General features: G+C 36.4%; 1 protein-coding gene and 1 non-coding gene across 3 annotated transcripts in view; one reads left to right on the top strand and one right to left on the bottom strand.

Annotated features, from left to right (window-relative positions):
• Window positions 1-27032: 27032 nt before the first annotated feature.
• LOC120883439 lies at window positions 27033-27155 on the bottom strand. Its single transcript, XR_005725793.1, has one exon. It is a non-coding gene; the product is annotated as a U6atac minor spliceosomal RNA (small nuclear RNA).
• A 41344-nt stretch (window positions 27156-68499) lies between these two features.
• KLHL1 (kelch like family member 1) overlaps window positions 68500-72089 on the top strand; it is a 500583-nt gene continuing 496993 nt past the window's right edge. For both annotated transcript variants that reach the window (XM_040266859.1, XM_040266858.1), the window contains exon 1: window positions 68500-69002. In XM_040266859.1, coding sequence (XP_040122793.1) covers window positions 68500-69002 — 503 coding nt within the window. The remainder of the gene's footprint in view (window positions 69003-72089) is intronic.

The following is a 72089-nucleotide window of genomic DNA, read 5'->3' as shown; positions in this document are numbered from 1 at the left end:
TGTTCAACTTATAAAACCCTTGAATATGACAAATTAGAAGAACAATGAGATAACACTATGCATCTATTAGAATGAAAACTATAAATCAAATATATATAAAATTACAAAATGATGACTTTCTATAAAAACATGTACCAATAATATATATGTATATGTTACATTAAAAATACAATACATCATTAATACCAAGTGCTAGCAAGGAGGCAAGATGGTTGTAACTTTCATTCATTCCTGGAGGGAATGCAAAATGGTACAGTCACTCTGTCACTTTCATATTAAATTAAATATACACTTATCATACAACCCAACAGTCATTGCTAGGTTTTTAACCTGAAGAAATGATGATTGTATTCACATAAAAAGCAGTATTTGTATATTTATAGTGACTCTATTCATAATTGACCAAAATTGGAAACAACCCATTGTTCACGAATAAATAAGCTCTGCATAGTCATATAATTTAATGTTTCTATATAAGAATAAAGAATAAACTACTGATACCCATAATATACATATATTTCATATGTATTTTAATGCAAGAAAGAAACCACTCTCAAAAAGTTATATGATGTATGATTTCATTTACATGACATTTTAGAAAAGCAAAATTATAGGAACCAAGAACAAATTAGTTGTTGCCAGGGTTTGAGGTGGGAGGAAGTTGTTGACTACAAACAAAACATAACGAAGATTTCTGGCGTTATATGACAATTCTGTATCCTGATTATGGTCGTAGTTACATAAATGTATAGAATAGCTAAAACCCACAGAACCATACACAAAAATATATAAAGTATATGGTATGTATAAAAAAAACTAATACCATTCATAAATAATAACTGCATACAGAAGGAATCTTCTTTAATCTGGTAGAAGAGAAAAAGGTAAAACAAACATGATATTAATAGGAGAATTCATGAAAATCCATCCTGCTAGTGAGACAAGAAGATCTGCCTGTAGTACTTCTGTAAAATAGTGGCCTAGTGAGTTCTAACAAGTATAAATATTGGAAAAAAAAAAGTTTTATTTTTGCAGGTGACATGACTATATATACAGGAAATTAAAAGGAGATACCGAGAAAGTCCTACCTCTTAAATAAGTTTATTTTGTATGTTTAATAAAAAGCTGAAAGAAAGAGATGGAGAGAGTTAAAAGAAACAAACTTAAAGCAATAACTTTCAGAAATCTGAAATAGGTTAAAATGCGATCAAACTACCACACAATTGCACTCATCTCACACGCTAGTAAAGTAATTCTCAAAATTCTCCAAGCAAGGCTTCACCAATACGTGAACTGTGAACTTTCAGATGTTCAAGTTGGTTTTAGAAAAGGCAGAGGAACCAGAGATCAAATTGCCAACATCTGTTGGATCTGGGAAAAAGCAAGAGAGTTTCAGAAAAACATCTATTTCTGCTTTATTGACTATGCCAAAACCTTTGACTGCGTGGATCACAATAAACGGTGGAAAATTCTGAAAGAGATGGGAATACCAGACCACCTGACCTGCCTCTTGAGAAACCTGTATGCAGGTCAGGAAGCAACAGTTAGAACTGGACATGGAACAACAGACTGGTTCCAAATAGGAAAGGATTACGTCAAGTCTGTATATTGTCACCCTGCTTATTTAACTTATATGCAGAGTACATCATGAGATAAACTGGGCTAGAAGAAGCACAAGCTGGACTCAAGATTGCCAGAAGAAATATCAATAACGTCAGATATGCAGATGACACCACTCTTATGGCAAAAAAAAAAGTGAAGAGGAACTAAAAAGCCTCTTGATGAAAGTGAAAGAGGAGAGTGAAAAAGTTGGTTTAAAGCTCAGCATTCAGAAAACGAAGATCATGGCATCTGATCCCATCACTTCATGGGAAATAGATGGGGAAACAGTGGAAACAGTGTCAGACTTTATTTGCAGGGGCTCCAAAATCACTGGAAATGGTGACTGCAGCCATGAAATTAAAAGACGCTTATCCTTGGAAGAAAAGTTATGACCAACCTAGACATCATATTCAAAAGCAGAGACATTACTTTGCCAACAAAGGTCTGTTTAGTCAAGGCTATGGTTTTTCCTGTGGTCATGTATGGATGCAAGAGTTGGACTGTGAAGAAAGCTGAGCACTGAAGAATTGATGCTTTTGAACTGTGGTGTTGGAGAAGACTCTTTAGGGTCCCTTGGACTGCAAGGAAATCCAACCAGTCCATTCTAAAGGAGATCATCCTTAGGTGTTCTTTGGAAGGACTGATACTAAAGCTGAAACTCCAGTACTTTGGCCACCTCATGTGAAGAGTTGACTCATTGAAAAAGACTCTGATGCTGGGAGGGATTGGGGGCAGGAGGAAAAGGGGATGACAGAGGATGAGATGGTTGGATGGCATCACCAACTCGATGGGCGTGAGGTTGAATGAACTCCAGGAGTTGCTGATGGACAGGGAGGCCTGGTGTGCTGTGATTCATGGGATCACAAAGAGTCGACACAATTGAGCGACTGAATTGATCTGAACTGAAAGTATAGTAGAATCTAACAAGTAGATTTCAAACTTGAGTAAATGAAATAAATTACTGGATATCCACACAGCATGAAGCTAGAAGGAATAGGAATTTTCTCCTTGGTGGAATATGCAATAGTGAAGGATTGCATTTTAGTTCATCATACTTACAGCTTATTTCCAAATCTATTTATTAAAACTAAAATCCTATGTGAAATGAAGACAGCTTTGAAGTGGCCTAGAGAAAAATTTCTCACTTAACAATTATCTCTAGAAATAGGCTACCATGTGACAATAAGAACTGAGAAAATTTTTGTTGATATTGGACAGAACTTAATGACTGTTCAAGTCAAGATTGCCTTTATAAAGACTTAAAGACTTCTCTTTAAAATTCAGAGCTTAAAAGAGAATGTAAGAAATAACACAAAATAGTTTAAGATAAGTAAAGAATAGCATGAATAATTTAACTATGATTATGTGCCATAGCTTAGTAAAATATATTTATATTTATGATTTTTTAATTCTTCAAATTTAACTTTCACATTTTTGCAGCTAAATCATGTTAATCTGAAAGATGGCATGGTAATCTGAAAGAATATCAACTTATTTTCAGTTATTATTGAGAAAAAAGATGTTACTTTTATTCACAATGGTTTTTGACCATTTACTATGAGCCTCACAATGTTGGATAGTGAGGAAACACAGAAACATACAATATTTTATAATAAAATTTTATTTAAATAAGTACATTTATTAATACATACTCAAAGTAAAATATTTTAAATTACACTTTAACCCATTTGTTTCATGCATTAATCAAAGACTTGAGATCTTTAGTCCTTTAATACTCAGCAATGCTTGCTTCCATAGTACATATACTAACGCTGCTGCTGCTGCTGCTGCTGCTAAATCGCTTCAGTCGTGTCCGACTCTGTGCGACCCTTTAGACGTCAGCCCACCAGGCTCCCCTGTCCCTGGGATTCTCCAGGCAAGAACACTGGAGTGGGTTGCCATTTCCTTCTCCAATGCATGAAAATGAAATGTGAAAGTGAAGTCGCTCAGTCGTGTCCGACTCTTAGCAACGCCAAGGACTGCAGCCCACCAGGCTCACCCGTCCATGAGATTCTCCAGGCAAGAGTACTGGAGTGGATTGCCATTGCCTTCTCTGATATACTAACACAAGGGGCCTCAAACTACTGCCCATGGTCCAAATTTGTCCCTCTACTGATTGCAGAGCCCACAAGATAAGTATGATATTTTCTTTACATTTTTAAATAATCGGGGAAAAAAATCAAAGGATGAATATTTTTCAAGACGTGTGAACAATGTATAGAATTGAAATTCCAATGGCCATAAAAATGTTTTATTAAAACAAAACTATGCTCATGTGCTTCTGTGTTGCTTATGGCTTCGTCCATTCTGCTAATAGTTAAGAGAGACTATTTGGCCTAGAGTTCTGAAAGTATTTACTATCTGGCCCTTTACAGAAAAAAAGATTTCCTGACCTAGCTTTGACAGTACATGGCAAAGGAGGTCTCATTGCTTGTCTAAGCGTATTTTTCTGACAAGGACTGAAGCAGTAGAGACTCAGATATTTGAGTGTCCCATGTGGCAATAGTGGTAAAGAAACTGCCTGCTAAGTCAGGAAATAAAGAAAACAGGGTTTAATCCCTGGGTTGGAAAGATCTCCTAGAGAAGGGCATGGCAACCTACTCCAGTATTCTTGCCTGGAGGATCCCATGAACAGAGAAGTCTTGCGGTTTACAGTCCATAGGTTTGCAAAGAGTTGGGCACAACTGAAGTGACTTAGTATGCATTACGTGTTTTCTGCTCTTCTACCTTAAATAAAAGTACAGTAAATGACAGGAGATGACAAAAGACGAGATGGTTGGATGGCATCACCGACTTGATGGACATGAGTTTGAGCAAGCTCCGGGAGTTGGTGATGGACAGGGAAGCCTGGCATGCTGCAGCCCATGGGGTTGCAAAGAGTCGGACATGACTGACTGAATTGACTGAAGCCTTTATGAGGTTACTACGAGTGGTTTTAACCACAGTCTCTTATTTAGAAAAACTGGCAATATCAAACAATATAACTCTTTTACTGCATTTTAAATGCAGTTGGGTTTAATGCACATTTTGCATACTGAATGGAATCTCATGGCTCTAATAATTTTTGCAAGCTCATTTCAGGGCCATTTTAATTGAAACATTTAAATCATAGTTTGCAGCCACAACAAATTTTATTTTATGCAAACATTTCTTGTCTTCCCAGTAGCTTTTGTTTAAGGATCCATGATTCCCTTATTCTATGCAGTTAATCGTTAATTGTTAGGCCAAATGGAGCCAATGTGTTGGAAATATACACCAGAATTTTTTTTTTTCCTTTTTCCCTAAGATGTTGGGTCTGAGACCAGTAGAAAATGGTCCACGTGCATTATTCCCCATGTATATTCTCAGTTATATAAGAAGGAGAGAATGATTCTGACACTCAGAGAGAAGTGCTTAGAGTAGGAAAATAAAGGGAGGAAATGAATAGAGTTGCTTAAATGCCTGGTATGAGATGTGCTTGGAATAGGCAAACATCTGGACATTTAAGTGGTATGAACCCATCAATTCTTTTGTTTTTCTTAATCTAGTTGCAATTTAGATTTTTAATTTATATATATGATATACTCTTGTTAAAAATTAGTCTAAATTTGAATTTACTTCTTTAGGATTTTCCCCTTTGGCTATTTTCTGGACTTTAAAAAATATATACTCTTTAAAATATTTTTAAATAAAAGGAAATCCTCCTATCTGTTTCTCAAAAATTTTTTCCTTAAAGAATGTCTAAAGACTCCTCAGGCTCTAATAAAATGGTCACCTAGAAAAACTAGATTTAGTTAACCATCAGCTAGTTTCTATGCTAAACAATTCTGTACAGGGTTATCACATGGCACTAATAGCAGTACATCAAAATGGGAAAGGATGTTTAAATTAGTACAAAGATATCAAAGTGTATGTAATGAACTTACAAGATGGATTTGTGGTTTCTTTAAGTATGTCCCTAACTCACACTTGGTTCCTTGAAATGACAGACATATTCACACTAATACTAGTGCTGTGTCTATCATATAGATGCTGTGCTAATTGTAGACACTCAGATAAGTATGATCACTTTGCTGTCAGAGAACCTTGGCTAAAGACCAGGAAGTGGCTTATATAGTAAAGAAATAACCTTAACCAAAGAGAGAACTAGTCTTTGCTGAAACTACTACGAAGTGATCTCTAGGCTCTTGGACTATCATTCCAGATATCCTTGTCTGGATTCTTTGGCCACTAGATTAACAATTTATTTCAGGATGGATTTAATTCATTTGAGCCATGCATTACCAGCTTTACCTCCAGTAGGAAATGGAAACAAAAGGTATCATTCCCAACCTCAGGGAAGGGCTGAAGATAAAAGATCAGTCAGGCAGGCAGGATGTGATTGATTTCCCCAATACTCAGAAAACCAAATGTTAAGATGCTTTCTTGGTCAGCAGTACGTACTCCATGTGTATTGTCAACATGAATTCTACAAAAGCAATCCTGTCTTCATTCTATAGGGAGAAGAAGACAGAAGCTCTTCAAGAAGACAGAAGCTCTTCATGTGATACTTTTCCTGATATCTTTCCTGTGTGCTTCTACTTCTATTTGACTTTAATCTGTATTTTCATGTAAGAAATTGTGAATAAATAGAACAGAAAAAATATCTGCTTCCTTAGATTAAAAATTGATTTTAATAAAGGATATAGTTCACACAACATGTTTCCTTTATTTCTGTTATCTCTATTTACAATATAGCAAAAATATATTTGAATTAGTTCCAAAATTTTTTAAATGTTTTTGTGAGGCTCTAATCAAAAATCAATGTGAACACATTTAGAAAAATCAACCAATCAAAGGAGTTGATTGACTCCTAGAAGGGTCAATTCTTTTACTCCTATTTTGCTATTTATTTCTATTCTGTATTGTTTTCTAATTTGAAAGAATGTTTAAAAATCATGCTGCATTGATTAGTCATTAGAGATGATGTGGCACATAAAGGGCATCATAATGCGTTCTCAACAACCTAAACCTCTACGACTTGTGATGGAAATTCATTTGGATTTTGGAAAGTAAAAAGAGATAGCTTATTAGTGAATCAAATTAAGAATGTTGAAGACCATGAAAATAAAAACTTGGAGCTAATATGACAGTGTGGTATATCCTTTTTCATTAATGATCTACTTATTAAGATAGTATATAAGAACTCATGATCTTATACAAAGAATAATAAGACTAGAATTTTTCACATTTTTGGTAGAGTAATGATATTTATTTCACTGACTCTTGTGTTTTAAACAAGAAATAACCAATGCTATGAATAATTGGGCTTCGCAGATAGCATTAGTGGTAAAGAACTGACCTGCGAATGCAGGAGATATAAAAGACATAAGAGAGAGATGTGGTTTCAATCCTTTGGTCAGAGAGATCCACTGGAGGAGGGCATGGCAAGCTGCTTTAGTATTCTTGCCTGGAAAACCCCATGGACAGAAGAACCTGGCAGTCTATGGTCCACAGGGTCGCAAATAATTGGGCAAAGCTGTATATTGTCACCTTGCTTATTTAACTTATATGCAGATTACACCATGAGAAACGCTGGACTGGAGGAAACACAAGCTTGAATCAAGATTGCCGGGAGAAGCATCAATAGCCTCAGATATGCAGATGACACCACCTTTATGGAAGAAAGGGAAGAAGAACTAAATAGCCTCTTGATGAAAGTGAAAGAGGAAAGTGAAAAAGTTGACTTAAAGCTCATCATTCAGAAAACTGAGATCATGGCATCCGGTCCCATCGCTTCATGGCAAATAGATGAGGAAACAGTGGAAACAGTTGCTGACTTTATTTTCTTGGGCTCCAAAATCACTGCAGATGGTGACTGCAGCTGCGGGGGCGGGGGGGGGGGGGGTGCTCCGCAGAAAAAGAGAGGCAGTGGAACTTCCCTCAGCAAAGCCGAGGTGTCCCGAGGAGAGGTGAGTCTGCTGTCTGCCAACCCAGCCCCTCGGCTAATGAGAGACAATCAGACACGACAGGGGTTCTGTCTAAGCAGTTCCGCTTTATTGTCGCAAGCTCTTGGTTTATAAAGGCAAGCGGGGCGGGTGGGGGGGGGGTTGCGAGGGACTTTCCATAGTTGCACCAATCACATTAAAGGTCAAATTGTCATGTGCCATCATTATAACAGGAGTCTATGGTGATCACACGCTGTCTACGTGCACGGAAATCAAGAGAGCCAATCAAAAGTTTTGACAAACAACTTAGGCCGTGCCCTCATCTCTTCCGCCAGGCGCCATCTTAGCTCTAAACCACAGAGCTACCCCTTCTTTTTTAAGGTTTCCCATTTAGGGCCCCACATGCAGCCATGAAATTAAAATATGCTTACTCCTTGGAAGGAAAATTAAGACCAATCTAGACCAATTTAAAACCAGAGACATTACTTTGCCAATAAAGGTCCATCTAGTCAAGGCTATAGTTTTTCCAGTAGTCATGTATGGATGTGAGAATTGTACTATAAAGAAAGTTGAGTGCCAAAGAATTGATGCTTTTGAACTGTGGTCTCAAGAAGACTCTTGAGAGTCCCTTGGATTGCAAGGAGATGCAACCAGTCCATCCTAAAGGAAATCAGTCCTGGGTGTTCATTGGAAGGACTGATGTTGAAGTTGAAATTCTAATATTTTGGCCACCTGATGCAAAGAGATGACTCATTGGAAAAGACCCTGATTCTGGGAAAGTTTGAGGGCGGAATGAGAAGGGGATGAGAGGATGAGATGGTTGGATGGTATCACCGACTTGATGGACATGAGTTTGGGTAGACTCCGTTAGTTGGTGATGGACAGGGAGGCCTGGCATGCTCAGGTTCATGGGCTTGCAAAGAGTCGCACATGACTGAGTGACTGAATTGGAACTGGATCTGGAAGAGACTTAGCACAAATGATTAATTAAGGTCAATTTATTACATATACTTGAGAAATTTGTCTCCTAGGAAGATAAATAATTATAAACAAAATTACTTAGCGTGTATCAATTTCATAAAATGATAAAAACACATTTCTTACAGTTTAAATATTCAGAAATCTTTAATTTTATACTATATGGAATAAAAATAAAATAATTTGAATATATGAAGTAGTTTAGTGACTAAATCCCCATAAAATTCTGTGATCAATTTTCACATTATTTCTTAGACCAACTGGTATATGAAATATAAAATAGAATAAATTACTTGGAAAGTTTATTAACTAAAATACATACACTTGTGCACACACAAAAATGAATAAAAGATGACAAACTAGGTGATACAAACAAACGTTAACACTTTGCAAAGCAAGAGCATGTTCCCAAGAGTCTAGAGAACTGCAAAATGGGGTAGAAGACAGGAAGTTTTCAAAGTATTGAAAAATAAGAACAAGGAAGAAAAAAATACAAAATATTGACTAGCTGAGGCTACATAGTCATCCTGTTTGGAGTGAGAAGGAACAAGGGAAAAAATATAGAGCCCAGAACTGACTCAATATTGAGATTGTTTTATCTGGGTAAATGATATCTCTGCTCAAGCAAAGTAATTACAGGTACAGAAAGTAACAGTGTCAACCTACTCCAATATCCTTGCTTGGGAAATTCCATGGACAGAGGAACCTGGTGGGCTACAGTCCAAGAGGTTGCAAAGCATCGGACATGGCTTAGTGACTAAATAAAAAAGTTTTCTAAGCTTTGGTTTGCCAGTGTGGTACCTGGGGCAGGAGCAGCACCATTTTGTGCATGGAAATTGTTTCAAAAGTCTCCACTTTGAATCATCCTCTTGACTATTTAAGACACTTGCTAAAAAATAAGATTTGGAGTGATTCTCAGTTATTGTTGCTTTTTCAGTCTCAGTGACATGTTCACAATAGAGGATGTCAGGCTCACATTATTGATAATAGGTTAGGTTCTTCTGTAGTCTTTTGTTGTTCCAGTCAGAGAAAAAAACATCTGTTGGCTGGCTGGTCAATGGCTACCACGTACATTTAAAACTTTTCAGAACAAAGTGTACTGTTGTTATTTTTGTTGTTGTTGTTAAGTCACCCAGTCGTGTCTGACACTTTGCAACCCCATGAACTGCAGCATGCCAGGACTCCCCATTCCTTGCCATCCCCAGAGTTTGCCCAAGTTCATGTCCATTGCATCAGTGATGCCATCCAGCCATCTCATCCTCTGGTGCACTCTTTTTCTTATGCTCTCAATCTTTGCCAGCATCAGGGACTCACTGTTCCACTGAGTCAGCAGTTCACATCAGATGACCAGAATACTGGAGTTTCAGCTTCAGCATCAGTTCTCCCAATGAGTATTCAGGATTGATTTCCCTTAAGTTTGACTGGTTTTATCTCCTTGCTGTCCAAGGGACTTACAGGAGTCTTCTCCAAAACCACAGTTCAAAGGCATCAGTTCTTTGACATTCTGCCTTCTTAATGGTCCAGCTCTCACAACCGTATGTGAACACTGGGAAGACAATAGCCTTGATTATACAGACTTTGTAGGCAGAGTAATGTCTCTGCTTTTCAACACACTGTCTAGGTTTGTCATAGTTTTCCTGCCGAGAAGCAGTCATCTTCCGATTTCATGAATGCACTTACCATCTGCAGTGATTTTGGAGGCCAAGAAGAGGAAATCTGTCACTACTTCCACCTTCTCCCCTTTTATTTACCATGAAGCAGTGGGGTCAGTTCCCATGAGCTTAATCTTTTTTTTTTTTTAAATTAATATTTAGTTTTAAGCTGGCTCTTTCACTCTCTTCCTTCAACTTCATCAAGAGGCTCTTTAGTTCCTCTTTGCTTTCTGACATCAGAATGGTATCACCTGCATATCTGAAGTTGTTGGTATTTCTCCCGCCTATGTTGATTCCAGCTTGTAATTCATCCAGACTGGCATTTCTCATGATGTGCTCAGTGTATATGTTAAACAAACAGGGTAACAGTAGACAGCCCTGTCATACTTTTTTCTCAATCTTGAATCAATCAGCTTTTCCATACAGGGTTCTAACTGTTGCTTCTTGACGCACATATAGGTTTCTTGGGAGACAGATAAGATGGTCTGGCATCACTATCTTAAAGATTAAGAGCTTTTCACAGCTTGTGATTATCCACAGAGTCTAAGGCTAAGAGAGGTAGATGCTTTTCTGGAATTCCCTAGCTTTTTCTATGATCCAGTGAATGTTGGCAATTTGCTTTCTGGCTCCTCTTTCTTGTCTAAACCCAGATTGGACATCTGGAAGTTCTTGGTTCACATAATGGTGAAGCCTAGCATTCAAGATTTTAAGCATGACCTTACTATCGTGGAAAATGAGTGTAACTGCCTGATGGTTAGCAAATTCTTTAGTACTACCCTTTTGTGGAATTGGGATGAGGATTGACCTTTTCCAGTCCTGTGGTCACTTCTGGGTCCTCCAGATTTGCTGACACATTGAATGCAACACCTTGATGGAATTAAGGAGATATTAATAATTATTAGCAACATAACAGAGCCCATGCTTTGGAGAGCACCCCTGAGCCAAAGTCCTCGTGACTCAAATCAGCTAAGATTTCCTATGACTGTATTTCTACTTCCCAGAAGTGTTTATGCAACCATTTTAAGGCACTGGAATTCAGGGAGTAGTGAGTGATGAGCAGAAAGAACTAAAGGACCACCAGCACCATAGCAAACATCAACAATCAATCAAGTTGGATTCCTTTGCAATGGCTTTAGGTATGTAAACCTTGGTATTATTTTTCTCAAGCCAAGGCAAGAAAAATATGGGGAAAAAAGAATCATAAAGAGGACTTCTCTGGTGGTGCCATGGCTAAAAATTCACTTGCAATGCAGGGGAACAGATTTGATCCCTCCTTTGGGAAGATTCTACATGTCTCAGAGAAACTGTCTCAGAGAAACTAAGCCCAAGGGCCCCAGCTACTGAGACTATGTGCTACAAATACTAAAGCCCACAGGCCTAGAGCCTGAACTCCACAACAAGAGAAGCCATTGCAGTGAGAAGTCCACACACCACAATAAAGTGTAGCCCTCATTTGCCACAACAAGAAAAAGTCTGTGCAAAGCAGTGAAGACTCAGTAGAGCCAAAAAATACAAAATTATTTTTTAAAATCATAAAGACCTTCATAGTTTTAGATTTAGATAAAAGATGGTCAGAAGTGGAAGAAAGAATAGAAATAAATGTTCTAGATCAGACATCATGGGAAGAAGCAGCCACTTCAACATCAGCTACTTCTTTTCCTAGTCAATTTGACTTTGAGGTTACTGAGCTTATATAGGATTAGATGTCATGTAGAATTATCTTCAATTGTGAAATCTGCACCCAGTATTTGATACCTTGTAATTTGGCATTGATGTCAATGGTCAAGAGAGTTCGGTATAGTCTTTTCTACATATCTCAATTCTGCAAATGCATAACAGTAAAAGATTTAAAAATGTCCATTGGTAAAAATCTGATGAGCGTTAATTGCAATGGAATTGACAAGAAAATTTGGTTATTTCTATGACATACAACATTTTAAGATGATAGCTGAAATTATGACTCATAAACTTATCACAGAACATATCAGATTTGTAGGAATTTTATACAATTTCTGGAACACTTACATTAAAAATATATATATACCATAAAAATAAAACTTAAAAAGGCCAAACACATATTCTTATTGGACAAGGCTTCCTTTGTAATTTAAATTATCAGATAATTCTAAATAATTTAACACTACTACTTTTAAGTAGACATATCAAAAATCATAATTACTGTTAAAAATTTATATACTCTTGTGTTACTTACATCACTCTAATTTATTTGTTTCAGAAATTATGCTTAGATTATACATGAAAGTTTTGTGAGTCATTAAATGGCTAACCACCATCTTAACCTACCTTTCTTGCTGACAAATTCTTTAACAGAGATAACATATGATTTTATTTGACTCAGCAAACTTTGGTGGAATAACTGCTACCAGTTCAGTTCAGTTCAGTCGCTCAGTCGTGTCCGACTCTTTGTGACCCCATGAATAGCAGCACGCCAGGCCTCCCTGTCCATCACCAACTCCTGAAGTTCACTCAGATTCATGTCCATCGAGTCAGTGATGCCATCCAGCCATCTCATCCTCTGTTGTCCCCTACTCCTCCTGCCCCCAATCCCTCCCAGCATCAAAGTATTTTCCAATAACTCAACTCTTCTCATGAGGTGGCCAAAGTACTGGAGTTTCAGCTTTAGCATCATTCCTTCCAAAGAACATCCAGGACTGATCTCCTTCAGAATGGACTGGTTGAATCTCCTTGCAGTCCAAGGGACTCTCAAGAGTCTTCTCCAGCACCACAGTTCAAAAGCATCAATTCTTTGATACTCAGCCTTCTTCACAGTCCAAATCTCACATCCATACATGACTACTGGAAAAACCATAGCCTTGACTAGACGGACCTTAGTCAGCAAAGTAATGTCTCTCCTTTTGAATATATTATCTAAGTTGGTCATAATTTTTTTTTCCAAGGAGTAAGCATCTTTTAATTTCATGGCTGCAGTCACCATGTGCAGTTAGATCTGCATTATATTTAATATTGATAACTCTAAAGTCATGCCTGCTTTAATTAAGGCCACAAACTGAAACTAACTTTTTCTTCCCCTAATTACCTTAGATTATATGAACTTGAAAAACATTTGGGTTATTTTCTATATTTGGGGGAAAATATGTGATTTATATGAACACTTAATTTTCTTTTCTTTTTTCTTGGCTTGTGGAAATTATACTTCTTCAGGGATTGAACCCAGGCTCTGGGCAGTGAAAGCACAGAAGTCCTAATCACTGGACCACCCGGAAATTCCCTATAAATTCTTTGTATAATGCAAAGGTAGAAAAAAATCACACATTATTAATGGCATAAATGCACATATATACATAAACATACAGACATGCAGAGATCTCAGTTTTCCTTTTCAAATTTTAGCTATGAGATGAGAGTGATATTAAACTCATTATCATACAAAAGAATAGGTAGATCCTAATTGTACTGTGGCAGATGGAATAAATTAAGGCTCCAACGTCTATAATCTACCCCTCCACTTTGTGTGTGTGTGTGTGTGTGTGTGTGCTTTTGATAAAATTGCCTCTCTGAATTTTGTATTTCAAACAGATGATCTCTAGTTCCTGGAAAAGGCTTGGAGGAACACTTGTATCCTGTTGACACAGAAAAAGAAGGCAAGTTCCCCCAAGAAATACCTTTGTGTACTAAGTCCAGAATTTTTACAGTAATTATGAGTCTTTTGAGACAATGAGAGATGTTTGTGGATTGGCAAAATGGATGAGTAGGCTTTCTCTATTCTTGTGTCGATTCAGATTGTAACACGATTTGTCTATGTTGTCCTCATTCATAGGACAATTATTGTTAATTCCCCTCAAATTGGGTTGCAATCGAAATGAAGTAAAGGGAAAGACTCACCCATCTAACCTCATTATCTTTAGATCAGAGAGAAAAACTTCATTTGCCATAGATATCATAAGATTTCTATATTCTGAATTTAGAGTCCTTTTTATTGGAATATTCCTCCGGATACACAGTTTTATTAAGCTAATGGAAGCAATCTTTAAAAAGGCAATCAATCAATCAAACAGAGGCAAACAATTTCTACTGTCTTTAAATATCTGATTGCTTTGGCCATAGAATTACTTAAAAAAATCCTTTAAAATAAATTTATATTTAAATATATATATATATATATATATATAATCAGATTTTAGCCAGGAAAAATAAATACTACTGGCAGCAACCCCACAGACACAAAAGGCATCCCAATACAGGGTGCAAAGGATACTCCCCTCCCAAATTTCAGCACTTCTCCCAAAGAAAGTCAAAAGAATTAAAGACTTGGATAATTTCCTGAGAGCTGAAATCATTTATAGGACCTTATCTACAAATGGAGTGCAACCTGTATTTTTGTCTGGCCTTATCTAGTCAAAAGATTTTCCCTGGTGGCTCAGTCAGTAAGAAATCCATACACAAGGCAGAATACTTTGGTTAAGGAAGATCACCTGAAAAGAGAATTGGCAACCTGTGGCATTATTCTTGCCTGGAAAATTCCATGGACAGAGGAGCATGCCAGGGCCTGATGGGCCTGACTCATGTTAGAGTCTGGTGGGCCACAAAGAGTCAGACACAACTGAGTACTTAAATACAATTCAATTAAGTTCAATTGCTCAGCAGTGTCCAATTCTTTGTGACCCCATGGACTGCGACACATCAGGCTACTATGATCAACACCAACTACTGGAACTTGCTCAAACTCATGTCCATCAAATCAGTGATGCAATCCAACCACATGATTCTCTGTCATCCCCATCTCCTTTTGCCTTCAATCTTTCCCAGCATCAGGGTCTTTTCCAATGAGTCAATTCTTCACATCAGGTAGCCAAAGTATATTGGAACTTCAGCTTCAGCATCAGTCCTTCCAATGAATAGTCAGGACTGATTTCCTTTAGGATTGACTGGTTGGATTTCCTTGCAGTCCAAGGGACTCTCAAGAGTCTTCTCCAACACCACAGCTCAAAAGCATCAATTCTTTGGCACTCAACTTTATAGTCCAACTCTCATATCCATACATGACTACTGGAAAAGCCACAATTTTGACTAGATGGATCTTTGTTGGTAAAGTAATGTCTCTGCTTTTTAAGATGCTCTCTATGTTGGTCATAGCATTTCTTCCAAGGATTAAAATTTCAAGGTTGCTGTCACTATTTGCAATGATTTTGGAGTCCAAGGAAATAAAGTCTGTGCCAGTTTCCATTTTTTCCCCATCTATTTTCCATGAAATGATGGAACTGGATGCCATGATCTTCATTTTTCAAATGTTCAGTTTTAAGGCAACTTTTTCACTCTAATCTGTCACTATCATCAAGAGGCCCTTTAGTTCCTCTTCATTTTCTGCTAAAAGAGGGGTGCCATCTGCATATCTGAGGTTAGTGATATTTCTTCCAGCAATCTTGATTCCAGCTTGTGCTTCATCCAGCCTCGCATTTCACATAATGTAGTCTACACATAAGTTAAATAAGCAGGAAAACAATACTCAATCTTGAAGCACTCCTTTACGAATTATGAACCAGTCCATTGTTCCATGTTCAGTTCTAACTGTTGCTTCTTGATCTGCATACGGATTTCTCGGAAGACAGGTAATGTGGTCCGGTATTCCCCATCTCTTTAAGAATTTTCTGTTTTGTTGTGATCCAAACAGTCAAAGGCTTTAGCGTAGACAATGAAGCAGAAACAGAGGTTTTTCTGTAATTCTCTTGTTTTTTTCTGTGATCCACTGGAGGCTGGCAATTTGATCTCTGGTTTCTCTGCCTTTTCTAAATCCAGTTTGTACATCTTGAATTTCTAAGTTCACATACTGTTGAAGCCTATCTTGGAGAATTTTAAGCAATACTTTGCCAGCATGTGAGATGAGTGCAATTGTGTGGAAGTTTGAACATTCTTTGGCATTAACTTTCTTTGGGACTGGAAGGAAACCTGACCTTTGCCAGTCCCGTGGCCATTGCTGAGTTTTCCAAATTTGGTGTAATATTGAGTGCAGCACTTTAAGAGCAAACCTTTTAGAATTTGAAACAGCTTAGCTGGAATTCCATCACCTCCACCAGCTCTGTTCATAGTGATCTTTCCTAAGGACTATTTGACTTTGTACTCCAAAATGTCTGACACTAGGTGAGTGATCACACTATCATGCTTATCTGGGTCATTAAGATATTTTTTTTGGTATAGTTTTGTGTATTCTTGGTACCTCTTCTTAATGTATTCTGCCTCTGTAATGTCCATACCATTTCTATCCATAATTGTGCCCATCTTTGAATGAAATGTTCCCTTGGTATCTATAATTTCTTGAAGAGATCTCTGTCTTTCCCATTCTGTTGTTTTCCTCTATTCTTTGCATTGAGAGAAAGGCTTTCTTATTTCTCCTTACTATTCTTTTCAACTCTGCATTCCGATGGATATATCTTTCCTTTTCTTCTTTGTCTTTCATTTATCTTCTTTGCTCAGGTGTTTGTAAGGCCTCTTCAGGCAATTTTGCCTTTTGGAATTTATTTTTCTTGGGAATGGTTTTGATCACCACCCCCTGTACAATATTAGAACCTCTGTCCATAGTTCTTCAGGGACTCTGTCTATCAGATCTAACCCCTTAAATCATTTGTCACATCTGCTGTATAGTCATAAAGGATTTGACTTAGGTCATACCTGAATGACCTAGTGGTTTTTCCTACTTTCTTCAATTTAAGTCTGAATTTTGCAATAGAGAGTTCATGATATGAGCCACAGTCAGCTCCCAGTCTTGTTTTTACTGACTGTATATGTATAGAGCTTCCCAACCTTTGTCTGTAAAGAATACAAGCAATCTGATTTCAGTATTGACCATCTGGTGATGTCCATGTGTAGAGTCTTCTCTTGTGTTGTTGGAAGTGAGTGTTTGCTATGACCAGTGTGTTATCTTGGAAAACCTATTAACCTTTACCCTGCTTCATTCTGTACTCCAAGGCCAAATTTGCCTGTTATCCAGGCATTTCTTTATTTCCTACTTTTGAATTTTCATTGCCCCAAAATGAAACAGCCATCTTTTTGGGGTGTTAGTTCTAGAACTTGTAGGTTTTCATAGAACCATTCAAATTCAGCTTCTTCTGCATTACTGGTCAGGGCATAGACTTGGAATACTGTGATATTGAATGGTTTGCCTTGGAAACAAACAGATCATTCTGTCATTACACCCAAGTACTGCATTTTGGATTCTTTTGTTGACTATGATGGCTATCCCATTTCTTCTAAGGGATTCTTGCCCTCAGTAGTAGATATAAAGGTAATCTGAATTTAATGTGTCCATTCCAGTCCATTTTAGGTCACTGATTCTTAAAATGTTGATGTTCAATCTTGCCATCTCATATTTGGCCACTACCAATTCATTTTGATTCATGGAAGTGAATCAAGTTTCATATGGTTCATGAACTTGATTCATTCCAGTTTCCTATGTAATATTCTTTCCAGCATCTGACTTTACTTCAATCACCAGTCACATCCACAACTGGGCATTGTTTTCTCTTTGTCTTCATCTCCTTATTCTTTCTAGAGTTGTATGAGCATCGCACATAGCAATTTACCAGAGAATCCTTGTGTCCCACCAACCTTTGTAAGGGTCTTTCTTTGAGGGTGAATATGGAGGCATTTCAGTTTTTGTGATAGGATTTGACAAATTCCTTGAGAACAGTTTTTTCCAGTGTCCTGGTTGATTGCAAACCAGTCACTGATTTCTTGACCACTGTTCTGACCTTGGAGCTTTGAGAAGGATGGACCCAAGGAGGCCTGGGTGTTTTCTTAGGTCTCTAACTTCAGAGGTATTGCTGTTGTTATCCAATAACCTGATGGATTGTTAATGGTCTATGGTTTCTTCAGAGTGGAAAGGCAATTAAGATACAGGATAATTAGAGTGAGAGTACTGAGAGTCTGTCTTAGATTCTTTTATTTTAGGTACCTCTTGTGTCTATTATAGATACCTCTTTTGTCAGGTCATTAACTCCATGTTGCAAAAATCAGACTTAAAGTGAAGAAAGTACAGAAAACCACTAGACCATTCAGGTATGACCTAAATCAAATATTTTATGATTATACAGTAGAAGTGACAAATAGATTCAAAGGATTAGATCTGATAGACAGTGCCTGAAGAATCATGGATGGAGGTTTGTGACATTATACAGGAGGCAGTGATCAAGACCATCCCCAAGAAAAAGAAATGGAAAAAGGCAAAATGGTTGTCTGAGGAGGCCTCACAAATAGCTGAAAAGAAGAGAAGCAAAAGCAAAGGAGAAAAGGAAAGATATACTCATTTGAATGTAGAGTTCCAAAGAAGAGCAAGGAGAGATATGAAAACCTTTTTCAGGGATCAATGGAAAGAAATAGAAGAAAACAATAGAGTGAGAGAGACTAGAGATATCTTCAGAAAACTAGAGACACCAAGGGGACATTTCATGCAATAGGCACAATAAAGCAGAAATGGCATGGACCTAATAGAAGCAGAAGATATTAAGAGGTGGCAGAATACACAAGTGGATCTTAGGAAGCATCACTACAAACAAATCTAAGGGATGTGATGGAATTCCAGGTGCTGCTGATGCTAAGTCACTTCAGTAGTGTCTGACTCTGTGCGACCCCATAGACGGTAGCCCACCAAGCTACCCACGGCTCCCCTGTCCCTGGGATTCTCCAGGGAAAAACAATGGAGTGGGTTGACATTTCCTTCTCCAATGCATGAAAGTGAAAAGTGAAAGTGAAGTCTCTCAGTCACGTCTGACTCTTCACGACCCCATGGACTGTAGCCTACCAGGCTGCTCCACCCATGGGATTTTCCAAGCAAGAGTACCGGGGTGGGTTGCCATTTCATTCTCCGGAATTCCAGTTGAGCTATTTTAAATCCTAAAAGATGAGATAGTTAAAGTGCTGCACTCAATATTCCAGCTCATTTGGAAAACACAGCAGTGGTCACAGGACTGGAAAAGGTCAGTTTTCGTTCCAAAGAAAGGCAATGCCAAAGAATGTTCAAACTACCTCACATTTGTACTCATCTTACACTCTAGCAAAGTAATGGTCAAAATTCTCCAAGCCAGAAATTTCAACAATACGTCAACCCTGAATGTTCAGTTATTTAAGGTGGATTTAGAAAAGGCAGAGGAACCAGAGATTGAATTGCTAACATCCGTTGGATCGTCAAAAAAGCAAGAGAGTTCCAGAAAAACACCTGCTTCAAAGCTTTGACTGTGTCAGGTCAGTTCAATTCAGCTGCTCAGTCATGTCCGACTCTTTGCAACTCCATGAACCACAGCTCGCCAGGCCTCCCTGTCCATCACCAACTCCCGGAGTCCACCCAAACCCTTGTGTTTGTATCACAACAAACTGGAAGATTCTTCAAGAGATGGAAAAATCAGACCACCTTACCTATCTCCTGAGAAATATTTATGCAGATCAAGAAGCAACAGTTAGAACTGAACATGGAACAATGGACTGTTTCAAAAGCAGGAAAAGAGAATATCAAGGCTGTATATTGTCACCCAGCTTATTTAATTTATATGCATAGTACATCATGTGAAACGTGGGGCTGGATGAATCACAAGCTGAAATCAAGATTGCCAGGAGAAATATCAATAACCTCAGATATGCAGATGATACCACCCTTATGGAAGAAAGCGAAGAAGAACTAAGGAGCCTCTTGATGAAAGTGAAAGAGGTGAGTGAAAAAGTTGACTTAAAACTCAGCATTCAAAAAACCAAAGACCTATATATAGAACACTATAAAACACTGGTGAAAGAAATCAAAGAGGACACTAATAGATGGAGAAATATAACATATTCATGGATCAGAAGAATCAATATAGAAAATAAAGTATACTACCCAAAGCAATCTATATATTCAATGCAATCCTTATCAAGCTACCAATGGTATTTTTCACAGAGCTAGAACAAATAATTTCACAATTTGTATGGAAATACAAAAACCCTCGAATAGCCAAAACAATCTTGAGAAAGAATGGAACTGGAGGAATCAACCTGCCTGACTTCAGGCTCTACTACAAAGCCACAGTCATCAAAGATAGAAATATAGATCAATGGAACAAAATAGAAAGCCCAGAGATAAATCCACACACCTATGGACACCTTATCTTTGACAAAAGAGGCAAGAATATACAATGGATTAAAGACAATCTCTTTAACAAGTGGTGCTGGGAAAACTGGTCAACCACTTGTAAAAGAATGAAACTAGAACATTTTCTAACACCACACACAAAAATAAACTCAAAACGGATTAAATATCTAAATGTAAGACCAAAAACTATAAAACTCCTAGAGGAGAACATAGGAAAAACAGTCTCTGACATAAATCACAGCAGGATCCTCTATGATCCACCTCCCAGAATTCTGGAAATAAAAGCAAAAATAAACAAATGGGATCTAATTAAAATTAAAAGCTTCTGCACAACAAAGGAAAATATAAGCAAAGTGAAAAGACAGCCTTTGGAATGGGAGAAAATAATGGCAAATGAAGCAACTGACAAACAACTAATCTCAAAAATATACAAGCAACTTATACAGCTCAATTTCAGAAAAATAAACGACCCAATCAAAAAATGGGACAAAGAACTAAATAGACATTTCTCCAAAGAAGACACACAGATGGCTAACAAACACATGAAAAGATGCTCAACATCACTCATTATCAGAGAAATGCAAATCAAAACCACAGTGAGGTACCATATCACACCAGTCAGAATGGCTGCGATCCAAAAGTCTACAAGCAATAAATGCTGGAGAGGGTATGGAGAAAAGGGAACCCTCTTACACTGTTGGTGGGAATGCAAACTAGTACAACCACTATGGAGAACAGTGTGGAGATTCCTTAAAACCTGGAAATAGAGCTGCCTTATGACCCAGCGATCCCACTGCTGGGCATACACACCGAGGAAACCAGAATTGAAAGGACACGTGTACACCAATGTTCATCGCAGCACTGTTTATAATAGCCAGGACATGGAAGCATCCTAGATGTCCATCAGCAGATGAATGGATAAGAAAGCTGTGGTACATATACACAATGGAGTATTACGCAACCATTAAAAAGAATACATTTGAATCAGTTCTAGTGAGGTGGATGAAACTGGAGCCGATTATACAGAGTGAAGTAAGCCAGAAAGAAAAACACAAATACAGTATACTAACACATATATATGGAATTTAGAAAGATGGTAATGATAACCCTGTATGTGAGACAGCAAAAGTGACATAGATGTATAGAACAAACTTTTGGACTCTGTAGGGGAGGGAGAGGGTGGGATGATTTGGGAGAATGTCATTGAAACGTGTATACTATCATGTAAGAAACAAATCGCCAATATAGGTTCAATACAGGATACAGGATGCTTGCGGCTGGTGCACTGGGATGACCCAGAGAGATAATATGTGGAGGGAGGTGGGAAGGAGGTTCAGGATTGGGAACTCATGTACACCTGTGGTGGATTCATGTCAATGTATGGCAAAACCAATACAGTATTTTAACGTAAAATAAAGTAAAAATAAAAATTTTAAAAATAAAAGTTGATTGCTCCTTGGAAAAAAAGGTATGACCAAACTTTTTAATATGACAGCATGTTAAAAAGTAGAGACATTACTTTGCCAACAAATGTTCATCTAGTCAAAGCTATGATTTTTCCAGTAATTATCTATGGATGTGAGATTTGGACCATAAAGAAAGCTGAATAGTGAAGACTAGCTGCTTTTGAACTGTGGTGTTGGTGAAGACTCTTGAGAGACCCTTGGGCTGTAAGAAGATCCAACCAGTCCATTCTAAAGGAAATCAGTCTTGAATATTCTTTGGAAGGATGATGGTGAAAGTGAAACTCCAGTACTTTGACCACGTGATGGGAAGAACTGACTCATTGGGAAAGACCCTGATGCTGGGAAAGTTTAAAGGCAAGACCAGAAGGGGACAACAGAGGATGAGATGGTTGGATGGCATCACTGACTCAACAGACATGAGTTTGAGCTGTTTCTGGGTGTTTATGGTGGACAGGGAAACCTGGTGTGCTGCAGTTCATGGGGTTGCAAACAGACATGAATGAGCAACTGAAAAGAACTATAGCTTTAATTTTTCATTAGCATTTTCCAATGTATCTTTCAATAAAGCTATATTGGAAACTTGAAGTCTTTTGGAGTGTTCTGCATAACAATTAAAATAAGTATCCTATTCTGTTTATTAGGCCTAGGAATCCTTGCTTTTAAGTGCAATTTAATGTATGATCTTATCTAACTAGTACCTAAGATTTTGCTATTTTAATAGGTATTTATAGCTTTTAGGACCACAGTTTTTAAACATAAAATAAATAGCATGTGTCAAAAGATGATTAACTTAATTCTTGAAAACTTTAGGCTTCCAATTTTTTTTTTTTTTTTAGCTTTGTGTTTCTCAGGACCAAACTAATACCTAAGAGGATCTGCCACTTAGTTGACTTTGTTGTGGATTTGTGGTATTTTAAAGTGTATCTCATTACATGAAAACTTTATTGAGATTGTCAGGTGACCTAGTTTTAATTAAACCTATTCTATGAGCAACTTATTATGGCCTTGGAGACTTAGAGTTAAGTCTAATATGTCAGTCATATTATTTTAAACATTATATAATATATATTATTTATAATGTTATAAAACATATTATCATTATTTATATATTATATAGCACTATATATGTAATATATAACATTTTAAAATAAATTTTGCTTGAAATGAAGGTGTGGATGAAAGGGGAGTGAAGCTCAGTTATGAGAATGACTATAGCTACTGTTAATATGAAAAACTTGAGTGAACTCAGAGAAATACCAGGTACATTGCCTGTGCTTCTTTTTGTTCCCCAGGCCACAATGCTCAGCTTTGTATCTCATCTCATTTGTCATCAATTCATCATCAATTGTGTCAAAAATAAGTAAAGACAATTTATTTAAAAAAAAAGAAGAAGACAATTTATGTAGTATCAACAAACTTTATTTAGCACCTCATGAAGTAGACAGTTTCTGTTATCAAGGAACTAGAGAACTGAAAAATGGAGCAGAAAGAGAGATGCTTGCACAGAATAAGGAGTAAAAAGAAAAAAAAAAAAAGATAAAAGTAGAGAATATCTGATTGGCTGAGGCTACAAAGTCAATCTTTTTTTAGGGAAAAAAGGAAAAAGAAAAAAGTGTTTAGACATATCTGACTCCACATTTGGGGATTGGCAGACTGGATAGACTGTATTTTTAGTCCAGGGGAGCACTTACAGGGACAAAAATTATCTAAGTTAGGAGAAGTGTGTGACAGACAATGAGATGGTTGGATGGCTTCACTGACTCAATGGACCTGAGTCTGGGAAAACTCTGGAAGATAATGAAGGACAAGGAAGCCTGGAGTGCTGCAGTTCATGGGGTCACAGAGAGTTGGACACATCTGAGTGAACAAAAACAAAGAAAGCAATTTCATCAAATATGCACACATATGTCTTAACACACTTTGCTTTTGAAACAAAAGTTAAAAAGTGAAGAGTTCAATTTAGTTATAGGTAGTAAGAAATAATTTTTTATATTACATGAACCAGGAAATATATCAAGATAATATAAAAATGAATGATCTACTTTCTATGTATATAATTAGTCTAATCAATTCAATATTGTTAGTTAAAATATTACTATATTTGAAAATATGCAACCTATATATTGTATTGACAGGAATAATCAAAATCATAAGACAAGTAGATATAGAGCAAGACTCAAACAGAATTTAAAATAGCATAGGAGAGTATTTATGTAAGGGAGAGAAGCAGGAAAATAGGGACTGCAAGAATTGACAAGATACTTGATTTTTTTCTTTCCTGGTAGCACAATATAAGACAAAAAGTTAAAATTGGATTTTTTTCCAGTCTCAGTTTTGGTTAATGCCTCAAAAGTCAAAGAAAATTTAACAAATGCAAAGTATGCTCAGACCCTATACTAAAAAAATTTCTGTTTACTAAAGGCATATGTGAAGTGGGTTCTGTGACTTCTGGTCTGCATAAGAATCAGAAGTTGAAAAATCCAGTTGGGAGAAAGGATTTCAGATTCAGTACTTCAGGCTTCAGTACTCTTCTTGGAATGGAGAAAGGTACTTCTTCTTTCCCAGGTGGCTCAGTCGTAAGGAATCCACCTGTGTGGGTTTGATCCCTGGGTTGGGAAGATTCCCTGGAGAAGAAAATGACACCCACTCCAGTATTCTTGTCTGGGAAATCCCATGGAAGAAGAACCTGGTGTGCTACAGTCCATAGGGTCACAAAAGAATCAGACAGAAATTTGTGACTAAGCAAAAACAAGCTAAAAAAAAGGGGGGGGGGAGTTTAAGTTTTACCATATCCACATAGTTTGCTATGTGTTTTCTGAAGTTCAAAGGAAACTGAGATACTATTTGATTCCTGTGAAGAGAAGTCTTACTATAAAAGTTGGAGATGGGACTGCCATTTTCTGGCAATTGAGAGAAGACCCTAAGCATGCTAAGGCTGTGTTCTATAACAAGTATATTTCTCATAGACTACACAAAATTGGACAAGTATATGTTTCTAAGATTAGCCTAAAGGACATCTAAAGGACTTCTCGGTTTTAAAGATGGACAGATTTCTAGAGGTCTGAGGGATGAGGGGATAGCAGAAAGTTGTCAGCCACAAGAATCATTGTGCTATAATATCAGGCAATTTACCATTCAATCAAAATTGAATAGCACAACTAACATATTTGCCATGAAGAGGGTACCAGCACCAAAAGACATATCCATTAGTCAGATAATAACTGTCCAGCATATATTGTTCCTTGTTCTCCCAAACTCCATCTGTTTTCAATCCAGAGGGGTCCAAAATAACAGATGCAGATTTGGCTAGGAGAAGAAGAGAAAAGAGACAACGGTTTCCAAATGTAAGCTTTATAACCAGAAGTAGAACTGAATTGCAATTGGGAAGAAACTTTAAATTGAATTTTAAAATAAAGTTTTAACACTAAAAATGCACTTTCACTTCACATTTAATTACCAAAGTAAAATTCTGCTTGTGATTGACATGGGCTAGAAAATCAATGAGACCTGATCATGATTTCATTGAAAGGCTCCAAAGGGGGGAAAAAAAAAAAAAGTCTAGAACATAGCCTTTATGTATGTACATGTAAGAGTTAGGTAAAGGCAAGTAGGAATATTTTAAGAGAATTTATTATCTGTGTGAAATCACTTAGAGAAAAGAACCAGAAGCTTCAGGAAAATTTTTATGGATGAAGCAAGTGCAGAAAGGGTGAAAAAAAGTGACACAAGATGATGGAGATTAAAATGTAAGAAAGAGTCAAATCATTAAAGATTCGTAGGTCAAGATAAAGATTCTGAAATTTATGCTAAGTGCAAAAGATGACAGCCATTGAAGAGTTTTAAACTCCTGAGTGAAATGATCAATCAATGTCACATTTACTGATTTTAATTCAGTAATATCTCTCAGAGTGGTTCTATATTCTCCTTTCCTGTGGCCACTACTCCCACAGTTGTAATAAATTCACTAATCCCAGAACCTATTCTCACCTGAACTATTATAGGGGACTTTTAAAAGACCTCTCAAATTTATATTCTTGTTAAAGTACAACTTTGATCATCTCTATTTCCTATTCAGTACTTCTTCATTAGCTAAACGATGTGTTACCCTATTCTTTGACTTGACATTCAAAGCTCTCTACTTTGAGTTCCTGCCTAGTTTTATTTCACAACTTAGCTACCAACTTGAACTCTTCCACATTTGCTATATTCTTGCAATTATTCCTTCCCATCATTTCCCTCGGGCAGTTTCCTGTGCTCTTATACTATTCTTCTTCTCTGTGGGGTCAAATTGTCTCTATGCACAAAAATGTAATCCTAATACCACTTCTGATGTCCACAAAATCTTCTTTGACCAACTCAAGCCAGATTCTGTGTCCTTCCCTAACTTTGTGTTATAATTTAATCAATTACTCAGGCAAACATGTATACAGAGTTGTCAAATGGAATGCCTTCTGCTAGATATCTCTCTCTCTCATTTTTAAAGCAGGATGAATAAGACAAGTTTTGGCACATGTGGCACTGAAAAGCATAATGCTTTATCCAAATGAAAGATGTATCATGCAATGGTATAACTTGATAATCCTTACAGTAAAATTTTATACTGTCTGTGTGACCTCACAAGGCAAACTCTAAGTATCTCCAGGCGGGATCAGAGATGGCTTTATGAATGAGGTATTCCTAAGCTTTGATGAAGATAAGAGTTTCTAGACCAAATGGAGTCAAAGGCATTTCAGACAGAAAGAATGTCTGTTTATGCTTTAGCATCTGTGGGATACATATACGGACAGTGGAAGCTGAGTCTACCTCCTTACATTTCCAGTTTCCAAGTTTCATATCCTACACAGAATAAGCAAAAATATCTTTCCTGTCCAACCGCTTGAACTACAGATAGTGAAAACTGGGCCGCTCACAGAGCTTTCCCTGACATAACCTATCATATATCCTTAGGTAACTATCACCATCATGGTTCCAAACAAGGTTCATCATTGTCCTCATAAAACCCTCAGCACACACTTTCTCAAAACAGAGAAGATAGTGAGGGAAACACTTCCTCCACCCCTGATATTTTCCTCCTTGGGCAGAGTCACACTTTAACATTTTAGTCTGACACTTGTCTGTCAGCTCCTTTACTCATGGCATGTGAAAGTGTTAGTCATTCTGTCATCTCTGACTCTTTGTGACCCCATGAAGTATAGCCTTCCAGGCTCCTCTATCTTGGAATTCTCCTAGCAAAAATACTAGAGGGGGTAGCCATTTCCTTCTTCCTGACCCAAGGATCAAACCTGGGTCTCCTGCATAGTAGGCAGATTCTTAACCATCTGAGCCATGAGGGAAGCCCAAATAGTGGTTAGATGCCACAAAGTAGTTGGCAATGTCTTAACTGTATGCATGTTGTCAGGCCTGAGAGCTTTGTCCATCTTTGTCAAGGGGAGTGCTAACCATCTCTCCTTTCATATAACACTCATGGCATAGCAGGAGAGAATTTACTATAGCTGAGTCTGGGAAAAGAAGCCAGGCAGTTGACTCTGCCCTTTTAACTCTTCTTTTTCTTGGGAGCTTATCTGAGAATGCTCAAATTCATTTTTCTCTGTTCCTTTACATCAAGGCAAGACAAGGCACCCCTGGAAAGCTGACTACGAGTGGGTGAAAGAGTTGATTTAATTCAAGAATTCTAAATCAGTAAGTCTGTTTCTTTCTTTCTCATTTTCTTCTTTCCTTCCATCCTTCCATGCTTCTTCCCTTCCTTTTCTGCCTGTCTGTTTTTATCACTCACATAAGTAACATTCTCCCAAAGCACCGCCCCCCAGTGTCTTGTTTTATGTGCCCTAGACCCTCACTGATACCCACAGTGATTGTTTTCATTGAAATAAATAGCTGTTTCCTGTGTGCCAATTTGGTGCGAAAATATCTCCCAGTTTTTTCCCAAATGGCCTGTATATGATCCTAGAATGCCTATGGATAATCTATTATGGGTTATGACAATAGTGGCATAGTAAATATCTATTTCAAGTGAATGTCTCCTGGCTGTTAGGCTATATTTATCACAAGTTTGTGAAATCAATATTTCTATAGATATTGTTTTATTATGTATAAACAAAAGATGCTAGGAAAAAAATTCTTCTTTAATCTTGCTTTATTGATTTTAGTTTCTATGTTTAATATTAATTAGTACCAATGTCTAAGTATAATTTAATGATGAGAAATTTCACCAAAGTTGTATTTAATAAAAGATTCAAAATAAGAATATAATTTAATTTTATCACAATACCTGTGCTGCTGTTGTTGAGTCACTAAGTCTTGTCTGACTGTTTGCAGACTTCATGGACTTCTATGTCTATGGGATTTACCAGGCAATAATACTGGAGTGGTTTGGCATTTCTTTCTCCAGGGAATCTTTCTGACCCAGGGATTGAATCTACATCTTTGCTTTGCAGGCCGATTCTTTACCACTGAGCCACTGGGAAGCCTGTCCCAATATATTTTTACATGAAATGTAATTATTTTAAAATTTTTTTAAATTATACCAAGCCATTGATATTAAATTCTACTGAATTATTCATTCAGTGACATAAGGATTAAGTGAAATGTCTCTACTTCAGTAAGGATTTTTATATTTTTGAAGGAAGGTATCTGATGAAAATGTGTTTATTAATTGAGATGAACATTTTATACCATACATTAAGTGTTTCTATCAAAAACAAGATTCCAACTTGTGTAATTCTGAGACAGAAATTTTAGAACTGTACCCTATAATGTCTTCAAGAAAATCAGTCCTGCTTAAAGTCATTTTTAGGTTAAATTTAAAAAATAAATGCCTAGATGCTTACTCCTTGGAAGAAAAGTTATGACCAACCTAGATAGCATATTCAAAAACAGAGACATTACTTTGTCAACTAAGGTCCATCTAGTCAAGGCTATGGTTTTTCCAGTAGTCATGTATGGATGTGAGAGTTGGACTGTGAAGAAAGCTGAGCACTGAAGAATTGATGCTTTTGAACTGTGGTACTGGAGAAAACTCTTGAGAGTCCCTTGGACTGCAAGGAGATCCAACCAGTCCATTCTGAAGGAGATCAGCCCTGGGATTCCTTTGGAAGGAATGCTGCTGAAGCTGAAGCTCCAGTAGTTTGGCCACCTCATGTGAAGAGTTGACTCATTGGAAAATACTTTGATGCTAGGAGGGATTAGGGGCAGGAGGAGAAGGGGACAACAGAGGATGAGATGGCTGGATGGCATCACTGACTCGATGGATGTGAATCTGAGTGAACTCTGGGAGTTGGTGATGGACAGGGAGGCCTGATGTGCTGCGATTCATAGGGTCACAAAGAGATGGATATGACTGAGTGACTGAACTGAACAGAAAACATCTTAAAAATTCAAACTATGCACCAAGTATGATAAATATTTCTAAAGTCTTATAAACAATCCAACTTGGTGTAACAAAAATTAATCACTTTAGTTTTATCTTTTTATAAATTTTCTACATATGTACAATCACATATAGATAATACATATGTATATGATACAATTCACTTAAAGATATTTTTATGTTAGCATTAAATGTATATTTTTGCTATACATATTTTATAGGCCTTTTTGAAACCATTTTCTCTATTCATAGAATTAAATATTACACAGGCACTCTGTCTATGTATGTGTGTGTATACTCAGATGTATCTCATACTTTGTGACCCTATGGACTATAGCCCACCAGCTTCCTTTGTCCATGGAATTTTCCAGGCAAGAATACTGGAGTAGGTTACCATTTCCTATTTCAGGGAACTTTTCTGACCCAGAGATGGAACCTACTTCTCCTGCATTGGCAGGTAGATTTTTTTTTTTTTTTAACCACTGTGCCACCTGGGAAACCCACATAAGCAATTTAGAAAATCATACATTTTATTTCACATTTTTAATAATAAAATTATGTACATATACTTGCTGGAGATTCAAGCTACTTATCTATAAAATTCTCCTAAAATGTCAATTTAAGTTTCAAAATCTTGACTATAAAATTTCAAATTATAAAACAAAAAGAAAATAATTTTAAAAGAGGGAAAATTAATTTCACTGAAATGTAATATATTGCTATATTGAAAATCAAGATCAGTGATAACTCTGTGTTTGAAACGTAAGGAAGAATAAATAAGAGATTTTGTTTTATTCAGACGTGTGGACACTGTCTACACAACAACTTCTTTCCTCCTAACTGGAAATTCATTCAGCCCAGTTTTTGTCACTCATGAGATGTAAAGCAGGAATGGCAAGAAGACAATATTGGGGGAAATGTCATACATTCTGTCTGTATCATGAACATGGTTAAGCCAACATAATTGGGTCGAATTATATTTTCCAACAGATTCAAAGTTCGTCACACTTTATCCAGATTTAGAACTAGGGGAAAAAAAAAAAAAAACTTAAAAATCCAATTAGTCTGTTATTTCAAATTATGCTTCTTTTCTCTAAGATTTTGACATTTCTTCTTAATTTCTTGTCACTTGGAGTTTAATTGCTGCTGCTAAGTCACTTCAGTCGTGTCCGACTCTGTGCGACCCCATAGATGGCAGCCCACCAGGTTCCACTGTCTCTGGGATTCTCCAGACAAAAATGCTGGAGTAGGGTGCCATCGCCTTCTCCAATACATGAAAGTGAAAAGTGAAAGTGAAGTCGTTCAGTCGTGCCCGACTCTTAGCGACCCCATGGACTTCAGCTTACCCAGCTCTTCCCTCCATGGGACTTTCCAGGCAAGAGTACTAGAGTGGGGTGCCATTGCCTTCTCCTTGGAGTTTAATTAGTAAACTAATATTAGTTTTAAAACATTGAATAATATTTTTTTCGAGACCTAAAATATTTTTTGGAAACCGGGTGTCAGTGTAGCCTCCCTATTATTTTCATCTGTTCATTTTCACTCTTTTGGACTCCTTTTGTAGGTAGATAGCAGTTCAATTCTATTTGGTAAATCATTGGAAAGTCTATGTTTTAGGTGTAATAAATGTCTTACTAATGTAAGGATAAATCATGTTTATCACTTTTTTTAAACAAGGTGTGGCAATTTGACATGGAAAGAATTAGATCAGACAAAAAATAAGGTATGCTTATTGTTTAATTTTGCTTTGTTTTGTTTTACAAATATACATAAGGAAAATAAAACACAATATTATATAGTCTGCAGTAGACTTGCACATTGATTTTGTGGGGTTTAAGTCTCCATTGATTTTCAGAAAAATAAAAGGAAATTTATAGTTCATTCTAAATTTACAAGACAATCCTTTTTAAATACAGTTACTCTAAACTACATGATCAAATGGTTATCCTAGACTACAAAATTAAAAATTAAGTATATTTACTTCACGGTAATAATATTAATTTTAATTCAGGATAAATAGAAATATGTTTGAGATATACTTTGCAGACTAACTACCACCTTCAGATGATTGTATTGTTCTTGGGTTACTTATAATGCACTGTTTTCTCTCTAGACCAGAGTACTAATACAGTTTCCAACTAGTAGACATATTTCCTCCTAAATTTTTTTGTGTCTAAAAAAAATTCACTGAATATTAAGGATATAATTACATATATATATATATGTTTATCTATCTATAACAATTTATATTTTTAAAACTCATACTGGAACCTTTTTAAAGCAAACCTAAAAAAAAAAAATAATGTCAAATGTCCAAAAGTCAACAGTTACTGAAGATTTGGTTCCAAAGACACAGTAATAAAAGGTTTCAGAGACTATATAGTTCAGAAAACTTATACTTGATTATTATTTTTTAAGGCCAGACATTCTTCAGCTCCAGTGTACATTTTGTAATTCAGTATTTATATTTGAAAATATGACATGAAAGAGAACTTTATTACATAATTGAAAGTAGGATGGATGGGGCAAGAAGATTCATCTATTTGCATAAACTGTAAAATACTAAACAAAGAGTACTTTCTCTCAGCCAGTCAACCAACCCTTTCATTTTCACAGCAACCTTTTACATGAAGGTATTATTAGTTACCATCATCATCATCATTATCATCTGTACTTCATGAATAAGAAAACAGATGGACAGCTTGCTGGGTAATTTTTTGAAGCTCACTCAGTACATCCCGGGACTGACATATGAATCCAGACTGATTCTATTGTCTATGACCTTGATCATTATGTTACATTGCCTGTGAAGCTCCACTGAAAAAGATTGAGCAATCTAACAAATAATCAAGTTTTAATTGAAATATTTTTTAAAGGAAATAGTCCATTCTAATCAAATACTGAAAATAAGACTGTTTGACATTTAATATTTGAATATGTTATAAATCAAATATCATAGGCAGACCAAAAATTATTTTAAGGCCTTTCATCATTTCTGAGGACAGCTTCCTGTCAATTTTTTTTAACTGGGAAATCTTTATTTTCAAATCTATAGAAAATGCTTCATGTATTATTTATATCATATATTATATTTTAGGTAAAATATTCAGAAACGAGAATGTGACTGTAAACAAGGAACTAAGGAAAAAAAACTTATATGAAGTATGAACATATATTTGGATATTAGAGGAGAGTGAAAAAGTTGGCTTAAAGCCCAACATTCAGAAAACGAAGATCATGGCATCCGGTCCCATCACTTCATGAGAAATAGATGGAGAAACTTGATGCGCATGAGACTGAGTGAACTCCGGGAATTGAGGATGGACAGGGATGCCTGGCGTGCTGTGATTCATGGGGTCGCAAAGAGTCGCACATGATTGATCGACTGAACTGAACTGAACTGACTACTTCACTAACTATGCTAAATTCTTTTACGGTGTGGATGACAACAATGTGGAAATTCTTTTAAGTGTTGGGAATACCAGACCATCTTACCTGCCTCCTGCAAAACACGTATGCAGGTCAATAAGCAACAGTTAGAACCGGACATGGAACAATGAACTGTGAAAATAGGGAAAGGGGTATGTCAAGGTTGTATATTGTCAGTCTGTTTAAGTGATATGCAGAGTACATCATGCAGAATACTGGGCTGGATGAGTACAAGTCCACCATTATGGCAGAAAGTGAAGAGGAGCTAAACAGCCTGGTGATCAATGTGAAAGAGAAGAGTTAAAAAGCTATCTTAAACTCAACATTAAAAAAAAATTGAGATCATGGCTTGTGGTCCAATTACTACAAGGAAAATAGATGGGAAACAATGGAAACTGACAGACTTTATTTTCTGGTGCTCCAAAATCACTGCAGATGGTGACTGCAACCATGAAATTGAAAGACACTTGCTCCTTGTAAAAAAAGTTATGACAAAACTCAGTTCAGTTCAGTTCAGTCACTCAGTCATGTCCGACTCTTTGCGACCCCATGAATCGCAGCACGCCAGGCCTCCCTGTCCATCACCGACTCCCAGAGTTCACTCAGATTCACATCCATCGAGTCAGTGATGCCATCCAGCCATCTCATCCTCTGTCATCCTCTTCTCCTCCTGCTCCCAATCCCTCCCAGCTTCAGAGTCTTTTCCAATGAGTCAACTCTTCGCATGAGGTGGCCAAAGTACTGGAGTTTCAGCTTTAGCATCATTCCTTCCAAAGAAATCCCAGGGCTGATCTCCTTCAGAATGAACTGGTTGGATCTCCTTGCAGTCCAAGGGACTCTCAAGAGTCTTCTCCAACACCATAGCTCAAAAGCATCAATTCTTCAGTGCTCAGCCTTCTTCACAGTCCAATTCTCACATCCATACATGACTACTGGAAAAACCATAGCCTTGACTAGACAGACCTTAGTCGGCAAAGTAATATCTCTGCTTTTGAATAGGCTATCTAGGTTGGTTACAACTTTCCTTCCAAGGAGTAAGTGTCTTTTAATTTCATGGCTGCAGTCACCATCTGCAGTGATTTTGGAGCCCAAATGCATAAAGTCTGACACTGTTTCCACTGTTTCCCCATCTATTTCCCATGAAGTGATGGGACCAGATGCCATGATCTTCATTTTCTGAATGTTGAGCTTTAAGCCAACTTTTTCACTCTCCTCTTTTACTTTCATGAAGAGGCTTTTGAGTTCCTCTTCACTTTCTGCCAGAAAGGTGGTGTCATCTGCATATCTGAGGTTATTGATATTTCTCCCTGCAATCTTGATTCCAGCTTGTGCTTCTTCCAGCCCAGCGTTTCTCATGATGTACTCTGCATATAAGTTAAATAAGCAGGGTGACAATATACAGCCTTGACATACTCCTTTTCCTGTTTGGAACCAGTCTGTTGTTCCATGTCCAGTTCTAACTGTTGCTTCCTGACCTGTATACAGATTTCTCAAGAGGCAGGTCAGGTGGTCTGGTATTCCCATCTCTTTCAGAATTTTCCACAGTTTATTGTGCTCCACACAGTCAAAGGCTTTGGCATAGTCAATAAAGCAGAAATAGATGTTCTTCTGGAACTCTCTTGCTTTTTCCATGATCCAGAGGATGTTGGCAATTTGATCTCTGGTTCCTCTGCCTTTTCTAAAACCAGCTTGAACATCAGGGAGTTCATGGTTCATGTATTGGTGAAGCCTAGCTTGGAGAATTTTGAGCATTACTTTACTAGCATGTGAGATGAGTGCAACTGTGCGGTAGTTTGAGCATTCTTTGACAAACCTAGACAGCATATTTAAAAAGCAGAGGCATAACTTTGCCTACAAACATCCATCTAGTCAAAGCTATGGCTTTTTCAGTAGTCAGGTTTGGATATGAGTGTTGGGCCATAAAGAAGGCTAAGCACAAACAACTGATGCTTTTGAACTGTGCCGTTGGAGAAGACTCTGGAGAGTCCCTTGGACTGCAAGGAGATCAAGGTTGTCAATCCTAAAGGAAATCAACTGTGAATATTTATTTGAAGGACTGATGCTGAAGCTAAAGCTCCAATACTTTGGCTACCTGTTGCAAAGAGTTAACTCATTAGAAAAGACCGTAGCTGGAAAGATTGAAGGTACGAAGAGACAGGCATGATAGACTATAAGATGATTGGATGGCATCACTGATTCAATGGACATGAGTTTGAGCAACCTCTGGGAAATAGTGAAGGACAGGGAAGCCATTTATGCTGCACTCCATGGGGTCCCAAAGAATTGGACATGACTGAGTGACCAAACAACAATGATATATTAATTTGTGTATTTCTACTACTTTCAGTTCAAAGTAATAATTAGATGCTATGATTTAATATAGGTATTAAAAATACTATGTATGAAAAAGAATGCTGGGTATGAAGCTCACATTTTGAACATGTAACTAGCAAAATTAACATTGATTTCATGAATATCAGTACTTCGGAAGAGAGTAAGGTATGTAATAGTGGTAGAGCCACTAAATTACAGTTATGGATCCCCATAAATCTTTCAAAACTTCAATAAATGACTCTTTCACTATAATGGTTAGGTAACAATTATACACAGGCTTACCAGGTGATTCAGTGTGAAAGAATCCACCTGCCAATGGAGGAAATATGGGTTCAGTCCCTGCATGGGGAAGATACCCTGGAGAAGAAAATGGCAACCCATACCAGTATTCTTGCCTGGGAAATTCCATAAACAGAGGATCCTGGGAGTTATAGTCTATGGGGTTGCAAAGAGTCAGGCTGAACTTACCGACTGAACACATATGCATCAATTATATAAATTACTAATAAAAATTCAAATTATGTTATTTTCAATAAAATTCAAAATATTTCTATAAGTAACAGTTGTGCAAATATATATAAATATGCAAAGTGTGGATTGGTATTGAAATAAAATCTGAGTTATGTCCATTTACTTTCCATTCTTTCCTCTAACTCTTGAACTCATAACATATTAACAATCAATTTTTAAATATTTAAATAATGTGTATTCCTGTTTGCTGGAAAAATCTGTCAAATATTTGTGTCTTTTGTGTTTGTTTTTTTTTTTATAAATTGCTAAAACCTAGAGCTATGCCTGGACACTCAGTAAATATTTTCTGAATCAATAATGTCATTCTATAAGTTTATAGAATATAGATTAAAAGAAATAAAAAGCAGAAAATGTATTTTAGAGTTGCAAAATTTCCAGCTTCAAATGGAAAAACATCACACAAACATGAGAACAATTTAAAATATTAAATTTAGATTTAATGGTTTGATGATGAAAACAAACTTGAATCTGATCTTATATTCTGAATCAGAGCTATCCAATCTGAAATATCAGTTTATAGCACAACAAACAACTTGGATGGTAGAGCAAAGTGGAAAATTTCAGTAGTCCTAAAGACCATGTAGTATAATAGGAAGACCTTGCAGAATTTAAGATAGATATTTTATAATATTTAATTGCAAACATCACAACTATTGAACTAATTCTCAGGGCCCTCATTAAACCTGCTTCAAAACAAATAATGAATATTCCAATCCTGGAACTGAATAAGCAGTGTCATTCATGACACACTTCTTCATTTTAAAATTAACAATATATTCAAAAGATGTAAATCACCCAGAGTAGCACAAATTCAAAAAAAAAAATTTCTACAAGTAGACAAATTTTAATTATGTCTGTTCACCTGATTTTGTCATTTATCAAATACAAGATAAATTAAAAAGTTCATTTAACTTTGCCAAACTAGAAGGACCTGTATGAATGAAAAATAAATAAAAAGCTTTAAAAATGTACCCATGCCTTCATAACAAATAATGACATCAAATATAACTAGTTTATTAGAATAAACTGAACCAATATGCAATATTTCATATAGACACACTGTGGATTTTTATGCAAAATATACTCATGATTGTGGCACTTGATCCTGGAAATGCATGTGTTAAGACAGATACTACAAATGAATCTGCTCAATGTTTTAATTGCACTAGCAGAGATCTACTAAATTTCATTTTTTAAAAATCAGATATAAAAAGAAGCTGCCAGTGAATACTAAATATTACTGTTTTGTACTGACTGACATTTGCTAGTTATCATGTGGAAAATGTTCTGGGTATTCTAAATTACAAGAGCTTCGAGGTTGGCCTGATGAATTTTTCAAACTACAATGCCTGACTGATAGTGGATTCATTGATTGCTGTTCAGTCGCTCAGTCGTATCCGACTCTTTGCAACCCCACCAACTACCGCATGTCAGGCTTCCCTTTCCTTTACCATCTCCTGGAATTTGCCCAAACTCATGTCCATTGAATTGGTGATGCCATCTAACTGTCTCCTCTTCTGTAATTCCCTTTTCCTCCTGATTTCAGTCTTTCCCAACATCCAGACTTTTCCATTGAGTCATCTCTTCACATTAGGTGACCAACGTATTGGAGCTTCAGCTTCAGCATCAGTCCTTCCAATAAATATTCAGGATTAATTTCCTTAGGATTGACTGGTTTGATCTCCTTGCAGTCCAAGGGACCCTCAAGAGTCTTCTCCAACACCACAGTTTGAAAGCCTCAATTCTTCAGTTCTCAGCCTTCTTTATGGCCCAACTCTCACATCCATACACCACTACTGGAAAAGCCATAGCTCTGACTATATGAACCTTCATCAGCAAAGTAACGTCTCTGATTTTTAATGCTCTGTATAGGTTTATCAATGATCACATCTAGAATGGGTTCCTGCTTCTAGCAGACGTCACTACTAGAACATCCATGTTTGTCTTAATCAGAACAAAATATAGTCAAGTAGTCTTGTGGTTCTGATTTTTTAAATAGTTCTACTCCAAAATCACTGCAGATGGTGATTGCAGCCATGAAATTGAAAGAGGCTTACTCCTTGGAAGTAAGGTTATGACCAACTTAGACAGCATATTACAAAATAGAGATATTATTTTGCCAACAAATGTCCATCTAGTCAAGGCTATGTTTTTTCCATATGGTCATGTACGGATGTGAGAGTTGGACTATAAAGAAAGCTGAGCACCGAAGAATTGATGCTTTGAACTGTGGTGTTGCAGAAGACTCTTGAGAATCCCTTGGACTGCAAGGATATCCACCCAGTCCATCCTAAGGGAGATCAGTCCTGGGTGTTCATTGGTAGGACTGATTTTGAAGATGAAACTCCAATATTTTGGCCACCTGATGCAAAGAGCTGACTCATTTGAAAAGACCCTGATACTGGGAAAGATTGAGGGCAGGAGGAGAAGGGGACGATAGAGACGACAGTGGATGAGATGGTTGGATGGCATCACCGACTCATTGGAAATGGGTTTGGGTAGACTCCAGGAGTTGGTGATGGACAGGGAGGCCTGGGGTACTGTGGTTCATGGGGTTGTAAAGAGTCAGACATGACTGAGCAACTGAACTGAACTGAACTATACAAACTTATCTTTGTACATTGTTGTAACATGATTCTATTTTGTTAACTTTAATTGGATAATATGATTTGTTGTAATTAAATGTGATTTAATCATTGATTAGAATCAAGACTACAAGCAGAAGAAACTGTCAAGATAACTTTGGTTTGAAAAAAAAAAAAAAAACTTTCACTATTCCTGACAATGGGAGTCTACAGATAGAAGGTCTGGGGTTGTAAGGTAATTCTCTTGCTGTGGTCTTATTGATTTTCTTAATATGAAGTGATTAGGGAAAAGGGACTTCCCAGGAAGTGCCGGGGTCCAGCCCAAGTGGATCAAGGGAATTCGAAGGGAAGACGGATTTGGCGTCCTAAGAAAGAACTATTTAATTAGAAATATAAAGAAAGATTAGGAAAGAATAGTGTAGTAGGAAAATTAGTGGAGAAAAAGATGCTGAATAACTTGGTTTACGTGGAATACCAAGAAAACTCCAAGACAAGGAATTTGCACCATCTACATAGGCCACCAGCGCCCGCTTGAATAGCGGACGGTGCCCCGCCTTGGGCTCCCTCTCGCATGGGTCTTAGAAGCCAGGGCAAATAAGTAGACATGGCAAGCCTCCACGGTCCAGATAGGAATTCTGCCAGAAAAGAGAATCAGAAAAGACCACATGGGGGAAACCAGTCTTTCCAGGAACTGGTCCGTTTTCTTTATTTTTCAGGTTCTCATATATACTTTTTGTTATACATAGGGATGAATACAGAGTCATGCGGGGTCAGCACACCTGACCTTTATCAAAATCAGGTGCTTCATACAAAAGATCTTAGGGGTTTTACATCATCTTCTGGCCAGAGGGCCTACTAACATTTTACAACCCTTTCTTTCTGACAGTCAGTCAACCAGAAAACTTATTTTTTCCAGGGCTGATTTTTTCTTAAACCAGGCGCCACCCTCCGAAGGTACCAGATAAAGTTACATTCCTATAGGTTGAGGGTGTAGTGGGTTACAATTAAGAAAGGAATTTACTTAGCCTAAGGTTTAACATGATTAATCTTAAATGTTAATACTTATTTCTCCTATACGCTAGCTATATATTCATTATCATGTATAAGGGCAGGGGATTTAGCAGCAACCATTGGCCCAATAAATGAAAAACCATTCACCAATATAATTCTTAGTCAACCCACTATACTAATAATTTCTAACTTCCCAAAAGAATCTGTCTTTAGAAAGTTTAAAAACATCTCTTGCCTCTCACGGTGGGGAGGCTGTGAAAAATCACATGTGGCCTGACAAACCTGTTCAGGCAGGGTAGATAACCTTCAGAGAAGTTTGTAAGTTGAAACACTCTTGTCACACCCAGGAATTTTTATTAACTGGAGCTGTAGGTTAACTCCTTCTCTGAGAGAGGTGGTGGGGGATAGCTCCCCGTAAAGTCAGAGGTATAGGTGAGAGCATAAAGCAGTAAAGTAGGCAGACTCTGGTTTTGGGGGTAGATGCTCGGGAACAGGAGGTTTCCTGAGGCTTAATCCCGCCTTTGTGTATGCCACGCCTCCTTCCTCATGACCTTTGCCATGAGTGGAGTTCCTCACGCTGGCTTCCGGCAAGGAAGTGCAGTGGTAAAGAATCTGCCTGCTAATGCAGAAAACGCAAAAGACACAGGTTTGATACCTGCATTGAGAAGATCCCCTGGAGTAGGAAATGACAATTCAATTCAGTATTACTGCCTGGAAAATTCTTTGGACAGAGGAGCACGGCTGGCTACAGTCCAGGGTGTTGCACAGTGTCAGATACCACTGAATAAGTGCGCACACACACACACACACACACACACACACATGCACAGGGAAAAGAAAGAACTAGAACGATATGGTTTATCCTAGGCAAATGAGTTGTGTGAACTCTTTGAAGTGAAAGAGTAAGAAATAATAGGTTGCAATTTGTATATAATGTAGTGAAGCTATAGATATAAAATTTAAAATTTGTATCTGGAGTTTGGAAGACAGTTTTTAAACGTAATGCAGTATTTTTGAGTCATCTATTTACCCTTTGTAGTTTTGCTTGCTTTGTTTTGCTATTGAGAAGATTAATTCAATTTTGTCTTACATTATATACAGTATCTGGAGAAGGCAATGGCACCCCACTCTAGTAATCTTGCCTGGAAAACCCCATGGGCAGAGGTGCCTGGTAGGCTGCAGTCCATGGGGTCGTGAAGAGTTGGACACGACTGAGCAACTTCACTTTCACTTTTCACTTTCATGCATTGGAAAAGGAAATGGCAACCCACTCCAGTGTTCTTGCCTGGAGAATCCCAGGGATGGGGGAGCCTGGTAGGCTGCTGTCTATGGGGTCGCACAGAGTCAGACAAGACTGAAGCGACTTAGCAGCAGCAGCAACAACATATATAGTATCTACTGAGAAAGTATAAATTTTTTATAAAAAATAAGTAGCAGAAAGATCTTAACAGTAGGACACTCATGGAAGTAACAAAGATGATTTTATTCTGAATTACCTATCACATAATTTTTATATAGTGTATATCAAAATCATGTTATGAAGACTAGAATATATAAAGGGGGAAATAAGCAATGTTGCAATTAAAATATTGGTAAATTAGAGGTATCCCCAGAACTTTTTAGTAGAAAAATGAAGCATAAGTGCATAGGGAAGAAATGATAATAGGAATGGAACTGTAGATGTAATCAGTTCATTTGGCAGATTAAGCTGTAAAATAGATGGTTTCATGAAAAAGGGTGATGTAGAGTAGGAAGCTAAAATCACAAGGAAAGAGCCATTTAAGTAAAAGGCACAATAATCAATGAGAAGAACATTAACCATGTTTTCAGTCAGATAGGGAGAAAAATATGATGTCATAGAAACAAAAATGGGAGTTTATAAAAGAATTTGAGGAATAGTGTTGACAAATCTGAACCAAAGACCTGATGGATTATGGAAAAAAGAGGGGCCAACTTCTTCCCTCTGGACTTTTACAACTTGCACAGAAGCACAGAAATTCACTCTGGTGAATTTCCAGAGTATTTGAACTACAATAAAGGAGAGATCTGACAAAGGAAAGGAGAATGAGAATGAGTGGATTGTGTGAATCTGTAACCTCTGCTTGGTTCCCTGGTCTATATTCCTTTCTATAAAGACAAAAATACATGTGCCTCATTCTGTACCTGCCTGTGAGCACCCAAGCCTACAAAGATCACCTTCTCTAAGGGACTGAGAGATCAGGGTTCCATTCTTTGACCAGTCATCTATCATCCCTGAACACAATTTTTTTTAATGTGTTACCTAATTTTCTTCTACATAGGGAAAATATTAGGATTGCTCTTCTCATATGCAAAATGAGAACAATAACATTTTCTTAACTAGAGCTTGTCCAATATTTTCAAGTAGAAAAAAAATTGAAAGTAGCAAAGGGGTTACCAGTTAACCGGTTTCCTAAATTTTAGGACATGGTTTGGAAAGAAACTATATTTCAATGCTTTGGGGAATAAAATTTTGTTTCTGAAGTTACTCAAAGCATGAGGAATTTGGAAGACATTAGGCACCAAGAGAAGGAGAAACTACTGTATTCACATAAACAATGAGTAAAACTGAGGAATATTATTTATTATTGAGGATAATGTATTAAGATGATAAACAGAAGGAAAGAAAAGGCTGGAGTGGGAGAGACTGAAACAAGAGAAGGGACATTACTAGAGGCAAATCTGCATTATCTCTGAAGCAAAATGTGGAGTTGCTTAATATAGCAAGGAAGACAAAGTATGTGACTATAAAGATGTAAAGAAATACTTACCATGAAGAGCCCTTTGAATCTTTAATGTCTCATTTGACCCAAAGCTCTATCATCTACGTTTTGCAGAACTCAAATAGTTAGGTAAAATACATAGCTGACAGCCAAAAATTATTCATTTGTTTCTCCATTCCAATATATAAGCTTTTGTTAGTAAACTCATATGCTAAATGGCCATAATTCTGCTCTTTAGTTCATTCTCTTTTTAATATCAGACAAAATAAAAATGTTGCTGTTATTGTTCTGCAAATATCTAGAACAGCAAAGAAATCAGCCAGATTTATCTTGAGTCCAATAAGTAAAATGTGATCTCACCTCATATTCTAATTTGTTTTATTTTTTTTAAATATGATTAGCTTTCAATTTTATTCTTTGTTTCTCTTTAACAAAAATCTCTTAGTCCTGAGGTAACAAAGACCATAAACTGGGTGACTTAAAACAAGGTGAATTTATGGTCTTTAAGTTGTGGAAGTTAGTTGCTCAGAATCAAAGTGTTAGCATGGCCATGCTTCTTTTTAAAGCTCTAAATGAGGAAACTTCCTTATCTTTTCCAGCTTCTGATAGTTCAGGTATCCCTTGGTTTATGACAGCATCACTTCAATCTCTGCCTCATCTTCATAGGGCCATCTTTGCTCCCTGATATTTGTCTAACTTTCCATGGTCTTCTCCTTCTTGTGTTTCTGTTTTCTCTTCTTTTAGGCCACCAGTTGTATCAGACTAGGACCTACCCTAATCCTGTAAGATACCTTCTTAACTTCATTCTCTGCAAAGACCCTGTTTCAAAGTTATATTACATTCCCAGGTACTGGGGGTTAGGACTTCAAGTTTCTTACGGGAGACAAAATTTATACTATAATAACTGCAATTAAAAAGTCAAGACTTACTGTTTCACAACTTATATTCCTCCCTTCCAAACTACATATCCCAGCTCTTTTTGCATGAGCCTCAGCTAGGTCAGTGGACTGTTAGCCAAAGAGCTACATACAAGTCCCGTCCCTGTCTGCCGAGATTTTAGAGGCAACATTTGAATATGTGGCTTCTATATAGGGAATTCACTTGGGTCACTGAGTCACATTCAGGGGAGAGCGTCCACAAATCTCAACACAGGAATTTGCACACATGAAAAATAAATTTTCATTGTTAAGTTAATGAGTTGCAGAGAGACTACCTTAACAGACATGCACATGTACAGTAAGAAAAGGTTCTACTCTCAGTGTTGTTACTGGATCCTCTAATATTATGTCTAACAATAAAGGACAAAAATATATATGTATAAAAACCTCTTAATCCACAATGCAGTGTTGTTATCTTCATATAGCTCATTTTCTCTCAAGACTTAGTGTATACTATCAGTTTCATCAGACAATATTTTTAAGGTGAAAAGACTTGCAATTAATGATTAAGTCCCAACTGTTTTCAATGCACAATAAAAATGATATCACTTTTATGGCATCACTGAGTCAATGGACATGAGTTTGAGCAAACTCAGGGAGATAATGAAGGACAGGGAAGTCTGGCATGCTGCAGTCCATGGGGTCACAAACAGTTGGACAAGACTGAGCAACTGAACAACAATGACAATAAAAATAACCAAGTTTATGGATTTCTTAAGATGACTGATATTCAAATATCTTAAAAGCAAAATAATTGCAAGACATTGTCTGGTAAAGGTTAATTATCATTCTACAGGTTATTTGATGGGAAATCCTACATATGTATGTGCTGTAGATACATGTTTAGACCAGCAAATTTATATTAATGTGTTCATTCAATTATGCATTCACACAGTGCTTTGGTGCCTATGTTTAATACTCTCTGCTTGGAATTAGGTGTAGCATAGCAAAGCAAATAGGCAGGTTTCAGCTTGCACTGAGTTTACAGAACATGGGAGGAAATAATAAATGATGATACAGGTGTATAATTACATACTGCCAGAGTGTTATGAATGAAATGCAGAGGCAGATATAAAAACACAGAGCAAGAAATGTGATCTAGCCTGTATTGAACTGAGAATGTTCCCATACGAAAGTGACATCTTTCACTGAGTGTTTAATGTTCAGTAAGAATTAACTGAAACAAAAAGTGACTGGTGGAAAGTGGTTTATGCAGAGGCAACAAGAGGTCCAAAGATCCTGGGGAAAAAAAAAAAAAAGGATTAATTCTAGGAGTGTAAAGAGCTTGTGAAAAATGTGTGAAATGAGAAGAAAAGTAGGGGACAGAAGTGGCAGGAAGCTGCAGTCTATGTTAGGGATTTTGTTTTCCATACTAAAAAAAAAAAATATGGTCATATTTGCAAACTGAAAATATAATTCTGCCTGCAATTTGTAGAGAGAAAAATTGATCCAGGCAAATAATTTTGGAGACAGCTGTAGTATTTCAGTTTTCAATCTTAGACTAGCAGTTTGGGAAAATGAGAGAAGTAAATAATTTGAGAAATATTTAGGATGTGCTGCATGCAACCATAGAATATAGGCATGCAAAAACATTTTACTATTTCCTCTACTATATATTGCCTTTCCTTAAAACACCATTCCAACTTATGGCATATCTGTGCCTATGCCTTTCTGGGGAAAGTAAGAAATGATATTGATTAGGGATAAGAGAAAACTTGTCAATGAATATCCATTATAACTGAGTTTCACCTCCTAATTAGTTGGAGGGAAATTCAATCAATTCACATGCAACTCTGCTATTTCCCCTCTGTCATAATGTATTCTCTTCCCTTCTTCTCTCCATTGTTGAAATGTGAAGGCTAGATCCACTCTCTCTGGCAAGGGAAGAATTATTTGTGTGCTTTGCTGTTTTCCCTATGTCTTCAACAAGTTGTCCTTCACTCTGCCTGGAGACTGAAATACCAAGAGTATACTCTGAGGTGAAGCCTGTTTTAGTATTGTGGAAATAGAACACTTGACATCAGTAGTCTTGGTTATCCCAAATCTATCTAACCATTTTTAAAAATATAAATTTATTTAATTGGAGGTTAATTACTTTACAATATTGTATTGGTTTTGCCATACATCAACATGAATCCACCACAGGTATACACGTGTTCCCCATCTTGAACACCCCTTCCTCCTCCCTCCCCATACCATCCCTCTGGGTCAGCCCAGTGCACCAGCCCCAAGCATCCAGTATCATGCATCGAACCTGGACTGCAATTTGTTTCATATATGATATTATACATGTTTCAGTGCCATTCTCCCAAATCATCCCACCCTCTCCCTCTCCCACAGAGTCCAAAAGACTGTTCTATGCATCTGTGTCTCTTTTGCTGTCTTGCATACAGGGTTATTGTGGGGCCCTAAATGGGAAACCGTAAAAAAATGGGTTAGTTTTGCGGTGGGAAACTAAAATGGCACCTGGCAGAAGAGATAGGGGCGTGGCCTATGTTTAAGTTTTTGATTGGCTCTCTTGATTTCTGTGCACATGGACAGCGAGTGATCACCATAGACTCCTGTTATAATGAAGGCACATGACGATTTGACCTTTAACGTGATTGGTGCAACTATGGCATATTATGATTTGACCTTTAATGTGATTGGTGCAACTATGGCACAAGACGGTTTGAACTTTAACATGATTGGTGCAACTATGGAAAGTCCCTCACAAAACCCCCCTGCTTGCCTATATAAACCAAGAGCTTGTGGCAATAAAGTGGAACTGCTTAGATGGAACCCCTGTCGCGTCTGATTGTCTCTCGCTTGCCAAGGGGCTGGGTTGGCGGACAGCAGGCTCTCCTCGGGACCCCTCAGCTTTGCTGAGGGAAGTTCCACTGCCTCTCTCTTTCTGCAGAGTGCCCCCCACAGTTATCGTTACCATCTTTCTAAATTCCATATATATGTGCTAGTATACTGTATTGGTGTTTTTCTTTCTGGCTTACTTCACTCTGTATAATAGGCTCCACTTTCATCCACCTCATTAGAACAGATTAAAATGTGTTCTTTTTAATGGCTGAGTAATACTCCATTGTGTATATGGACATCTAGGTTGCTCCCAATGTTCATCTCAGCACTGTTTATAATAACCTTTTTTTTTTTAATTGGAGGATACTTGTTTTACAATACTTGCTGGTTTCTGTTGTACAACCACATGAATCAGCCATAAAGATACATATTCTCTGGTATCTCAGGCTGTAAAGAATCTGCCTGCAGTATAGGAGACTTGAGTTCAATCCCTGGGTTGGGAAGATTCCTCTGGAGAAGGGAATGGCAATCCAATCCAGTATTCTTGCCTGGAGAATTCCATAGACATAGGAGCCTGGTGGGCTACAGTCCATGGAGTCACAGAGAGTTGGACTTGACTGAGTAACTAACACTCACATACATAAGTCGCCTCCTTTTTGAGCCTCCCTCTCACCCACATTCCACCCCTTGAGTTTGTCACAGAGCATCAGGCTGAACTCCCTGCATTATACAGCAATGTCCCACTATCTATTTTAAACATGGTAATGATACATATTTTAATGAAATCCTTTGAATAGCAAATCAGAAGCCCAAAATTTGCTTCTCCACATCTTTTACCCATCTCTCCCCCAACTCATACCCATCCTCAGTATCTCAATACTGTTTGCTCTTTTTTGTAAAGAAGGACTTCCCTTGCATCATACCATGCATTTCTCTATTATGTATATATCAATCCTGCAAAAGACTCTGTCAGAATAAAGTTTATACTTTGTTCCTCCAAAAGTACTCTATTCTCCCCAAGCCTTGTTCTTGGTATGTAAACAAAACAAACAACAACAACAATAACAAATCTTTTGGCATTTGAAGTTTTTTGCTTATTTCTATAAAACCTGAATTTCAACGTTAATATTTCCACATACGCAGAAAGTAAATTCTCATTTGAAAGGCAAAGTTAAGCAAAGACCTGTTTGTTCTTGGCTGTTCTCCCCAAACCATAGTAATGATTCGAAGCTGGGAAAAGTGAGAGTCTAAACCATATTCAGAATTACATGTAATAAAAAAAAAAGAAAAGCATGTTTAGTGGACATTCACATCTGTTAATACCTTTTTCCTTTTAAGATGTCTTTTTTCTTCACAAAATAATATCTGGATACTTAGTGAAGTTTGGATACCTTTAAGCAAATTGAGAAGAAATCTGTGGTGCATACACAGAACTTAAGTGCTAACTTATAAATGTATTTTTCCAGCACATTCTAGATTTGATTACTGTTCATGAATCAAAGATATGTGATTAATCCACTGTATCTTTCTTTTTTGTGTGACTTCCCTGGTAGCTCAGGTGATAAAGCATCTACCTACAATGTGGGAGACCTGGGTTTGATCCCCGGGTCGGGAAGATTACCTGGGGAAGGAAATGGCAACCCACTCCAGTATTCTTGCCTGGAAAATTCCCTGGACAGAGGAGCCTCTTAGGCTGCAATCCATGGGGTCACAAAGAGTTGGACACAACTGAGCAAGCAAGCATTAATGATATTGTGCCTTGCCATTACATTTGAGTTCAATATCTTAATGTCCTTTGTTCCCAGATTGATTCTGATTCACTCTACTTTCAGCACTTCAACCATTTATGCACACATCTGTCTAGGAATTTTGGCATTGATTGGGAGGTTGCAAAGTTGCCATGATTAAGGTGGAGAGAAAGTTTTGGGAAGACATAAAGAGACAGACAGAAAGTATTTTGCCAGTCTGACTATATGACTAAAGATGATTCTAATAATAAGAACACTATAAATATACTTTAAAGATTAAATACCTGTATGTGCTATTAACTTGTGAAATAGTAATATGATTATAGGTTTTCTCAGATAAAGGAATTTGAAAAAGTTAAATCCTAGCAATTAAAATTATATCCCATTAATTTATGTTAGACACATTTAGTAAAGGAAAATATTGTCTTGCATACAGGAAATAGTGTCAGAAAAAAAACATCCTTTTGTACCTAAGAAAGAAATGCTGGCAAGCTTCCCAGTTTAGTGAAAGTGCATCACACACACACACACACACACACAGGCACATACACATTCATACACACAGAGTAAGTCACAAATAGTAATTTTATTTTTAATATAACAATTTGTAATCCAAGTGTGATAAATATTTTAATGTACTAACAACATACTTATCCCTCAAGCAAACCTTTATTTTGGAAAGCTCTAATACATTTTAAATAAATAATATATGGCAATTATGTTGGCACATCCAATGCATTTGGCTTTCTAAAACATAACTTCCTGATTCAGGGAAAATAATAATCTAAATATGTCTAAGGAATTTTGGGGGGAGCAAATCTGCCATTTAGAGCAGTATTTCAAACATAAATGCCCTTTATTGTTGTTCAGTATTTAAACCATGTTCAGCTCTTTTGCAGTCCATGAACTGTAGCCTGCTAGGCTTCTCTGACCATGCAATTTCCCAAGTAAGAATACTGGAGTGTGTTGCCGTTTCCTTCTTCAGAGTGTCTTCCAGACCCAGGGATTAAACGTGTCTCCTGCATAGGCAGGCAGATTCTTTACCAGTGAGGCACCTGGGAAACCCTTGTAAATGTCCTACATATATGGAAAAATAATATATACATATGTATGTCTGTATATACATGTGTGTCCGTATGTATATGGACTGTATGTATGTGTGTGTGTGTGTGTGTATATATATATATATATATATATATATATACAGACTTACAGGGCATTGAGAAAGAAAATTGTTATAGTACAGTGAAGAAACAATACTCACAACAGTGAACTTTTACATCATGGAAAACGACATGCCAATGGATAACACGTTGTATTGTATAAATGTTAGCCATTTGAGTTATGAATTACTATTGAATCAATAGTTCTGAACCTTTGAAATTTATTACTAAGCTTCTTGCTTTTTTGTGTTCAAGTCAATACAGATTCAATGGGCCCATAAATCTTCTAAAGTGAGTTGTTTCTCCTCCCTACCATCACCAGCTACCCTCTCCCCCCAGTATAAAGACTTAGCGTAAAGCTTAAGTCATAACGTTCCTTCAATAGTTGAGTGAAGGAAGTAAATGAATTACACTGTAAAAGACAGTTATGGAGCACTAAGGTTCAGAGAGAACAGTGGGTGTGAGTATCATGTAGCTTCTCAACTGCTAAAAAGGATCTTGATAAAGTGGATCCCAGCTGTGTTACTCCAGATGCCTGCTTTCTCTTAATCACCATTAGAACAGGCAAAAAACCAATTAATGGTGTATCTGTTAAAAAAAAAAAAAAAAAACTGTCAGATAACTTTTAAATAAAAATAGGATAATAGGCAATTTCTCAATGTAAACCTCATGTAAACATTTTAATATGAACTTGCCCCTAGGATAATTTTTATGTAATTAATAAATTATGCTGCTGCTGCTAAGTTGCTTCAGTCGTGTCTAACTCTTTGTGACCCCATAGATGGTAGACCACCAGGCTAACCCGTCCCTGGGATTCTCCAGGCAAGAACACTGGAGTGGGTTGCCGTTTCCTTCTCCAGTGCATGAAAGTGAAAAGTGAAAGTGAAGTCGCTCAGTCGTGTCCAACTCTTAGCGACCCCATGGACTGTAGCCCACCAGGCACCTCCGCCCATTTGCTTTTTCAAGCGAGTACTGCGTGGGGTGCCATTGCCTTATAAAAATCAAAGTGTCTCAAAACAGGTAGAGTTATTAGTGACAATTACTAAATACCTTCCTAAATACAATCTCTATCTACAGTTATGCAAACTGGTGACTATTTAGCCTCTGCTTGGATAATTCTGAAAACCAAAATTCACACTTAATAAAAAAGAGTTCCTTATTAGAGAGTCTTGCTTTTAATGAGTTCCTGTTATTAATTACTTGAAATGTGCACTCTTTAAACAGTTCCACAAAAATTCAACTTACTCTTGGAAACAAGGCAATTGTCATATTGATTTTTTATATGACAGGCTTTAGAAATTTAGTGCAAGCATATGTTTGGGAGAGATGATGTCAGAGCTTTCTCCTTTTCATCAGTTTTCTAATGTAAATATTTATAATGATTCAAAGCATTCCTTTCATGTAATGCATGATCATAGAAATCATGCTCATAACTCTTAATAGCCATATACTTCTGTATATGTTTATTTCAGAATACAAAGCTAATTTATTTTAGCTATTTATATTTACAATGTAATATGTGCCTTTGTCCATGATAATTTAATAATTGAGGCTGGAGTAAAATATATCTTTTTTACTGTGACTTGAAACCTTCACACTAAGTGTTTAGACTTCACTTATTAAAGAGCAGCTAACAAAATTCTCACTTAAATGACTAAACTCTCACTTAATGACAAAATTCTCACTTAAAGGTTAATAAGATCTATATCTCCTACTTTTAACAATTTTTGTCTCATCAGATCATCACTATGTTAAGGGTCAATACAAATCTAATTGATAGAATTAAATAAAAATAAATGAATTATTAAATTATTATATAATTGTGATTACTTTTTCTTTCTAATTTCAGTGTTGGATCTTAAACTTGCTCTCTCTATAAATAGAATATATGGATTATTTGTTGAGTAATTATATAAATATGCATGCCTGTGTGAAGTCGCTTCAGTCATGCCTGACTCTTTGTGACTCCATAGCCCACCAGGCTCCTCTGTCCATTGGATTCTCCAGCAAGAATACTGGAGTGTGTTGCTATGCCCTTCTCTAATTATATAAATGTACATCTGTATAATTTATAGGTTATATATTTATATAATTTAGTGCAACAATGCAGTTTAAGACTGGAAATAATTGAACAATGTATTGAATTAACATATCAGATTGAGCACTCTACCATTGGTCCTACCATGAATCAGAAGGAATGTATGTGTGTAGCCTTCTATTATGCCATAAGAGAGCAATACAAAATCATCTATGTATCAATGCCCTCTTGACAGGAAAAACTAGAGAAAAGACAGAAAGTACTAGACACCGGTCTTATCTCTTAGTCAGATGGGAGCAATCTCTTTGAGCCCATAAACCAGCTCAAAGCAGACACCTCTAGGATGTATCCTAAATAACTGGGAACAATTTGACCCTCAAACCCTACAGTCTTTTTCTTCTCCAAGGCCTGGCCTCAATATAATCTATTTGATGGTGAAAGATGGCCCTTTGAGGGCACGCTTAATTAAAACACCATCTTACAGTTAGCTCTTTTTTTTTTTTTTGTAAACAGGAGGGGAAAATGGTCAGAAGTCCCTTATGTACAGATTTCTTTAAGAGAAGATGCCACATTACATACGAATTGTGGGTTCTCTCAATCTGTACTGAGTTTTTTCTGAATTTTAAGTCCAAACTGTTCCCCTTATCTGGGACTGACTAAATCAAATCCTGCACATACTGAAAAGCAGCACACCCACCTTACACCACATTAGTGGAGATATTTCTAGATTCAATACCTGCAAGTGATTAACAGAGAGACAAACAGAGATTCTCATACCAAAATAAGCAGAGAACCAGGTATAAACAAACATTTCAGAAAAATTGTCACCATCTGAAAGAAAAAATTCAACTGTAAAACAAATTTTTAAGGAAACAAGAAGAGAATAATTGGATCAGTAAATGAAAGTAATGTCCAACTCTTGTAAAACAAGGACCCTAGAAATTTAAAACAAAAGCATCAATACTTAATATTCAATATGGTATGAATCTTCATGGAGTGTCAATTTTAATTAAAAAAATCTGGGGATACACGAGTTCATTGGGGAAATTAAATATTATTTAAAAATTTGGTGGTGTTATGGAATTATTGGGAGTTTTGCTTATTAATGGTATTGTGCTCACTTTTTAAATAAAATGTCTTATTCTTTGAGTTTATGTTAATATATTTGTAGATGAAAATGATAAAATATCTAGGATTTGCTTCAAAATAATCCACTGGAGAGTAGATAACTGATGTGGATAGAAGTGGAGATGAAAAAAGTTATATGAATTGATCATGAAATTCAATTATGGGTAGTACGTGAAAACTTGTTCTTCTCTTTATTTTTTGTATATTTCTTACATCAGCAGAAAAGCAGAGGCAAATATAACAAACAATTTAATGAGTTAGAAAGACAGTTTGAGAAAATTAGGGTAATTTGGCATGCTGTACCTTAATAGTTTAGCCTTGAATGAAGCATAATTTACAACTTTCTCTAACTGATGTTCTAAGAGATGAGAAGAAAATATATGTAGAAACAAATACATCATAGAGCTGAAGAAAAATTCAAAATTCTAGAGTACTGAATGCATATGTAGAATGAATTTAAAAAAAATCTGGAAAAGTCCAATTATTCTATTGCAGAAGAATATTTCATCACAGAGAATAAACAAGACATTCAAAAATGCCTTAAAGGAAATGAAATAAATTATCAGCTATACAAGTAAAAATACATGTGTATATGTATATATACATGTATATACGTATACATATATATATATGAACTTGTTTTATCATCAACCACACTGCATGTTAAAAGCATAGTAACAAGGAATCAAGTGAACATTTATTTATTTATTTATTTATTTATTTTTAACATTTTTTTAAAGTTAGACAATTATTAGCATCAGATGGCATTTGGCAACCATATAGTTTCAACTCATCAAAGGTAATAAGTCCTGAATGAGATAGTGAGGCTTAGGGAGAGGCAAATTGTAGGGGGAAAACATTCCCACCAACAAAAACAAACCAAAAAGCAAGGATACTGAGTGTTGCTGGAATTTTCTATTACTTGGGGTAACAGTTAATTGAGTCATCAATTTAATTTTCTTTCTACCCCATTTATTATTGCTCTAATATGCCAAACATATGCCTCTGAGCCTTTCTACTTTTTTTTTTTTTTCTGCCCCAATGACTATTGCCCTGGTAACTGCAAGTCTCCCTTTCACCCTCCCACTGCTTTATTCAAATCTCTTCTCAAATGTCATTTTATCAGAGAGAATTTCTCTAACCATATTATTTAAAATAATTGTTGCAGCTCCCTCAGAATTCTCTAGTTCTCCCCTTGCTTAATTTTTCTACATAATAATTAAATCCCCATGACATTATTTACTTATTTATTTGCTTGTTTGTCTTTTCCCACTAGGATGCAACCTCCACTGAAACATCCAGAACAGGGTTTGACACTAGTATGAAACAAGAAACACTATTAATTATTTAATGACTTGGAAAAGAAAGAGCTAAGACACCCCACCAGTGTTTCTTTGGAAAATGATGGTTACTTGCTAATGTGCAAAAGCAGAAAATCATAGAGGAGAAATATATTATTTATATTTTCTCTAAGGGTTAAGGGAAGAATATGAACAAAAATGACATATGAAATTCAATAGCAAATGCTTTCCATTAGATTTAACATTGTCTCTGAATATAATTCTTACAAACCAAATTAACAAAATAAATCCAATTCTGTTTGTATTTTATCAAAGAAAATCTCATTTTCAAAAGCCTATGTCTTGTCTTTAACATACTCAGATGATATTTCAGCAATTTGAAAATTATGAATAACCTGAGTTATATATGTTTTATATATTATGATCTAAATAAATACAAGAATTCAATAAAGTGAGATCTTTGGTGACAGCCTGAGGCACAGTAAAATATTGTTAGAAGGATTTTCTAAGTACAAATAACTTTTTTCTCTGTAGGCTTCCTTTTTTGATATATATTCCTTATTACTTAATAATAAATTCTTACTGGTTTGACATAATGTACTTTAAATTGTTTACATTACCCAGAGGTTGCTATTTGCTTCCGGATGACAGACCTTGGGAATGGTACCAATCAGTGACATCTTTAAACCTCCTCTAGTATGGAAGAGTGACATTTGTAGGTGGTCTCACCCTCAGGCCACTGCCTTCTCAGGATGATTCTTTATGGTCTGGTCATAGAAAGTGAATAGAGGGCTGCTTCAGTAAAAAACTGGTAATATTTTTAACAGTAAATGGAACTTTGAATATTCCTCACAATCACTCTCTGATAGCTGTGATCAATGAATGAAAATTTTGATAATGTAAATCTCATCACACTTTGTCACCATCAATCTGTGTAATAACCTGAAATTGTTATCAAAGACCTTATTACTGAACTATATGACTATTTTTTAAAGTAAACTTCAAAAAGTTCTATTTATTCTTTATAATTTATGGGCATCAAAGGATTATTTTAACATTCAAACTGCAGCCCACCAGGCTCCTCCCTCCCTGGGATTCTCCAGGCAGTAATACTGGAGTGGGTTGCCATTTCCTTCTCCAATGCATGCATGCATGCTAAGTTGCTTCAGTAGGGTTCAACTCTGTGCAATCCCATAGACAGCAGCCCACCAGGCTCCTCTGTCCACAGGATTATCCAGACAAAAACACTGGAGTGGGTTGCCATTTCCTTCTCCAATGCGTGAAAGTGAAAAGTGAAAGTGAAGTTGCTCAGTCATGTCCGACTCTTAGCGACCACATGGACTGCAGCCCACCAGGCTCCCCTGTCCATCGGATTTTCCAGGCAAGAGTACCAGAGTGGGTTGCCATTGCCTTCTCCGAATCTGCATACTAACTATGTATTTATTGTTAACCATTTCAATTTAGAGACAGGATGTGGAAAGACAGAGATTGATATTTGTTGAGTAACTTCTATATGCTGGCCCCTATGTTGAAAGATGTAATTTAGTTAGTTTTTTTTTTTTCTTCAAATCTTTTTGAAACATTATAGCCTCTGTTTTACAGATTAGGAAACAAAGTCTCTGAGGAGTCTGGAAAATATTTCAAGGTAAAACAGTTAATTGGTATCAGAACTGGAATTCAAATCCAAGTCATTATACCCAGCGTAAGCCCTATCTGTATCATTTTAAAAATTTTGTAGATATTGGTAGATGTTTGACAAGGCCCCTCTCATTTAGTCAAGATTGAAGACTCAGCAATATAATTCTCTTCTTGATGTCTCTTATTGCGTTCTTATTGTTTCAGTTTCTTCTTTTTGGACTTTTTTTTATTCAATTCTTTCTTCCAATTATATTATTTATTTCTATATACTATTTATAAGATAGATTTGTTGTGTATGTGCTCAGTTGCATCTGAATCTTTGCAACTTCATTGACTATAGACCACCAAGCTTCTCTGTCCATGGAGTTTTCCAGGAAAGAATTCTGGAGTGGGCTGCCATTTCCTGCTTCAGGTGATCTTCCTGACCCAGGAATCGAACCCACCTCTCCTAAGTCTCCTGCTTTGGCAGATGGATTCTTTACCACTGTGTCATCTGGGAGGAGCAAGGATAGATATCACAGTTTTATAAAAATGTGCATATAACTTGTTTTTCATTATGCACATTAAAATGTCCTTTTTGATTTATGGAGAGTTTCTATTTCTTCATGATTTTTTTTCTTTTAGTTTACATATATATATATATATCCCTGTTTCAGAAATAGAGTAGATGATAGTAAATGTTTTATTCACTTAATTTTAAAGAATCCATGGGTATTTACAATCATGTTTTATTTGGAACTATGTAACTCTGAAGTTAAATCATAAGATAAAATGGACTACTAATATTTCAGTGTTCAGTTCAGTTCAGTTCAGTCACTCAGTTGTGTCCGACTCTTTGCGACCCCATGAACTGCAGCACACCAGGCCTCTCTGTCCATTACCAACTCCTGGAGTTCACTCAAACTCACGTCCATCGAGTTGGTGATGCCATCCAGCCATCTCATTCTCTGTCGTCCCCTTCTCTTCCTGCCCCCAATCCCTCCCAGCATCAGAGTCTTTTCCAATGAGTTAACTCTTCTCATGAGGTGACCAAAGTGTTAGAAAAATTGGAACTTTGCATTCAGGAAGTTCAAATTGCAGGTTAAATGCAGAATACTAAATGAGCAGGAAACAAGAAAATTGAGTTTATCTTTAGAGTAACTGTAGATAGACTGGAGGAAGATTAATATTTAAAGATTATCAAGATGAAATTCCTGGTCTATATGTCAACTGACCACCTACATCGATAGTAGGTGACTTTCACTTCCACTTCCCAGGTAATGCTAGTGGTAAAAAGCCCATGCCAATGTAGGGGACATAAGAAGCTTGGGTTTGATTCCCTTGAGGTAGGATCCCCTAGAAGAAGAAATGGCAACCCACTCCAATATTCTTGGAGAGAGAATTCCATGGACAGAGTAGCCTGGTGGACTACAGTTCATGGGGTCGCAAAGAGTCAGGCACAACTGAAAATGCTGAAGAATAATAAGAAATTTGTACAGGTTACATCATTGTTTTGATCTTTAGGTTAATAATCTAGAAAAATAAATATTGCCTCTCTGGTTTTCAAAAGGATTTCCCACAATATTCACTACACTAATCTCTTTCTTGACCCAGGATCTTCGTATATGACATTTCTTTTCCTTCTTGTTTTTTCTATGTTCTCCTTATCCATCAAGTCTCTGCTTTGTAATCCATCTCCAGAGTCTTGATTTCCCCTTGAGAACCAATACAGTTTATAAAGTGAGATAACATATGGCAAAGTGCTTTTAAAAATAAAAACCTAGCACTGTAAGTTATATCCATTTACTAAATACCAATCCTGGTACTAAATCCTTAAATTAAATTAAGATAGCACCTCTATATGAGAGCAAGCATTAATACTACCCAGCTTATTTTTGAAACTTATTATGGAATGATCCTAGGTTAAAAGATTGAATTTCCTGATGGAAGAGAAAAAATTCCTGATGATGTATTTCTTTCTTTGGATCCTTGCACTTTTCCAATCTAATTGACCTAACTTAAAAAACAGTCATGTCTGACTCTGTGTGACCTCATGGACTGCAGCACACCAGGCTTCTCTGTATATCACCAACTTCCAGAGCCTACTCAAACTCATGTCCATGTCATTGGTGATGCCATCCAACCATCCCATCTTCTGTCGTCCCCTTCTCTTCTTGCCTTCAGTCTTACCCAGCATCAGGGTCTTTTCTAATGAGTCAGTTCTTTGCATCAGGTGGCCAAAGTGTTCGAGTTTCAGCTTCAACATCAGTCCTTCCAATGAATATTCAGGACTGATTTCCTTCAGGATTGACTGGTTTGATCTCCGTGCGGTCTAAGGGACTCTCAAGAGTCTTCTCCAACACTACATTTCAAAAGCATCAGTTCCCTGGTGCTCAGCTTTCTTTATAGTCCAACTCTCACATCCATACAAGACTGCTGGAGAAACCATACCTTGACTAGACGGACCTTTACTTCACTGCTTAAAACCCTTTAAATTAACTGCTTAATTTTCCATTGTAGATACAATTTTTAAAAAGAACTCTACCCTGCAAATTATGGAATAATGTCATCTCAGCCTTCTCCTTATGTAATCCCTAAGAGTAGCCTTTGTATTCCTCCAATATACCATTCTCTTTGCTAAGTGGCTTTCAGTGGCCATTCTTGGGTGGTCTTTCTCCTGCTGTTGTGCTGATTGTTTTCTTTTATTTTTGTATTTTATCTCCTTCTTCTCATCTCTTTATCCATCTCTTTTACACACACACACACACATACATATATTGCTATCTTTCAAATGGGTTATAAGGTCAATTTTATAGAGCACACTTTTCTAAGGATTCTACATAAAATTGAGAACTGTGAAGTGCCTTCTGCTATATCATCTCTTAGCACTTCGTAACACCAAAATGTTTGGGTTTATTTTTGGTTTGTTTAGATGTTTTCTAGCTTTTCTCCCCATAGAAAATGTCAGTTCTGTGTGGATAATGAGAAGCCCCCCTTTACTTTTCATGTTATAAGTACATAACAAGGATCCAGTCACTCAGAAATAGATATTTGTTCTATGATTGAATAGATTTCAACAATTTTATGACACCAAGTGCAACAGTTAATCATTTCTGCCTAACAGTCTAAATCATTATTAGGAAATCAGATATTTCAATATTGGACTGGAATTTTTTTAACTAAATAGAAGATTAGTTAAAAATCTTATTTTATTGAAGACCATAAATAAGTCTTTCCTTATTGATAAATTCACTTTTAAACTGTAATTCTCCTAGATCTTTCTGATTTTTGAAAACAATTACCAGTGTCATCGTAAAATTCTCTTCTCCGTTGTCTTCTCTTGGAATGCGTTACTGAAAGGAGACATAGTAGAGGTTTTATGTTCAATGACATGCCCAGAATGACAGACTCTAGGTAGCAATAATAAAAAGACAATTAAAATATTGCAGCTGTGTGGAATTCAATATCTTCTGTGAACTGTCTCCATTTAAAGTTTTGAAAATTTTTTTTTAATATCCAGGAAATGATATCTACCATATAAACTGAATTAATCTCTTTCAAAAATAAATAAATGTCAAATTATTTGTTTCTCCTTTACTGTTTTGACTGTATTGTTCCCTATGATTCGATTTCCTTTCAGACTTTATGTATGTGCATGTGCATATAAACTTACATATACCCACATATGTATATGCATAAAATGTATCTGAATAGAAAACAATACATTCATACTGCACTAATGGATTTATTCTATGGCTTCAACTGGGGAATGATACCCAAATCAAAGGAAAAAAGGTTTTCAAAAGGTTAGTGAAGCACAATCTTTTGTAAAGAAGTATATATGATGTTAGGAGTTATGTTCCATATGAAAATTAAAATTTTGCATTTCAATGACCTGTAAAGTTCTCTTATTAACCAAAGAAATTGACTCAGGAGTGGCTGATTAGGTCTATAGTACTCTGTGATTGGTACTTTAGCTTCTCCATACTTCATATTTGCATCTTTGGGAAACAGGCATGAGAAATAATTACGAAAAATCACCTGCAAAATCTGTATGTAAGAATCAGAAAAATTCTAAATCTAATAAGAATTATAATTATTAGCAAATTATTTTTCAGTAAGAATTAGAAAAATATTCAGACCATTGTATGGTGTGGATAACTCATAATTTAAAATCTTCTTGTTTGTATATGTCATGTACCAGAATAGGTCCCTATTTTCTTCACAGCACAAGACTGAGGACACAGGTAATTCTCAATACTAAATTGATTGATTGAAATCCCCTGTGGTTTCAATTATTTCTGCATGGCTTGACATTTTTGTAAGTCAGAAATCCATAGTCTGGGTTTTCAGTGCTGACACAGAAGTATAGATTTATGGCAGAAGATCAGAAATAATGAATGAACCTTATAGAAAGCTCGTTCTATTGGATGGAAGTGTCAATCTTAGATTCTCCAGTCAGGAATCTGGAAAGAGAAAATTTGAAGTCTATCCTGTAGTATAACTTGTTCTAGTAGTCTATTATAGTCACAAAAATCAGCATTAATAAATGGAGACATATTCAATTACTGAAAAATGTGTTTTTATAATGCAAATTAAAATGTTTATATTTTGACAAAATATAGCTAATAAAAAAAGTCAACATTCAGAAAACTAAGATCATGGCATCTGGTCACATCACTTCACAGCAAATAGATGGGGAAACAGTGACAGACTTATTCTTTTGGGCTCCAAAATCACTGCAGATGGTGAGTGCAGCCATGAAATTAAAAGATGCCTGCTCCTTGGAAGAAAATTTATGACCAACATAGCATATTAAAAAGCAGAGACATTACTTTGCCAACAAAGGTCCGTCTAGTCAAAGCTATGGTTTTTCCAATAGTCATGTATGGATGTGAGATTTAGACCATAAAGAAAGCCAAACATTGAAGAATTGATGCTTTTGAACTGTGGTGTTGGAGAAGACTCTTCGGAGTCCCTTAGACTGCAAGGAGATCCAACCAGTCCATCCTAAAGGAAATCAGTCCTGAATATTTATTGAAAGTACTGATGCTGAAGCTGAAACTTTAATATGTTAGCCACCTAATGTGAAGAACTGACTCATTTGAAGAGACCCTGATGCTGGGAAACATTGAAGCCAGGAGGAGAAGGGGATAACAGAGGGTGAGATGGTTGCATGGCTTGACCAACTCAATGGACATGAATTTGAGTAAACTCTGGGAGTTGGTGATGGACAGGGAGGCCTGGCATGCTGCAGTCCATGGGCTCGCAAAGAGTTGAACATGACTGAGCAACGAACTGAACTGAGCTAAGCTAATATTCATATGCAAAGCCAGAATGTTGACTAGCAAACAACTCTCTACATTTAACTAAATTTGTACTACAAATGGGCTTCCCAAGTGGCATAGACAGTAAAAAAATCTTCCTGTAATGCAAGAGACCTGGGTTTGATATCTGGGTAAGGGAGATCTTTTGGAGAAGGGAATGTCTACCCACTCCAGTATTCTTGCCTGGAAATTTCCATGGACAGAAGAGCCTATCAGGCTACAGTCCATGAGGTTGCAAAGTGGTGGACACAACTGAGCAACTTTGACTTTCAGTAATATCAGGTAGCATGGTGAAAGAGATTAAAACAATAAAAGGATACATTCAACTCAGAAATAACTCATATTTTGTTTTGCTAACAGGCCTGACATTTCCTAAATTACATTCAAATTCAGATTATGATAGTTGTTTTACAAAAGAATTTTGAACATTAGAAGCTATTCATATACCTAGATTCATGCAGAAGCCCAGTTTATAAAACAGATAAAAACAAGATTGTCTTTATTCAAGCTGGGCAGTCCACCCTAGGCTGTGATTGCAGGTGCTGCCCTTAACATTTTTGGCAATCCCTAAAGAATGATAAAGAACTTTGAATACATCTTGGTTTAAAGTTTCATTTGCTAAATCTCAATGAAATATAAATTATTTTGTTGGCTGAAATTACAAATTACTACCTGAACATGACTTAAGTTATGTGAGCATCTGACATCAATGAATAGGACCCCCCCAAAAAATGGAGAAAAGATTACCTTTGGGAAACAAAAAACAGAATTAGACTTTATCGAATATTGATAGTATAGAGGGAAAAGAAAAAGGCTGTGAGCTTGAAAAATCAATTCCCTAGAAATGCTACACCTTCCCAAAACTTTTGGTGCATATTTCTATCATCTTTTATCTCCTTTATTACCATAGCATTCTAATGTTTTCTTATCCCTACCTTGCTTTCTTCTGTTTATTTTTAACCTGGCAGCCGAGATGTTCTTAGAAAATTAAAGTCAGATGCTATCACACCAATGCTCGACACACTCCAATGGCTTCTCATCTGATTCAGAATAGAAACAAACCTTCCTATCCACTCACCTGGAAGATCCTTTAAGCCACCTTACTGACCCTTACCCCACGCTGAGTTACCTTATAACTCAGTTGGTAAAGAATCTGCCTGCAATGCAGGCAACCCAGGTTCAATTCCTGGGTTGGGAAGATCCCCTGGAGAAGGGAATGGCAACCCATTCCAGTATTCTTGCCTGGAGGATTCCATGGACAGAGGAACCTGGCAGGATACAGTCCATGGGGTTGCAAACATCAGACACGACTTAGCGACTGAACCATCCCCCTTCTCCACTCCACCACGAGTTCATCTTCAGCTAGGCTTCCCTTTGGTGACTCAGCTCTAGTTGATATGACTCCTTAAATATTCCAAAATGTATCATTTCCCAGGGTCCTTGCTTGTCTATGCAATCTGTTTGGGGTACTGTTGAATTTACATGAATAAAATCTGCTTTCACTTCCTTCTGGACAGAGCTGAAGTGTCCATCTCCCAGTGAGATTTGCTCTTTCAGACTACTTAAACTTCAACCTATTTCCCTTCAAAACTTTTACTTTCTTTCTTTGATACTATCTCTATAGACATCTTCAGCATCTGGTATTTATCTATTTATTGACCTTTAATTTATATCACTCACTTCAAAGATGTAAGTTCCATGAGGGCATGGATTTTGGTTTACCTTTTTTCTTAATTGCCTCATTCTTATCACTTTGAATAGGGCCTGACACATAGTAGATGCTCAATAAAAAAGAAATGTGTTTGAATACATGCAGTAATGTATGAGTGAATTAAATATGTGTTTCTAATGTAACTAAAGTTTATAAATTTAAATGTAAAGACTTTAAAAATTTTAATATTAACAACGAAAAAATTGTCTAAATACATTACACATTGCATTGCCTCTTTCTAGAAAGGAACACAGAATATAAGCTGATTTTTTAAAATGTTTTAGAATCATTTGGTAATATGACTGAAGTATTCCAGAAAACACTCTTTTATAATTCTATTTGCTCTTACACAAAATAACTCCAGACAGAATGTTTTATCATACTTTTGTTTAACTATTTTTTTTCCTGCTCTCTCCTACAGGAGTCCATTCTACCCCATCCCCCAAACTGGTCACTATTATTACTTCAAAAATTATATATTAATTTATCATGCCATGATAGGCACTATGTTGTTGTTGTTGTTGTATAGTTGCTAAGTCATGTCAGGCTCTTTCGTGACTCCATGAACTATAGCCTGCCAACCTCCTCTGTCCATAGGATTTCACAGGGAAGACTATAGCAGTGGGTTGCCATTTCTTTCTGCAAGGGGTCTTCCCAACCTAGGGATCAAACCTGAGTCTCCTGCACTTGCAGGCAGCTTCTTTACCTCTGATCCATCAGGAAAGGTGTGCTAGGCACTATGAATTCAGTATTAAATAAGGTATGTTCTCTGTCTTCTAGAACCATTATAGCATAGTAAAATAATCTCTGTGTTTTCCAGAAATTATTGTCTCAAAGGAGATACTATTTTTGTTCTTGTCTAAACACACACACACACATACACATGCAAATACACACTAATATTGAAAAGTTCACTTTTGAAAATGCTAAAAATATCTCTTTTATTAGAGCAGAGCAAATATATAGATAATTATGAACCTCCAAAGTCTGAATCACAGTTTATGAAAGGATATTGAAGTGTCATAAGAAGTGTGTCTTTTTTTTTAAAAAAAAAGCACTCTTGTACTTAGCAGGAGGAAAAATATACCTGTGGAAAACTGTCTAAGCTAGATAATAAAAGAAAATACCTGTGATGTGGCACATGGAGTTTTAAATTTATTTTTTTTACACTAAGTCTTTTATAACATCTAGCTAGTAAGATTTTTATAAAGATTAAATGAAATAGTTGTCTGGAATTTAGAAAGGTGTTATAAAATTATATTTCCCATTTTAGTTGCCCAGATCACTATATAAAAATAAAGTATAATATCATTAACATTTTTATAACTTTAACTTTGGAGAAAAGGTTCCATATTTAATCTGAGAGTCTATCTAGTATGATAAGATTTAAAGAATGTATTATAATCTACAATTGTATCTGTTTCCCACTGTCATCTTTATTTATAATGTTGTTTTAGAAAAGTGAAAGTGTTAATCTCTCAGTTGTGTCCGACTCTTTGCGATCCCATAGACGGTAACTCACCAGGCTCCTCTGTCCATGGAGTTCTCCAAGCAAGAATACTGGAGTGGGTTGCCATTTCCTTCTCTAGGGGATCTTCCTAACCCAGAAATTGAACCTGCGTCTCTCATGTCTCCTGCATTGCAGGCGGACTCTATTACTGAGCACCAGGGAAGCCCAAACTCTACAGACAACATAAGTAGGATAAAATCTCATGAAATTTATGTGGTGTTATGATTTTCAGATTTATCACTCTAGTTTTCATCCTTTATAGTACACTTGTATTCAACACATGTCATGTTTCCTCTGTTCTATAGAGGAGAGCCTTCCCTATAGAACCTTCCCATCTTTCATTTTGGATAATAATTAGTGTAGCTTAGGAAGAGAAAGGTCCCTGTAGATAAAGGAAACATGTATTCAGTCTAGAGATTCATTAGTTAGCCACCTACAAGGCTGACAAGTAATCTTCTTTTGGACTGGGGACCAAAAGACATCTTGATTGGTAGTAAAAGTCATGAAAATATACTAAATACCTTGAGCTTTGATATTCAAATTAAAAATTAGAAACCTATTTATTTGTATTAACAATGCTCAAAGGAATTTGATTTCTCAGAATAAACTTCTTGAGGCTCTTTGAATACACAATTTACTTGAAATAAGTTATAGTATTATTTCTAAAACAGGTTATGCATGAAATGTTGCTCTCAACTCTTATATGTTCACATGTTACTTAACACATGGACTTCTGGGAAAAGGAGCATTTGTAAACCATCTATAATTTATGTTATATACCTAGTCAAAATTGTGATAAGGCAAATGGAATCTTAGTTTCTTAAGACAGGCTTTTTGACTCTAGATTTTTAACAGATCTGGTAACAAAGCAGATGAAAGCAAATATAAGAGCTTGGCAGATGTTCCTCCAGATAGAAAGATGGAGGTATAGAAACCTGACATGAGAAAATCTTATAAAAATTTTCAAGAGCCCATGTCCATATGAGACACAAGACAATAAAATATCATTCACAAAGTTCATTCTGGGTTGGCTTCAATTTCAGGTATCCTAAGCAGGAAAAGGTAATTGCAACTATGTTGAAGCTAATATTTAAATTTTGTGTTGTTATTTTCTTGTTTATATTGACATCATAAACTTTTTCAGTTCTAAGTCTGTATTGTATATACTATAATCTTACTATTTTATTTTGTCCTTAATGGTAAAAATTTCAGAGGACGCACAGGTTACCTCACAGAGATAATGAAAAATTTAAATTTGACATGAAAAAAAATGAAATTACTTTATTCCATGTAAATCTTAACATTTTGGGGAATATAAAGTATTAGTGAAACAGTTTTCTCTTTATCTATATTAATATATTGTCTATATATTTATATATTTTTAGAAATATTTCCTTTAAAAAAGTAAAGGTTTATTTAATCATATCATATTGTTCTGAGCAGTGTGACTATAACCAGAGCACCTACTTCAAATGTCAAAATAGTGAATTTTCACCTTGGACATTCTACACACAACTTTGAGAATAAAAAGATAATTAAATGAAACCTCGGTCATCGTTAATATGAATGCACTCTTTTAGTATCATTTTGAATTCCTACACTCATGCAGTTAACTCAGACATATATGTATGAGAACTTCTCAAGCATATACATTTATTGCCTGATTCAAATCAAAAAGGTCAAATAAACCAAAGAGGTAGAGTGGATTAAAATGGCCCCTAAGGATCAATTAACACCTACAAATGTTTAGTAAGCAGTCATTTAATTGCTACTTAAATAAACTATACATACACTGTAATGAAGATTAATAGACTTTGAACAGGTAATGTTTATTTGATTTAAGAAGAATAAGCCCTTGATACTATATATGAACTCACTTAATATTAGTGCTATATGGCATTATTTCTTTCATATTCAGAAAGAAAATATCATTACAGAACTATTTTAATTTCCACTTCCACTCATTTTAAATATTTTCTAGTGATGTCCAAAGATATATTTCATTAAAATAAAATGAATATGAACAAAAAACAAACTAAAATACAGGAATCTTTAATGTCTGAACTTTCAAATTGGATAATAATTAGCTGTTCAAGTGCTTTTGTTGAGTATTATTATGTAGAGGCAAATTACTAGACATTGTAGAAGTACTGTCTAAAAGATTCAGAAGGATCAGAATTCACAGAAAATGATTGCTAAAAGAGAAAATTTTCCACCAAGAAAATGCTTGGATTCACATTCAATTTTTCTTTTTGGTTAAATGTTTGAGTTGTTGGAACTTTCAGCTAGGTGTATTTAATGTTCATATTGCATTTAATTATTATTTGGAGAGTTTTATACATGTGTATAAAAGTAAATGTTTGAGCATCCTCTGGATTTTTTGCTAAAGTTTTGTCAGGAAACTATGGCAATATTATGAACATCCATTTGAAAGACCCTGATTGAAATGACAGATCAATTTAATTAAACAGTAGGATTAGAAAAATTGAGTTGATTTTCTTGTTTAAAAGAAAGTGTAATGTGATTTTGGGGATTTTTCAAAAGTGTCTATTATGTTTTTGTTCTCTTCCTTATGACTATGGTTATCTTAAACCATAATTTATTTGACTCAAAAGTAGATTACAATAGATAATTATAAAGTAAAGATAGTTAATAATTTATAACTGGCTAAGCAATCATCCTTTGTTAGTGCTTACAGCCAGTTTCTAGGAACTTAATTCTTTTATATCTGCTACTTCTTACCATTGGACTTAATGTGTTCTAAGTGCTAAATTATTATTATTTTTTTAGTTTGAATACTGGATACTTAACAAGGCATATTTTTTCAAAGAGTTTTCTAATACATAAATGTAAGTCATGATATCTTAGTAAATTTATTATTTCATTTTCTCTTTCTTTCCTTCTTTTTCTTTCTTTCTCATTCATTTTCCTTTCTCTCCTCCTTCCTTCTCTTATTACTTCATTTTTTCCCTCCTTCCTTCTTTTACTTCAATAATAAAATATAGCACTAAAGCTAAATAAATATAATCAATATCTACTTAAGAATTTAATTAATATTTCTTTATATTAAAACTCAAATTGCATTAATTTAGGTCATATAAATTTGAACAGAGAACTTTTAAGCTGCATAATAATCATATTGGTATTGCAAAGTAAAAGTGGAATACAAAATAGAATTTCAAAATAGCAGTGGAAATGAGTACTGAATTACAGTTTTGAATGTTTCAGATATGAAGAAGGAAACTATAGCAAACCTTATTTATATTATTTTATATTATTTAAATTAAGTTTAAATTAAATGAAGTTGGAAAATCCATGATGCAATCAATTTCTTAAAAAGTCAGTTAGTTAGATGCACTCATATTTCTGTATTACCTCTGATGGAAAGTTTTCTTTGTCTTGCTTGTAATGTGTGATTTCATACACTGCTTTCTCCCCAAAGGGAAATACTTGATTCAGTTCTTGGATAAAAATGATCTGTCACCATTGTTTGCTTTAAAGGGCTTTTTTTTTTTTTTTCCTTTTCTTTTTTAACTCTGAATACTGAAAGAAAAAAATTCAAGGCACAGGGGACTGTAGTCCAGCTGTTGTGGAATAAATCAATATTTAAATGTGGAATAGTGATTTTTCTCCTTCTGAAAGTAAGGATTTTATGTGCTTAATTTCTTGTTTTATTAATACATCTAACTTTGTTTAGGAAAGACTTCAAATGTAGCTTCAGTTTCTGTTTAACTTTTACTGCTCAACAATGGGGTAATATAATAATAATATAACTGTGCTTTAATCTTTGATTCCTGTGTTCTGTTGGGGGTTGATTAAGCTATGACTTTCATAAATTTCTGTGAATTTCATTTAATTAAACAACCATATTCCTTGTTGAGTTAGGGAAACTGCAATTTCTCTGATCTGTTTGACGTTGGCAAAAATGATTTTGGTTCTATTTTAAAGGCTCATTAAAGGAAAAGCTGAAAAATTTCTACGTGGTCATAGCTAGAAAGGGATCATAAATCTTCTCATTCTAAATATAAGAAAAAACACATATTTTCTTCTTCAAACAAGAGATTTCTGCAGAATAGTAGCCTTTGGGTATACTCATTTTTTTTCCCCTAACCTCTTCCATACATTTTATATCATGATTTTTGTACTAGAAGGTTATGCCTTGAAATTATGTTTTATCATTTTATTCCATTTCTTGGTTTACACTGAGAACAGCTTTCATTCTATGGCAACTCATTAAATGCACTGATTTTGCAAAACTCGTCCCCTGCGCTCAGATGCCCATCTTCGAATTTCTACCGTGTGTGCCTCTGGCCCCCAGGGTGAAGCACTGCCTGAGTGCGTTATTGGCAGAATCACAATGTAATTGTCAGAATGGTGGCATCGTCACACTTTGATGCCAGCATCCTGTTTCTTTCTTCTCACTACAGAGAAACTAAGGCTAAAGGTTAAAGGATGCGGTTTATTAAATAATTCAAGCCATTAACCTGCAACCTGCAAAGCGATGGCAGCCTATTAAGTTTACGCTGCCATGATTCACATTTGGTGTTTACTGATGCTAAAGCATATTGCCTGTTTGCTTTACTTTTATTGCTACATAGTAATGTAGTAAGGAAGGAGAATAAAAAAAGGTGACAGGATCCACACAAGGGGACAATAAGAGCAGCAGACTCACTTGCATAAAGAAGATTGAAGCCTTCCCTCCCTCTCTCCATCTCTCCGTATAGGCCTCAGTGCACATCTGCGTCACTTACGGGGGAGGAGGAGGCGCCGAGGCAGAGAGAAAATTGTACTGTGAGGACCTTGACAGCTTCACGGCGCGGGCTTTCCTTTTGCCCTCCTGTATTTGCTGGATTTTTTTTTTTTTTTTCCTCTCTCTCTTACAAACTGACTAGATAAAACCACCCCTTCTCGCCTTGCAGAAGGCATTTTGACTTTCTCAGAGATACCCGCAGCTCTCAGAGCATCTTCCTAGAGAGCAGGGACAGGGGCGCAGGTGCATCGAGAAGGCTGGGGGGTGTGTGCTTCTTCCGCGACTTGGGGATCTTTCTCTCTGCAGTCTCCAGGCACTGAACTCTAAGCTGCAAGGATAGGAGAGCCGACAGCTTCTCGACTGAGGCTCTGCCACCCGTGCATGCTAGGGAGGTGTATTCAGCTGCCTTCGCCTCCAGAGCTCTGAGCGCGCAGACCTCCCTCCCTCGCGCGTCTCCGGCATCAGGGCCGCCCCTCACCGCGGTCACCGCGGGACCCCGCAAGGAGATCGGGGATTCTCAGCCCTCTGCGTCCAGTTCCTGCCTGTGCACCCGGCCGTTGAGTTCCCCACGCGCGGGTCCTGAGGTCCTGACCGCAGCTGAGCCGCACGGCTCTGCTGTTCGCGCTCCGGTCATCGCCTGGCAGGGAGCTCAGCCTCCCGGTCCCGTCTGTACCCGGGGTCCAGAGGGAGCCTCCCGCACCCTCCTCTAACCCGGGGCTCCGTTGGCCTGCCTCCCCAACCCGCCTACTCCTGCATCAGCTGAGGTCCCTTCGCCTTCCTTTTGTCAAGCATGTCAGGCTCTGGGCGAAAAGACTTCGATGTGAAGCACATCCTGCGACTCCGCTGGAAACTCTTCAGCCACCCGTCGCCGTCGGCCGGCGGCCCGGCCGGGGGCAGCTGCCTGCAACAGGACGGCAGCAGCAGCTTCGAGCACTGGGGACCCAGCCAGAACCGCCTGCTCAAAAGCCAAGAGAAGGGCGGAGTGAGCACTTTCTGGAAGAAGCCTTCCTCTTCTGCCTCCTCTTCTTCGCCTGCCTCCCCGTCCTCTTCTGCCTCTTCCTTCAGCCCTCTGAATGGCACCCTCTTGCCAGTGGCTACGAGGCTGCAGCCAGGGGCGCCCGGGCAGGGAATCCACCAGCCCGCCAGGACTCTCTTCTACGTGGAGTCCTTGGAGGAGGAGGAGGTGCCCGAAATGGACTTTCCTGAACCACACGGCAAAGGGCTGGTCCCACAGGAGTTCAAAGTGGAGCCAGCCAAGTCGAGCCAAGCAACAGGTGAAGGGTGTGGACACAGGTACAGTAAAACCCCATGGGACAAGCAAGCAGCCCTCAATTTCCACTTGTTCCCGTTCCACCCGGTGTGCCCTGGTAGTTACTAAGTATAAGTTTCAGGTTGAAAATTTTGATTAAGAGATGCCAGCCTGTTTTTATTACTCAAGTTGTAATCTCATTAAAAGTTTCCTCGTTAATTTCTATTAGCTCCTACATATTGCTTTTCTTTTGGAGTTATAATCACAAATTGAATATATATGCATTTTGCTAACTCTCCAGGTAGAGTGGTTCTCATATTTCTGAGGTTACAGTATTTTTCTGTCATTTTCTGTCACTAAATGACATGTGTGAATCTCCCAGTTATTTAATGTGAGGAGAAACTTCATATTCAAATGCATCTCGTATACTGGCCTAGTAACTGGCTTGGCAGATTATCTAGGATCCTTGTGGCTTGAATCTATATTCCAGGAGTAATGAGGTAGACAGAAGGAGGTTCTGGACAAAATTATCTTCTCTCTTTCTCCTCCATGAAAGACTATACTCTCTGTTGCTCTACTCTATCCCAACTTGCCTTTTTATTCTACTTCGTGATCACCTTTGTTTTGTTAAATGTCTTAGAATTAAACTCTTACTAACACCCTTTGCATTATTCTACCCTGATTCATTGGCTCAGTATGGACTGTGTACTCTTAGTAAGCAGGTCAATGCCAATTTCCTATTTATTTCTAATATTACATCTTTGAGTACAGTTTTTCTACTGTCAAGACATAGAAAAACTCTCTCACATATGACCTCATTCTGAGTTTGATATTTTCAGAGAACTGACTCATTCTACACTAGATCATTACTACTTTAGGCAAATAGTGAAGGGATCTGAAAAGGTTTGCATTTTAATTCATATATGAGAATATATTATGAAGAAAAAATACAGAGGAGCCATAGGAAAATTATGGGGAAATGATTAATAATAAAAATTACCTTTCAGTAAGTAAATTAGAAACAGATGCAATGTTTAAACTTCTGCTTCATTGAATCAACATTTCATCAAGTTGTCATGAAAGAACACATAAAACAAAATACTATAGATGTTCTTTATATTGACAAATGTGAAGTTAAAGATACAAAAACAATCCTTAAAAATTTTCAATTATATGGATTATGTGGATTTGAATTTGAATTTTAAGAATCTTGAACATAATCTTATATGCAAAGATAATATAATGGAAATTTACTATTTTCAACTATGAGAAAGTTTTTTCTATATATAGGAGACCTAAAATATAAATTTATCTATTATTCAGTTTAATTAAGATACTTTACAAAAATAGTCATGACTTTGGGTATCATTACTACTGTGACATTATTTGATTTATGTATTCACTGGTGACCTACAGTTACAGATTTTTTAAAAAATAAAATAGTTGGGCTTTAGCCCCTTTGAGCAATTTTAATTTTATTTTTGTTTTAATTTTTGGGTAATTATTTCTAAAGATCTAGTATTTCACCTTATATGTTTAAAAGAAAACCAGTTAGGTTAAATATTTACCAGTTACTGTTATATTGAAACTGGTACTTATGTGTCTCAGACAGTTTAGGAAAAAAAAATAGATTTTTTTTTTTCAGTTTTGTAAAGTCTTCTCATCAGCTCCACACCTGACCTTCTGGGAATATTTATGTTTGATAGTTGTAAAAACCAATTTGCTTTATAAAAATATATCAAGTATATAAGGCATATTTGGCATAAGTAATTTCAAAAAAATTTTATATAAGTTGGAGAATTTGGAAATTCTTATGGAGTACTGGCTTAAGAATTTATAATAAATTAAAGAAATAAAACTAATAACTAATAGTCTAGGTTAAAGATAAAACACCCATCAGATTTACTTCCAGTCCCTCACTTTTAAATATATATCAGTGTTTTTACTCATTAAGAGTTTATATGAAAACAATTCTGAAAACAAGTGCCACTTCAAATCATCTTTACTTTTGATATGAGGGCTTCTTATAAGAGTTTGTATGTGTAAAATATTGAAATTAAGGTCTAATTTTATTTTAAAATTCTTGTGCTTAAATCCTTTAGATAAATTTTAATTTCTTGCTGGACAAATTAGTCAGCACTGATAGTATCTTGTGGATTTTATATGTTCCTAAACATTCATAGATTACTGATTCTATGTTCATGATTGTTTGACAGTGAGCTACTAAACTTAGCAGTTAGTTGTTATCAATATATATTATTATAATATGTGGTAAGAATAATGTCCATTTCCTAGGAAGGACAACATTTCCAATATGTTAAATACAAAATGGAAAACAATATGTAAGATCATTCTGTAATATTGATTTACTTTGTTTCTATCATAACCCATGCAGGCAATCTACACGGGGTTCATAATGACCAATGGACACATAAACCTTATAAACCTGCATGATCTTTTTGATTACTTGAGTCATTACTCTATTACTATTCTATGCTGTCACATTTGATATTTAGCATTTTGCTTCATCAATTCTGAGCACTATACTAAGCTAATCTACATGTGTAAAAAAAGAGTTGGCCCTATTTCTCTTTCTTCATTTCTCTTTATTTATTTGTTCTCATACTAGTTAAGAACATTGTTTTATATAAGTGGCTTAGTTTTATTTGTTGTTCAAACAGCAGCTGGAAGTTGCTCAGCAGAAAGCAGCTCATAATCTCAGAATTCTGGAAAGCTCAATTATCATGGAGTTGAAACATAAAGGTAGCAAGAAGACATAGTAAATCGATTTACTGCTGAAACCCAGTCTTTATCTTATCCCACTTTATCAGACACACATAAACAAATCTCAGTATTCTACCTTACCCGTGACACCACTAAGAATCCTAACTCTTACAGTAATAGGCTCTTGCCCTGTGCTATTACTCGTTTATTTTCTCTTTTTTACTGTCTGAACTTAGTTGTTGGCCAGTGTATCATTTCCTAACCATCAGATCATTACATACTTTTGATATGTTTAATTTTTTTTTGTACCAGATTCTATATGTAGTAAACTAAAAAAACAAAGACCTATTCTTGAAGTTCATAGTAATGTGAATAGGAGAAAATGCATCATGTTTAACTGCTTGCTT

The sequence above is a fragment of the Oryx dammah genome, unplaced genomic scaffold (assembly GCF_014754425.2).
Source record: "Oryx dammah isolate SB20612 unplaced genomic scaffold, SCBI_Odam_1.1 HiC_scaffold_24, whole genome shotgun sequence".
Taxonomy (NCBI): domain Eukaryota; kingdom Metazoa; phylum Chordata; class Mammalia; order Artiodactyla; family Bovidae; genus Oryx; species Oryx dammah.
Note: the sequence above shows the minus strand (reverse complement) of the source record. Positions and strands in the feature narration are given on the sequence as shown.